At 41.1% G+C, this 60,948-nt stretch overlaps 1 protein-coding gene across 1 annotated transcript; it reads left to right on the top strand.

The window, feature by feature from the left end:
• The first annotated feature begins 2,393 nt into the window (after positions 1-2,393).
• sbk1 (SH3 domain binding kinase 1) lies at positions 2,394-34,663 on the top strand. Its single transcript, XM_007256804.4, has 5 exons — positions 2,394-2,956; positions 26,517-26,701; positions 26,930-27,132; positions 29,563-29,787; positions 30,936-34,663. The coding sequence occupies exons 1-5, from the start codon at positions 2,919-2,921 to the stop codon at positions 31,482-31,484; spliced, it is 1,200 nt and encodes a 399-aa protein (XP_007256866.3). The 5' UTR covers positions 2,394-2,918; the 3' UTR covers positions 31,485-34,663.
• The last annotated feature ends 26,285 nt before the right edge of the window (positions 34,664-60,948 follow it).

Genomic DNA, 60,948 nt, shown 5'->3' with positions numbered 1-60,948 from the left:
AATGCAGAACTGTGGAGCTTCTGTGGTATACCTACCACCTTTCAGCACAGGAGCTGAGGGGGCACAGTGGTCCATTGTTTATAAAGCGTACCAACAATAACAGAGTCAGGGGTGCTGACCTCATTTAAGACAATGACCTACATTACACACAGTCCAATGCCAATGGGGGCAGACTGATTTTCAACACAAAACTCAACACTTCTTTGGCTAAAGTGAAAAAAGGTTTTTGTAACATCATAAAATGCCATTTTTTATATTAACTTACACCATTTGCATGCCAAGCAATAAAGCTTATTATTTCTAGATAGTTGCCCAGTAGTGTAACTTCTGAGGGACCATATCTTACATTTTTATTGGTAAAAATATCTCCACTTACTAATTTTGTGTGGTCCCACAAATGTCATTCTCCTTTTCCTGGTGTTATGAACAGACTGTTTCACTTACTGTTCCTATAAAGATGCATGTAAAACTGAATGAGCTCAGTTCTGATTGGCTGTCCTGCATTGTGCCTCACTTGGAAACCACTTATGCAGCATTTTGGCTGAAGTGACAGCAGTAATTTTATAATTACAGCTAGCATTAGTAAACAGTAAAATTCACATAGTGTGTAACTAAGGTAGGCTGCATTTCTCTGTTCATATTTTCTACATCATAGAAGGCTGTTTCAAACTGAAGGACCTTTCATATACAGCTGAGAAATGGGTGATTTATGAGTGATTTAGAGGAAGCATCTGACGTGTCCTTCAGTTACCCACAACACTGGGCACATATGAACTGTACATGTACATAACATAACATTAGAACATTTTATAATTATGTTTTTAAAATGTTATTTACTTAGGTTAAGGCGTTAAAAAAAGCACATACACTTCTCACGTTTTAAAGTCCAGGGGTGTGGGTGCACAGGGATGTGGTGGTCATAGTAAGAGAGGGTCTACTATGTCTGTCTTTTTCAGTAAAACTCAAGTAAGTACAGGCAAGTTTTAAGGAAAGAGTCCTAATGTCTTCACGTCTAAAACGTCCCGCTTTTACAGTGAAACAGCACCAGCATTTATTTAACAGTGGGAATAAATTTTACTTTCCAAAACTGCATGTAAAATCTTAAAACCCAAGTCCAAGTCAGTGAGGTCATCATCTTCTCTAGAAAATTCTCATGTAAATTTTACCCAGAAATGACTTGTGTGGCAAGCTTCTTCAGATCTATCTCTTTATCTGTCTGTCTGTCTGTACTTATATATCTATCTGTATTTATATATATTACTGCTTGTCTCAATAAATCTATCAAGCGTTTAGGGAAAATTAAAATTTGTGCAGTCAGCTCTGCCCGTTTTTACACAAAACACCACACAGTAGTGACTTTTTAAGGCGTGGGAACAAGATAATTAAGTAGTGGCAATGACTGATTAATGCATGGGAATTAGATAATTAAGCCATAGGGACGACTAATTACAGCATGGGAACAAGATAATTAAGTCATGGGGACGACTTATAAAGGCTTGGGAACAACATAATTAAGTCGGGGGACAACTTACTAAGGCGTGGGAATGAGAATTAAGTACTGGAGATAACTAATTAAGGCGTGGGAATGAGATAATTAAGTAGTGGGTATAACTAATTAAGGCACGGGAATGAGATCATTAAGTAGTGGGGACAACTTATTAAGGCATGGGAATGAGATAATTAAGTAGTGGCGACGACTGATTAATGCATGGGAATGAGATAATAACGTTGTGGGGATGACTTATTAAAGTGTGGGAACACAATAATTAAGTTGTGGGGACAACTTATTAAGGTGTGGAAATGAGATAATCAGGTATTGGGGATGACTGATTAAGGGGTGAGGACACAAAAATTGAGTCGAGAGGATGATTAATTAAGGCGTTGGAACAAAAAAATTAAATTGTGGGGACGACTTGTTAAGGCCTGGGAACGAGATAATTAAGTAGTGGCGATGACTTATTAAAGCGTTGGGACAAGACTTAATTATCTCATTCCCACACCTTAATAAGTAATGCCCATGGCCTAACTATCTCTTTCCTATGCCTTAATAATGTATTATTATTTTTTTTACATGATGTCACATTGGCAGAGCTGTTATATTTTATTAGCCTGTAAAAACTGCACTTCTGTGTATCTCAGACACTCTTTCAGGTACAGAACAGACCTCAGTGTCCTTGCCAGTGAACCAGCCAATCAGCACTCAGCTAGACCATGTCCCTTAAACCTGTGTAAAATCCTGTTTACTGTAGAAATGCTGTGATTTCTATTGTTTTATTTACAGCATTTGTTGTTCTTGCTAAAATGAAGGAAAATTTCCGGGTGGGGAAGAGCCACGTTCACTGTTAAACTGTGAGGGGCGAGCTGATTCTGACTACTAATATTATTATTATTAGCCCAAATACTGGCCAATGGTTACCACACCGTCCCTGAAGGAGCGCTGAAGTAGGTCACACACAACACACACACACACACACACACGCTACACACACACACACACACACACACACGGCACATTTACACGCGCGAGCACAAGGACCGAGGCTCAAAAGCAGCAGCAGCAGCGGAACAAAACACAGAGACTGGAGCGCCGGAGCGACGCAGATAAACAGCAGCGGCAGTAAAGAGCGGGAAGGCGGCGCTGCTGTTTTGGTGTTTTTTATGGGCTGTGTTTTTGGTGCTGCTGGTGTTTTGGTGCTGAGTACTGGTGAGAGGAGGGAGGCGGGTCAGCGGAGAGCCGCGCGCTCCGGGTCTGCTGTAGTTACAGTCCTCGGTGAGGGATATTATTTACGGTATTTTGTCTCCATGGGTCGGCAGCGCGGTTCGGACCGGCGCGGTACCGGGCAGAAGTTTCGCTGAGCCGCGGCAGAACCCCGAGCACTGACCGGCCGCTGAACCGCCGAGGAGACGCGGGGGTCCGGATGCAGGAACATGGTGGTGAGAGGCAGGGCACCGGCAGGTAACTTAACCCCCCACCCCTCTTCTTTTCACCCTGTCTGTCTGTCTCTCGGTCTGTCTGTCCGTTCAACACCATCAGGTCCAGTGTATCAGAGGTTTATCAGAGTTCAGAGTGTTTATGGGCTGCAGCTGTACTTCTGACTTTATAACACAGCTCAGCTCCACTCAGCTCTCACCACAGCCAGCCTTCCACTGAGATTAAACAACTTACACAGCAGAATTCAATCAGTCTTCTTTAATAAAACTATAGTGTAGTAGTATGGAAAAGCATTTTAGACTAAAATCAATTAATCAATCAATCAATCAACCTACCTTTATTTTCCCTTGGAAATACACTGAGATTCCCCCCTTTTTTCACTGCAGCCGAGCATTTACAACTTAAACAGACTGAAAAAAAGAAATAAAAATGAAAATCAAGTTTTTAATCAGGTTGAGCTAAAAATTAAGAAACTTCATAAACAAAACAATACAATTTAAATTGTGAAAGCATTAAAAACATAAAAATATGTATAACTGATTTAATTAAGAAGAAATAAAATAATTTTGACTAAAAGGATATGTGGACTGGCTAAAAATCAGTCAAAGAGCTAAATAATTTAAATAACAAAAAAATATGTAGAAGACAAAAATTAATTGGTAGTAAAATTATGAAGAAAGTAAATGGTAAAGATCAAATAAAAAAGGTACAACAGGACATAAAATAAATAAAATGACTGAAAATAAACAAAATAAATAAAAAGGTAAAAAGGCCAAAAAGTAAAACAGAAAATAAAATAAAGAAAATGATAAAGAAAAAACTCAACTAAAACATTTACAGGCTGTCTAAAGGTGGTCTGAAATTTGATATGGTTTAGTGACACCAGAGAGATGAGTTTTAAATGAACTCTGACTACTACACATGCTCATATAAGATATCTTTAATGTAGCCTTATTTAGACTAGTATATCTATAATTTATGTTTTGGCATGTTTTAATAGTAATGTTATTGATATTTAAAACTGGAGTCTTTACAATTACAGTGGATCTGCAACAAACAGTGAACATCTGTGTGACTCAATGGAAGCAAATTACTTAACATCTGTCAAAATGACCTTATTTTATTTAAGGATCTGTGTTTTGAAAATAAGTCTAGTCACAATGTATTTATTGATCTGGTAATCTGACTTAATTACTAGTATAAATTTCCTGAAAACATCTGAGTTTCTACAGGGTAAATTTGCTAGTGTTAAATCGACACTGTTAGTGTTTAATTAACAGTGAAAGTACGTACTAGTAAAAACTGTGTTGACTTATATCACTGGTGTCAGTTTAGGCAAAAATAGTTTGGGCAGAACCCAGTTTAGAAACAGCACACTTCTTCCAGACAGTCATTTAGTAACAGGTTGCTGTTTTAGTTTCATTTGGAACATTTTGTCCTGGATTGTGTTATTTTGTATCAGTCAAAAGTTTGGACACACTTCTTCTCATTTAATGTTTTTTCTTCCTTTTTATGATTTGTTTTCCATTGTAAATTGAATTTGAATTTAAAAGACATTAAAGCTATACAGGAACACATGTCGCGTTGTTTATCAGCGTGGCTGCTTAGTAAGGACGATAATCCAGCAAGCTAAGTATCGAACCATTCGCTACTTTGATCCACACTTCATTTACCTCCAGATTGTCAACACAGCGTTCCGATGCTGAAGACTCTCTCTCTACCCTGAGTTTTTATAATACAGTACAAAAGAATCTTATCTACCAGGCCTGAACCACACTACACTATTATTATTCCCCCTCCCAAACATATAGGAAAATACCAGCATTACCAGCAAACTATATTAATATATTAATCACAGAATAGTGTGGTGATTGATACAGTACACCCATGGTTGCACATTGACTCGGTTCCGATACATCAGCTCACAGACGCCTTTTGCTCAGCGACATCAACCTTTGGAGTAATAAGGGGAGAGAGAGCACAATCTAACCACCCAGAGAGAGCAAGGCCAGCTGATGGCAAGCTACATGAATGAGACCAGTCTACAAACATTTTGACATTTACTGTATTTAGACTGATACTGATATGAATCACACATTAAAATACATGTTTAGAACACATATGATCATAGCTGTGAAAAGCAAATTCTTTGATCGTCAGATCCTGTTCATGAAAATGTCCCCGTTTTTTCTAGTTCTGCTGTTCTGATTGTTCAATTATTGCAGTTTCTTAGAAACAGACACATATTTTAAAGCATGTTTTAAAGCAGCTGGTGCAGAACTGCCAGTCCAGACTAGAGGCCGACCGATCGATCGGCCAGCCGATTTAATCGGCCGATTTTTGTTATTTTTTTATCAATCGGCATCGGCCGATTTTCTTATTTGGCCGCGCCGATTTTAATCCGGCACATCTGCGGGCAGCTACTTGGAACGCAGCGCAAGGTTTCAAGAGTGAGCAAGACTTTCAACGGGTAAGGCATCCATTTTTACTATATTTTCTCTCATGATTAGTAATCTGTGATGTTGCTTCATTTACTGAAAAAGAATAGAATTTCAACTGCATCGGTGTTGTAGCATTTCTCTCCAAACGAAACTATGCTTAGTGTTGATGGTAGGAGTGCATTTGGAATGCGCCCTGACTATGCAAGGCAAGCCCTATCTATAAGCTCTAGTATAAAATAACTGACGTCTCTTCTTCAGAAACGAAAATCTAAGTAAATAAAATCAAATTAACACTTGATATTTTCAGTATTTAAATTATTTTTAGACGAAATGAAAAAGGGCAGGACTAAAACTGTTTAAGGATATTCACAGCATCAGCTGCGCTGAAATAATAATTACTGGTTAGTCAGGATTATTAGAGGACTGTACTTCTCCTTATATATAAATAAGCTTTATTGTAAACGAATTAATAAAACAAATAATTTCTAAAATAATGGAGTTAAAATAAAACATCTCTTTTTCCTTCACTACAAACAGACATTAAATCATGCCGCCTCCTGCTGTTCTGCTGTAAAACTCACCCGTTTAAAGCGGTTTGCGCTGTTAGATATTAAATGAAACGATGAGCAGAATTTTCTGTTTTGTCGGGTTCTACTTTAGAACCCCCTCCAGACTTTTCTGATAAAAGCTCATTTTATCCTGAACCTATAAAGTCCGCGCTCTTCAGCTTTCTCAACTCATTTTCCGCTCACGCACCGAACCTCCAGTACAGCTGATGAGACGCGTTTCTCTGGCTAAGGAGCTCATTTGAAGAAGAAAAAAAAAACAGATAAAGCTATATTTAAATTACAGCACCTGTCTGTTTTTGCATTATTTATAATTTTATTCTTAATTTAAACGTCACCCATTTTTGTAAAATAATAGCTGCAGCCCTAATGTGAACATTTTATAACATTGTCCTCCCATGTCCATTCGTTTTCAACTGCATGGAGTTGAAGAAGAAATGAGCTTTGCCGTTTTGGAGTAACTATCTAAAGTTGTCACATTATGGAAGTCTTCTTGCACTCTGTTAAATATATTAAAATGAATAATTAATAGACTAACAGACTGCAACAAGTCATACATTTGTTAATTAGTAGGCCCCTACAGTAAATTTTATATAATAGCCAACATAATACTTCTACTATAAACATGAATATATAGTGTATATAGAACATATGTTATATAATGAATAAAATAAAATGTTATGGATAATACAATCTAAATAAAATTAATATTTTTTTTATTAACATATAGTGATATAGTAACATTAAAGTCACTATAAAATGCTAACCTTATTTTCAATAAATTGTGTGAAGTTTACAACTGTTGTGCCTCCTCTTACTAGTATGATTTTAAGCATGCCAAATAAATATAATACGATAGCATATCGGCCCTAAAAATCGGCAGGTCACATCGGCCATCGGCTGACTCTGACCACTAATGATCGGTATCGGCATCGGCCTTAGAAAAACCCATATCGGTCGGTCTCTAAAGCTAACCCCGGCTAGCCGTTCAGAGGTGAGTATTATCGGCCTGTAGCCTGTGTGTTTACTGTGTTAAACTATGTGGGACGAACCGCTAGCTAATATCTCCTTGTCTTATGAGAACAGTCAGGGTTTCTAAGTGTAGAGCTGTTGGGTGGCATTAGCTGCTAACGCTAGCGCTAGCTCTTAGCTGCTCATGCTAAGGCTCCAGCTGTAGTGCTGGAGAAATTTGGGAATCTAAGTTTACTGTAAATAAACGGAAGCGCCTTACTCACCCAAATAAACAGTTTTTAGAAGAGAAATCTGTGTAGATTAACATCCAGCACTCGTTTGCCTTTGAAAGAATTTGTTTTTTGTTAAGAATTACAGATTTGTTTACTTAACGTAGCTTTACTTAACTTAGTTAACCTAAATAAATACTCTGAACCTGTAAAACGGCTAATGCTGAACTTAGCACTTGGCACCTAGTTGCCAAATATGGTTATATAGGAGCAGTGTGCTATTTTCATTAAACCTATTTATAATTTAGAATAAGGAATCAATAAGTGCTTAAATCCCATCAGGACCTCTGGTCCCTTCTTTTGATACTGTAAGTATACCTGATTGGAGAGAAAGAAAGTCTATTTCAGTATAGTAGATATATTTATTTATTAGGCTTGGTGCCAATAGTTTGATGTTTATATGGGAGCATTTGTGCAACTTAATAATGGGTGCAACTTAAGAAAACCCACACAAACATTTTGATATGTAATGTATCTCGACTGATACTGATATGAACCGCACATTAAACTAAAAATCTGAAACACATATGATCATAGCTGTGGAAAGCACGTTCTTTGATATTTAAACTGTCCAAATTGATTGGCAGCCTCCAAGTTCACTGTCTGCAGTTTACAGTACGGCTGTCAGTCAGCTCAATGCCAATTTCAAGCTAGCAGTCTTACCCTCGAGGCATTTCAATCATAGTTTTTTGGGAACAAACCTCTGCGTCTGTGTACTGCATGCACACTGCTGTAATATTTATGAGATTTCCATCTCAGTAAGCTGAGTATTGTGGATCTCGTCAAGCACAAAGAGAACAAAGCAAAGAAGAAAGTGAAACAGCGGGAGTAAAAACACAAAGCTGTTTTGGCAGTTCTTGTGTTTTTGTGTGTGTAGATACCCTAATGGTCCATGTTAGAATCTGATTACTCGCGACCTTAGATGCTCCACTTACCTGACTGTACATCAGCATTTAAAAAGTTTAAGTAACTCTGGTCAAAATGTCTGTAATTGTAGTAGCTAACAGTTAAACAAGCGAAAGATGACCTCCTGTTTAACTGATAAATAAATAAAAATAAATCATTCAGTGTATTTATTACCAATAAACATGCTTGGTATCAATAACTACATCATCACAAACTTAATAAGATAAACTTAGTAAGATACAAGCTTATGCCACAGGTCTAGGGTAGTAATGTTAGCTTAGGTAACTAACTTGGTGGTAGCAATAGCACTCCTAAAAATGATCACTAAATGTTTCCACTGGGGATAATTGGAAATGCCCACGCATGTATACATTATGAGGTGTTATCTTGTGAGTAAGGTTGAACACTGGCCAACATTCTCATGGCAAGGCCACATGAATTATACGTTTAAACGAGGCTTGATAGTTGGTGTCAGATGAGTAGGACATTTCTGAGTGCAGCGTTCTTTAACTTGCAAGAGGAATGTCCATAGACCAAAGTTAAAAGACATGATATTTGTTTCTATCCCATTGTTGTTTGCTGTGACTGTGTATATGTAGCTGTACTTTATGTGTAAAAGGTGTCATGCACATTGTTTTTTATTTTATGTACTGAGTAACTGTTTTTTACATTAACAGTGATGTGTCAAAAGTCAGTTTCATCTAGTAAAGCACTCACCTTCATCTTCTGTCTGAATGTTCTTCACTCAGTAATGACATTAATTTAAGTCTGTGTTGCACCAACAAAGAAAGTCTCTGCTTGAGAAAAAAACAGCGGAAAAGCAAGCAGCTGCAGCAACTCAAAGGGAACTGCCGTAAGGCTGAAAAGGTTTGGAGGAAAACTAAATTAACAGAGCACCATGAAATTCTAAAACACTGCATTATAATTAGACTGTGTGCAAGAAAAGAACAACTGCTTTTCTCAAGGATAAGTGAACAAAGTAATAACTCTAAACTTTTAGTTTTAAATGAGTTTGGTAAGTTTGCTCGACAATCAAAGTAGTACAGTTTGGCATTATTTGAAACTTCGGCAGAATAAACCTGCAAAAATGAGACACAAGGAAGGAAACACTTATTTTTGGTGGACCGTACACTGTGCCAAAACAAACATCTATGCTGAAATATGGTGCAGTAATCATCTATTGCATATTACATCATATCATTATAAATAAATCATTATACATTACTTTTCATTTATTTACAGAATGTGCTGTTGTCATTAATGTGTGAATACTGTTTGTGACTGTATTATCTATAAAACCCCAAAGATCAAATCTGTTTTTTAAATTAAATATCCTGTTCCCTAATTTCCCCTGATCTGTGGAAACAATTTAAGCTATTTAATGTGCAGTAATATACACTGCTCAAAAAAATAAAGGGAACACTCAAATAACACAATATAACTCCAAGTAAATCAAACTTCTGTGAAATTAAACTGTCCACTTAGGAAGCAACACTGATTGACAATCAATTTCACCTGCTGTTGTGCAAATGGAATAGACAACAGGTGAAAATTATTGGCAATTAGCAAGACACACTCAATAAAGGAGTGGTTCTGCAGGTGGGGACCACAGACCACTTCTCAGAACCTATGCTGTCTGGCTGATGTTTTGGTCAGTTTTGAATGTTGGTGGTGCTTTCACACTCGTGGTAGCATGAGACGGACTCTACAACCCACACAAGTGGCTCAGGTAGTGCAGCTCTTTCAGGATGGCACATCAATGCGAGCTGTGGCAAGAAGGTTTGCTGTGTCTGTCAGCGTAGTGTCCAGAGGCTGGAGGCGCTACCAGGAGACAGGCCAGTACACCAGGAGACGTGGAGGAGGCCGTAGGAGGGCAACAACCCAGCAGCAGGACCGCTACCTCCGCCTTTGTGCAAGAAGGAACAGGAGGAGCACTGCCAGAGCCCTGCAAAATGACCTCCAGCAGGCCACAAATGTGCATGTGTCTGCACAAACGGTTAGAAACCGACTCCATGAGGATGGTATGAGGGCCCGACGTCCACAGATGGGGGTTGTGCTCACAGCCCAACACCGTGCAGGGCGCTTGGCATTTGCCAGAGAACACCAGGATTGGCAAATTCGCCACTGGCGCCTTGTGCTCTTCACAGATGAAAGCAGGTTCACACTGAGCACATGACAGACGTGACAGAGTCTGGAGACGCCGTGGAGAGCGGTCTGCTGCCTGCGACATCCTTCAGCATGACCGGTTTGGCAGTGGGTAAGTAATGGTGTGAGGTGGCATTTCTTTGGAGGGCCGCACAGCCCTCCATGTGCTCACCAGAGGTAGCCTGACTGCCATTAGGTACTGAGATGAGATCCTCAGACCCCTTGTGAGACCATATGCTGGTGCGGTTGGCCCTGGGTTCCTCCTAATGCAGGACAATGCTAGACCTCATGTGGCTGGAGTGTGTCAGCAGTTCCTGCAAGAGGAAGGCATTGAAGCTATGGACTAGCCCGCCCGTTCCCCAGACCTGAATCCGATTGAGCACATCTGGGACATCATGTCTCCTCCATCCAGGTCTGGGAGGAGATCCCTCAGGAGACCATCCGCCACCTCATCAGGAGCATGCCCAGGCGTTGTAGGGAGGTCATACAGGCACGTGGAGGCCACACACAATACTGAGCCTCATTTTGACTTGTTTTAAGGACATTACATTAAAGTTGGATCAGCCTGTAGTGTGTTTTTTCACTTTAATTTTGTGTGTGGCTCCAAATCCAGGCCTCCATTGGTTAATAAATTTGATTTCCATTAAATGATTTTTGTGTGATTTTGTTGTCAGCACATTCAACTTTGTACAGAACAAAGTATTCAATGAGAATATTTCATTCATTCAGATCTAGGATGTGTTATTTGAGTGTTCCCTTTATTTTTTTGAGCAGTGTGTATATATATATATATATATATATATATATATATTTCTTTTTTTTTAACTGATCTGTGTATCTTTTTGGGCTGTGGTTAATCAGATGATTTTGGTTGATTGGTAATTAACCCCTTAGACCCGAACTCTTGCATGGCATGCATTTTTAATTTTCTCTCTTTGCTATTTGTGCTAATTGGCACCTGATTAGTGTAAAAACAAATAATCATCTTTTTACATGATGTAGTTTCTGAGAAAAATTATGTCCACATATGAGTACTTTAGTTTTAGATTTTAATTGAAGTTGTAATTATTGATGATGTGCAAACCATTTATTTTGTGCCTGAACTCTATATTTTTTGGGTGAGTGCAAAACAAAAGTAGAAACAACAATTGTGCCCCTTTGAGAAATGTCAACATGAAGACATAAAGTAAAAAACATAAACGTTTACTGTATTTACGGGTTGTTTAAATTTCTGAACAAAATCGAAACTGTAATGTGTTAAACTCTTCTGCCACCACTAAGTGACAGTATAATGCCCCTTGCAGAGGAAAAGTTTGTGTTGTGGTCTAGACAACCCAAAATGTGACGCCACGTCCTAGGAGGTTTAAGTGGATTTTAATCTGATGAAGCTTCATGCAATATCACATATATCACTTAGACTTTATTACATTACCAGTTTCATTAAAAATTCAGTTCTAGTGCTTCGAGTGGTCTTCACATACTTCACATGTATCGGAGGAGGCATGTCTTCACCCTCCTGGTGTTGGGCCATCAAGAGTGATAGGGGAGTCCTAATAAGTTGGATTGTGTAATTGGCCATGTAAACTGAGGAAAAAATAATAATTTAGTTCTTTTTCTGTAGTTTTATTTTATTTGCTGTTTATAAAATATAGCCATCAAACCAAGATGAACTGCTTGAATTTGTGCAGGTGTGGTGTAAAGTTATCCAAAAGCAGTGTGTAAGACTGGTGGAGGAGAACATGCCAAGGTGCATGAAAACTGTGATTTAAAACCAGGGTTATTCCACCAAATATTAATTTCTGAACTCTTAAATCGTTATGAATATGAACTTGTTTTCTTTGACTGAAAGCTCTGCATCTTTTTTTGGAATTTCAGCCATTTTCTGCAAATAAATGCCCTAAATGACAATATTTTTATTTGAAATTTGGGAGAAATGTTCGTAGTTTATAGAATAACATGTACCTATAAATAGCAAAATCAGAGAAACTGATTTAGAACTAGAATTTACATTTAGAATTTAGAAGTGGTTAATTTATATATATATATATATATATATATATATATATATATACACTGCTCAAAAAAATAAAGGGAACACTCAAATAACACATCCTAGATCTGAATGAATGAAATATTCTCATTGAATACTTTGTTCTGTACAAAGTTGAATGTGCTGACAACAAAATCACACAAAAATCATCAATGGAAATCAAATTTATTAACCAATGGAGGCCTGGATTTGGAGCCACACACAAAATTAAAGTGAAAAAACACACTACAGGCTGATCCAACTTTAATGTAATGTCCTTAAAACAAGTCAAAATGAGGCTCAGTATTGTGTGTGGCCTCCACGTGCCTGTATGACCTCCCTACAACGCCTGGGCATGCTCCTGATGAGGTGGCGGATGGTCTCCTGAGGGATCTCCTCCCAGACCTGGACTAAAGCATCCGCCAACTCCTGGACAGTCTGTGGTGCAACGTGACGTTGGTGGATGGAGCGAGACATGATGTCCCAGATGTGCTCAATCGGATTCAGGTCTGGGGAACGGGCGGGCCAGTCCATAGCTTCAATGCCTTCATCTTGCAGGAACTGCTGACACACTCCAGCCACATGAGGTCTAGCATTGTCCTGCATTAGGAGGAACCCAGGGCCAACCGCACCAGCATATGGTCTCACAAGGGGTCTGAGGATCTCATCTCGGTACCTAATGGCAGTCAGGCTACCTCTGGTGAGCACATGGAGGGCTGTGCGGCCCTCCAAAGAAATGCCACCCCACACCATTACTGACCCACTGCCAAACCGGTCATGCTGAAGGATGTTGCAGGCAGCAGACCGCTCTCCACGGCGTCTCCAGACTCTGTCACGTCTGTCATGTGCTCAGTGTGAACCTGCTTTCATCTGTGAAGAGCACAAGGCGCCAGTGGCGAATTTGCCAATCCTGGTGTTCTCTGGCAAATGCCAAGCGTCCTGCACGGTGTTGGGCTGTGAGCACAACCCCCATCTGTGGACGTCGGGCCCTCATACCATCCTCATGGAGTCGGTTTCTAACCGTTTGTGCAGACACATGCACATTTGTGGCCTGCTGGAGGTCATTTTGCAGGGCTCTGGCAGTGCTCCTCCTGTTCCTTCTTGCACAAAGGCGGAGGTAGCGGTCCTGCTGCTGGGTTGTTGCCCTCCTACGGCCTCCTCCACGTCTCCTGGTGTACTGGCCTGTCCCCTGGTAGCGCCTCCAGCCTCTGGACACTACGCTGACAGACACAGCAAACCTTCTTGCCACAGCTCGCATTGATGTGCCATCCTGGATGAGCTGCACTACCTGAGCCACTTGTGTGGGTTGTAGAGTCCGTCTCATGCTACCACGAGTGAAAGCACCACCAACATTCAAAACTGACCAAAACATCAGCCAGACAGCATAGGTTCTGAGAAGTGGTCTGTGGTCCCCACCTGCAGAACCACTCCTTTATTGAGTGTGTCTTGCTAATTGCCAATAATTTCCACCTGTTGTCTATTCCATTTGCACAACAGCAGGTGAAATTGATTGTCAATCAGTGTTGCTTCCTAAGTGGACAGTTTAATTTCACAGAAGTTTGATTTACTTGGAGTTATATTGTGTTATTTGAGTGTTCCCTTTATTTCTTTGAGCAGTGTATATATATATATATATATATATATATATATATATATATATATATATATATATATATATATATATATACATACATACAGGGGTTGGACAATGAAACTGATACACTTGTCATTTTAGTGTGGGAGGTTTCATGGCTAAGTTGGAGCAGCCTGGTGGTCAATCTTCATTAATTGCACATTATTGCACCAGTAAGATCAGAGTGTGAAGGTTCAATTAGCAGGGTAAGAACACAGTTTTGCTCAAAATATTGCAATGCACACAACATTATGGGTAACATACCAGAGTTCAAAAGAGGACAAATTGTTGGTGCACATTTTGCTGGCGCATCTGTGACCAAGACAGCAAGTCTTTGTGATGCATCAAGAGCCACGGTATCCAGGGTAATGTCAGAATACCACCAAGAAGGACCAACCACATCCAACAGGATTAACTGTGGACACAAGAGGAAGCTGTCTGAAAGGGATGTTCGGGTGCTAACCCGGATTGTATCCAAAAAACATAAAACCACGGCTGCCCAAATCACGGCAGAATTCAATGTGCACCTCAACTCTCCTATTTCTACCAGAACTGTCCGTCGGGACAATAAATTATTGTGGTCTAAAACCAGGTGTTTCAGTTTCATTGTCCAACCCCTGTATATATTATTTTGACCAAGTCAATAATCCAATGGTAAATTGGCCATTAAATGTCTTTAGTCTGTTCATTATCATTGCTATGTTACAGATTATCAGTGAAGGGTCATGTCCTAAGATAAAACCGATTCAGTGAATCTACTAGGTAGAGAGTGTCCTGCTACCTGAAAATACCCAGTTAAAAATATCCAGCAGTTCTGTGCTCCAAAATTAGACTGGAGGATGCAGTAGAGGATGTAATTTACTTTATTTAATTGCATTCCTCATAAATCAGGCAGATTCTAGGCTTGCAGCTGCTGCACTCCTATTTCATAAGCTCGTGTACGTTTAAGGTGAGCGTGGGCGCATCTGGCTGTGTGTTATTTCGTTAGGTGTCACTTCACTGACCTGTACATTGAAAGAGTTAGAGCAGGCTGCTGTGTGACAGACACTCCTCCCCCAGCTCTATGGCAAGCCAAATGGGTCAGAATTCGCCTGGGTCTGACGGCGCTTAAAGCGTGCGTAATACTTAAAAAACGCCGTCCAAAACGCCGTTCAGGGCTTACTTTTACGCCTTGGAACAAACGCGAGGCGCCGCCAGGCGTTTAAGAGCGTGTGGCGGCGCCAGGCGCTTACATAACGCCACCACGCGTTTTCATAACGCCTCCAGGCGTTCCATATGCAAAAACGGACAGAATATACATATCCCCTCCTTCTCCAAGCAGTTCAGCCCTCTGACTCTGTCAGGGAACTATATCTCCTGTTAAAATAAAAGCCCCCAAGTGCTTCAAATGTCTGCTGTGTTATTAGATGTGCTAGATTCATGTATTTCTGGCTAAACTGGGCTTTGCAAAATGTAGTCCCTGATTAAAACATAACAAAATGTAATCAAATGTACTTATTTTTTATCAACTCTTTCATTGCTGGTCTATTTAGTAATCATGTTTAATTTGTCTGATGCCGCAAGACCTGAGCCAGCCAACACACACACACACACACACACACACACACACACACTCTCTCTCTCGAAGGCATTGGGGATTTTAATAAAACGCGCAATACAGAGACCACCACAGCATACAGAATGAATGCATAAATGGAGAAATTAGGAAATCAACCGGACACACAAAATCCAGCAACACATTTAGCAGATCTGTGTAGAGATTCTATACGTTTTAGGGTCACTCTTAAAAAAATAAAAACTGTTCACTATGAGATCGTAATATTCCGAATCATTCAGTATTCAAGGTATTCCTTAATTAAATTGTTTTTGATCATGGTACATCCTTATATTATTTTTTGCTTTCTTACTTTTTAAATAAAAGCCCTTTTTGTATCGCTGCCACTCAAACGGGCAGCGTGGGTCTAAAATGAGCCACATTCATTTTCTATGCTACTTCAAGTATGGCTGTGTGGTTCTATGATATATTTTAGCAACGCATTAATTCCGTCGTTCAGAATTTAATTGACGAATTTATGAATGAGTGTTTCTTTTGCACAAATCTTCATTTTCATTCTCCTTACACAGGTTTACACACACGGGTCAGACACAACGCACATGAATTTACCATTTCACAGCTCAGCGCAGCTCCCTCAGTACTGTTTTACGATAACATTACGTTAGAAAATATTTGATGCCACTAGTGAAAGATAACTGTATTTGATTAGGATTAGGTTACCATTAGAGTGAGAATATTACCTGTCAGAAAGTTACAAGTACTTATTATTAGATGTTGACATATTCTATTTGAGTTAGCTTAATATACTGTAGTACTTTGTTAGGCCATTTAGCTACAGGGTGTGTTTATAATAATGTTCTTGGTGACAGTAACTGAAATATTTTATTAATTTAAAGAATAAACATTTTTAATAAAATAAATAGTACAGTCTAATATAGGATAATGATAATAATAATAATAATAATAATAATAATAATAATATTGACATATTATGTTGACATATTCTATTTTAGTTAGCATTCTGAATATTTTGTAGATTTTTTTAAAACTGCACACACACACACACACACACACACACACACACACACACACACACACACACATACACACACACATACATACATACATATATATATATATAAAACATATTTTTATTATGATCATTATTATTCCTCACACTTTCGCCTACTTTTATTATTACTATTATTATTATTAATATAATTTGATATTATTATTATTATTATTATTATTATTATTATTATTATTATTATTATTATTATTATTATATTGATATAATTATTATTATATTGAATTAATAAATTAATTAAACAAGCCCGGAGTGGCTAATCGGGAGATTCGGCAGGATTCCCGATGGGCCGGGGCGAGTTTGGGCCGGTTGGACGGAAAAAAATTATTTACCCTCACTTCTCTAATCTTATTCTTGCATTCATTGCCATTCAATTACGTATGCACTTTCTATTCGTCTGACAACACAGCCCCTACGTCGCAGTAGATTAGATGGGTTTAACCATCTGAGGGAATTCTCCTCTCCCAAATGTTTGAGTTGGTTGCGTCCACGAGTGGTCTTTTCTGAAGCGATCAAATTAAATGCAGCAACAGAATAGCACAAAGCGTCAGACGACTGTGATGGAGGGTAAAAAGAGGCCAGGTGGAGCCGAAAAGGCCAGATTAAAAAAAGAAAGAAGATGGAAGAAGAAGCAGCCAAATGTGCAAAATTAACAAACTTGTTTTCCAGAAGACAGACTTCAGCTGCAGCCGGTAAACAGAGATATGGAAATAATCTTGAATCGTCAGCTATTGGGCAACGTTTGCAATGTCGATTTAGCGTAGTTTATTTTGTAGAGCCCAATACACATCATTAACCTCTTAACACGCCCTGGCCCGCCGACGGGCCAGAAATATGTCATAGTTAATATCTTTTTGTGTTTATGAATAATTATTTTTTTAATTTTAAAGCCTAGAATCTCTGCTTTTCAGTATCTAGCCTATTTAGCTGTATGTCCTTTCAGGAAATAAACATTTAGGGCGAAATATGCCTTGTTTATTAGAATTAAGATTTTGAATCTGGTAAAGCTTTATATTCTGTCTTTAAGCTACTGCTTTGAGGATTCACTATTTCATTTTGATCTTTTAGAATTCGTTAGATTATATTTCTTTTAGCATTTTGAGCTTAGTTTAGTTGGTTATTTTCCTATTTTACATCTATTTTTCTGTTTTTATTAAATGTTGTTATTAGCTTCTAGCTTGTTAGCATACAGAACGTTTCCCTGGTCTTTTAAATGAATGTTTATTTATTAATTATAATATAATATAATAGCTGTATCTAATTTTAAGCCAGACAGACACTGTGTGATTTTTTTTAATCAGGTGCTGAGATCTCATTCGCATGTTTGAATGGTTTGTCCTGTACGAAAACGCACCTGATATATATGCTGACACTGTAGTCTGACTGGCAGGCTGAGAGACTGAATGTCATGCAGACCCAAAGCAATAGAATTAGCGCCAGATCCCCGCGAGCCGCGCACCTATTAATCCACCTGCGGAGCTTCAAACGCGCAGATGAGCGCATCACTTTCCTCAGCTGGTCGGGCTCCAGGAAATAGTCTGTGATGTCATCTGTTTTTTAATACTATTTTAATTTTATATAAAGCTATTGCATGATAATCACCATATAGCTAAGTAACCAAGTCTTATTGTTAACGAAACTTCTCATTAACTGAAACGAATAAAAACGGTGATTAAAAGAAAAAAAACTAAAACGAACTGAAATTACAGATTAAATACCCTCAGTTTCGTGTTTGTTAATTTATTTATAATTGATTTATATAAATGTGGTATATCATGATATATATCGTTATTGTGATATATATATAAAATATTTTTCCCATATCGCCCAGCACTACTTTTAAGTCAAATTAATTACCTTTTAAATCTTTATTTGATTTAAATTGGAATTAAACGTGTTTAGGTGAAGGGTGTTCTGTTAACTTACCAACATATACTTGTACTTATATGTAATAAAAAGGCATTGTAAGATCTAGCTGCTGTTTTATTTATTCAAATTCCTGCTCCATATGGAAAAAATGGGCTGGATTTGGGCACGAAACTCCCGGGCTGAAAAAAGGGCCCACTCCGGCCCTGAATTAAATGTTTTACCGTTTTTTTTTTTTGCTGTAACCACCGCGGTAAATAAAGTGCGGGAAAAATTTAGTTTGCGCACTTAAACAAAGCGAAAATATTCTACTCTGCACGCATTATAAATATGTTTTGCATTTTTATTTAGGATTCAGGAAAAATATTATCGCTGTAGGACGCCTGCTCGTAAAAATGGGCACAATTGCTAAAGCGTGTTATTATTATTATTATTATTATTATTATTATTTACAAAATCCAAAAGATTTACAGATGTTTTGTTTGAATGTTCTACATAAAACGTTTATTATTGTTATTATTATTATTATTATTATTATTATTATTATTATTATTATTATTATTATTATTATTATTATTGTTATTGTTGTTATCATTATCCTATATTAGACTGTACTATTTATTTTATTAAAAATGTTTATTCTTTAAATTAATAAAATATTTCAGTTACTGTCACCAAGAACATTATTATAAACACACCCTGTAGCTAAATGGCCTAACAAAGTACTACAGTATATTAAGCTAACTCAAATAGAATATGTCAACATCTAATAATAAGTACTTGTAACTTTCTGACAGGTAATATTCTCACTCTAATGGTAACCTAATCCTAATCAAATACAGTTATCTTTCACTAGTGGCATCAAATATTTTCTAACGTAATGTTATCGTAAAACAGTACTGAGGGAGCTGCGCTGAGCTGTGAAATGGTAAATTCATGTGCGTTGTGTCTGACCCGTGTGTGTAAACCTGTGTAAGGAGAATGAAAATGAAGATTTGTGCAAAAGAAACACTCATTCATAAATTCGTCAATTAAATTCTGAACGACGGAATTAATGCGTTGCTAAAATATGTCATAGAACCACACAGCCATACTTGAAGTAGCATAGAAAATGAATGTGGCTCATTTTAGACCCACGCTGCCCGTTTGAGTGGCAGCGATACAAAAAGGGCTTTTATTTAAAAAGTAAGAAAGCAAAAAATAATATAAGGATGTACCATGATCAAAAACAATTTAATTAAGGAATACCTTGAATACTGAATGATTCGGAATATTACGATCTCATAGTGAACAGTTTTTATTTTTTTAAGAGTGACCCTAAAACGTATAGAATCTCTACACAGATCTGCTAAATGTGTTGCTGGATTTTGTGTGTCCGGTTGATTTCCTAATTTCTCCATTTATGCATTCATTCTGTATGCTGTGGTGGTCTCTGTATTGCGCGTTTTATTAAAATCCCCAATGCCTTCGAGAGAGAGAGTGTGTGTGTGTGTGTGTGTGTGTGTGTGTGTGTTGGCTGGCTCAGGTCTTGCGGCATCAGACAAATTAAACATGATTACTAAATAGACCAGCAATGAAAGAGTTGATAAAAAATAAGTACATTTGATTACATTTTGTTATGTTTTAATCAGGGACTAAATTTTGCAAAGCCCAGTTTAGCCAGAAATACATGAATCTAGCACATCTAATAACACAACATTTGAAGCACTTGGGGGCTTTTATTTTAACAGGAGATATAGTTCCCTGACAGAGTCAGAGGGCTGAACTGCTTGGAGAAGGAGGGGATATGTATATTCTGTCCGTTTTTGCATATGGAACGCCTGGAGGCGTTATGAAAACGCGTGGTGGCGTTATGTAAGCGCCTGGCGCCGCCACACGCTCTTAAACGCCTGGCGGCGCCTCGCGTTTGTTCCAAGGCGTAAAAGTAAGCCCTGAACGGCGTTTTGGACGGCGTTTTTTAAGTATTACGCACGCTTTAAGCGCCGTCAGACCCAGGCGAATTCTGACCCATTTGGCTTGCCATACAGCTCTGCTCCTTCCTGCTGAGGAGACATCAGGAGGACTGGCACAATAAATAGGTTCTGGTGGGCTAAAGCTCTGATTGAGGGAATTTTATGTTTGTGTTGCATATATTGCTAATAGCACAAATACCTAGGATATGTATAGTGTGCATGTATATTATCACTGTCTGTTTTATTAGAAATCTCTATATTGCAGCTCCACAGGGTGTGAAATTGGGCTGTACAGTACTGCAAAAAAAACTAACACAGCAATATATTTTTCTTTCATGTTATTTGCAATTAGGGGCGAGTGATATAGCCCTAAAATATAATTATGAAAAATAATAATATTTCAAGGTATTTCTACAAACATTTTTGGCAATATGACAAAACACTGAAACACATAACATTCAGTAGAAACAAACAAATATGTAAAACAAATTATATATATATAACAATATAACAATATATGTAACAAACCTGACAAGACCACAGGCAGCAACAAACCAACAAAAGACTAGACAAGGACGACTTGAAACAAAGGGGCTTATATACACGAGGAGGGAACAGGAAACTGGAAACACCTGAGGATCAATCAAGAGGGGGTGGGGTTACAAATAACCAATGACAGGGTGGGGCTAGGGCGGAGGGACCACAAGGGACCAAATGAGGAAGAAACACAAGACAGACATGGGCTAAGCTGTGACAAAAGAACAGTAATTTGCCAAGACTTTTTATAAATAATAATAATAATAAGAAGAAGAAGAAGAAGAATGTATATAATATGTAATATAATAAATCCATAATTCCTGGTATTTGCATATTTAGAAGTAATTAACCCAGTAACACAGATGCTCTGAGGTATCGCAGAGAATGGTTTCGTGACATATATTGAAATCACAAAATTACTGTGAATGTTATTGTGGGCAATGTATCACGCTCATATCGTATCATGGGATACCCTGTGATTTCCACCCCTAATCATGATATGATTTTTTTTATATATGATGATATTATTGTGTAAGATACGACATGGAGCACCCTTTAATACAATATTACAAAAATGTAATTACATTATTTATACACTCTGTATATCCAAGATTGGATATGTTTTGTATTAGATCATGGAAAATGAAAACTGTAAATTGTCCTTTGTATAATGCATAAATATGTTGAAACATTTGATTTAAATGTGCCTAATGTGGGAATACTGGACATACACACATTATGATGGCAATGCTAAATCTATATGTTGTGCAGAATACAAGATTATGGAGTTTTCCACTAGTGAGTAACGTTCTTTTAGCGTACTTCTTTGGTACAACATCAACATACTGCCAACATATATATTTTAAAGGTGCTGTACAATGCATTTCCAGTTGTCCTTTGATGTATAACTATTCGCCATGAGCTTTTAGTTGGTTCACAACATGCTCAGATGCAGTTTTACATGTCTATTTACAACCCTATTATTTTGCTTTAAAATGAAACACTTGGATTTCCTTTAAACTTTTAAGACGGAAAGAAGTCTACAACTTTCTGTAACCACTCCTGAGTCTTGTTGGATGGTGTTGCGGACACTGTGTGGTTAGGTAACTGTAATACTTTAGCAGTGAACCACATAACTTTTAGTCTGGTACCCAGCTTTACTGGGTCAGCCGCTCAAGCTGCATTTCACTCAGTCGGCAAACATTTGTATTCTCTAGAAGTAGCAGTTGTGTTTATCTTGAAACACTTTCACTACTGGGTACAGTGTTTGTATGTTTTGGACATGTAATCATTGTACTTTTTTTACTTGGGTTAAAATGATGATCTACACACTGCTGTGACAGATTTAGAAGTTTGTCTTCCTTGACAGGAGCTATGAGGCCAAACCTATCAATTCTGGATTGTAGCGTTCTGCTGCCATCTGCCAAACACAGATTTGTCCATCAGGCTGCCAAATAGTGAAGCGTGTGATTAATCATTGCAGACGGCCTGTTTCAGCAGCTTTACCCCACACCAGCAAGTGCATGGCACCATGAATTAGACTTAGGCTTATGTGCGTTTTATGAAACTTTAGAATCACAGTTCTTTGGATATTGTTTAGTTTGGACTGTTTAGGGAAAATAGATGATTTTAACAGTTTTTTGTTGAGAATTTGCCCAGTTCACTGGGCAGATCCCTCAGAGCACTGACATATGGGAGAAAGGACATCCTGGGACAGTTTTGTTCTTAAAGAAGCACTATGCTTTTTCCGCCAGTAGATGTTACACTAAAGCCAGCCATGCCTCCTTCCCCTTTTTGTCTGTTGTGCTTTTTAGCATCACAGCTCTAAACCTGCTGAGTCCAGCTGTTAGCATCACAACTAAACATATCCAGTCCTGCGGATCCTGGCTGCTGTCCCTGGTAGCATTGTGGCTATTCTGCTTCAATTGAAACCCTCTGGAATATAATCAAGAGGAAGATGGATGATCACAAGCCACCAAACCAAACTAAACTGCTTCAATTTTTGCACAGGGAGTGGCATAAAGTTATCCAAAAGCAGTGTGTAAGACTGGTGGAGGAGAACATGCCAAAATGCATGAAAACTGTGATTAAAAACCAGGGTTATTCCACCAAATATTAATTTCTGAACTCTTAAAACTTTATGAATATGAACTTCTTTGCATTTTTTCTTTGAATTATTTCTGAATGCTGAAAGTTTTGCATCTTTTTTGTTATTTCAGCCATTTCTCATTTTCTGCAAATAAATGCTCTAAATGACAACATTTCTGTTTGGAATTTGGGAGAAACATTATCTGTAGTTTATAGAATAAAACAACAAAGTTCATTTTAATCAAACATAAACCTTTAAATAGCAAAAGCAGAGAAACTGATTCAGAAACTGAAGTTTGTGCTGTATATGCAAACTGGCTATGGAAAAATGCAATAACCGAGAATAGACTTGTCTATTCATAATATATTAGCATAATAATGCAAATAGACCTATTTAAAGGATTATGATCTTAATCTATTATTATTAATATTTTGGCAGATGTGTACTTTTTTCTAACTTAACCATGCTGCAGTCCACTGTGTGTATGGAGGCATCATTTTGAAGCCCGGGTTATTTCAATATTGGCTAAACTATTATTAAAGTTCACTTTAATACAAACAAACATGCAGGAAAAATGATTGAGTTCAGCTAAACTTAGGTCATTAAGGGACTGTGCATATATTTGCATTTGCAGTTATTGTCACATTACTAACAGAGAACAACACACACACAACAACACACTGCTACATCTTTACATAGAAATGTGTTGTTTGCCGTAATGTAACTTACAGATTTAGCACCTTTTAGCACCCCTATTTGGTTATATTTCATATTTTAGTTCTTATATGCCCATAAGGTGGGTTGAGCTCATACACTCACTAGTGACTGGAGATGATGCACAAATAACATTCCAGTCATTGTGTGTGTTCCAAGCCCTTGGCAGTATCCTCCATGTCGTCATACGCATCAGAGGAGACAAGTGCCCGCATTTGCCCTACCATGCTGGTAGTGCTGAATCCAAAATACGGCTGGTTAGGAACTAGTCTTAGCCTCAGATGCTCTGCCCACACGTCAACAGAGCATCCTATTTTTGTTTTTAACAAGGCCACAGCTATCAGGCTTTGCCAGTTGCATTCTGTTTGTCTGTCTGCACTTTTTTGTATTCTGATTCCCATGCAGTGTTTATCATTTCAAAAGGAAACTCGATACATTTTTTTATACATTCTAGGCAGCAGAACTGAACAGATGCCTGCACTGAACAACATTTAGAAAAACAAGCCTTTCAGAGCAAAATGCTGGCTTCTGAAAAGGTCTAGACGCCCTTTGTCTTTTTTTCTGTTTTTTTTTTCTATTGATAAGCAGTAAGCACAGCCTTTGCAGCTAATCAAACAAACAAAAAATTCAGCAAATCAGAATGCATAAGAAGTTTTTCTTTTATATATATTTTTACATTGTGTACAATTGGTTCAGCAAATTTTAAATTCATACTGCAGTTAATTGAGCAGAATGTCCTGTCATTGTCACCTACAGGGGTTGGACAATGAAACTGAAACACCTGGTTTTAGACCACAATAATTTATTGTGGTGGCGGACAGTTCTGGTGGAAACAGGAGAGTTGAGGTGCACATTGAATTCTGCCGTGATTTGATCAGCCGTGGTTTAATGTTTTTTAGATACAATCCGGGTTAGCACCCGAACATCCCTTTCAGACAGCTTCCTCTTACAGCGTCCACAGTTAATCCTGTTAGATGTGGTTCGTCCTTCTTGGTGGTATGCTGACATTACCCTGGATACTGTGTCTCTTGATACATCACAAAGACGTGCACCAACAATTTGTCCTCTTTTGAACTCTGGTATGTCACCCATAATGCTGTGTGCATTGCAATATTTTGAGCAAAACTCTGCTCTTACCCTGCTAACTGAACCTTCACACTCTGCTCTTACTGGTGCAATGGGCAATTAATGAAGATTGGCCACTAGGCTGAAACCTCCCACACTAAAATGGCAGGTTCAGTTTCATTGTCCAACCCCATGTATGTGGGATGCATCTCTTTTTACATGGCATTGATTGGTTTGTAGAATGTTGTCAATTAGGGGAGATGACTTTCCAGCTGTTGTGCCAGATTTTACTCCCCTGCTGTAATCTGATTCCCTTCAAGGTCACACATGTCACAGAGTGTAACAGATTACTATGAAATTGCTTCTGTTTCTGTTTATAAATAAAGGTTAATAGACAGTCACATTAGATACAGAAATCACTGTTGTATATCTGATCTGTATACCATACTGCTCTTTAAGGCCAGCATATTTAAGGGCGAGTTGTATTTTAGCAGAAAACTGGTTCTTTCACTTCTTCTATTGTTTAATGGCTGAAAAAAGCCTGCTTCAACCTCCTGTAATTGGTAATTTAGGTCAACTACAAACATATTTTCACTCTACAAATTTACACACTACCTCTTTTGGTTGGAACAAATGTTGGTTATTTGGTGCTGATCATAGTTTGCAGCACCCTTAAGGTTTGCCTTTTTCTTTACAGAAGACCTCAAGATCTGAAATGTTTTTTGTACATAAGAGGACTATTTTGTTGCTGTCCAATGAAAAACAAGTATCTCCAAAACAGCAACTTTACAGGAGAAAAAAAAACAATGTAAAAGGAGTTTATTTCATGTAATTTTGAAGTATTTCTATTGGTCCATTCATCAGGGACAGTTTGTCTGTTCAAACTGTGTAGTAAACAAAAATAGATAAAAATGGAGATACTGGGTTTTCTTTGGACAGTGATGATTTCCAATTTGTACATGATGTTTAGCTCATGTCTGTAAAAGCCATTGCAAAATGTTCAATTTGTCTCTTTTCAAATTGCATCTTGTTTGCCTATGTATTCTGTTGCATACATTAAACGTTGAGTATTGTGAAGAGGTTGCAGTTAGGGCTCCTTCTTGAGACAGGTTGGAGCAGCATTAGCATTAGCAGCGCTTGCTCTTTCTCCGTTCAGAGGTGAGTATATCGGACTGTAGCCTGTCCGTTTACCATGTTAAAACAAACTAAGTGGGAGAAACCGTTAGCTGATAGCACCCTGGCTTATCGGGACACTCAGGGTGTATCTCTGTCGGGCAGCTCTGTGCTGCTGCTACTGACCATGCTGTTGAAAAGATTGGAAATCTAAGCTTACTGTAAAAAATGGGAGAGGTTTTCAGGAGAGATTTTGTTTACTTCCCCCAGCTTCCCTATTAGAAGAAAAACATGGAAACATCCTTGTTCCTTTCTAATGTCACTTAAATTGCGCTTTATAAAACCTTATGTAATAACCCTTATGTATGAAAATCGACCAGAAAATAGACGTTCATTGATAGTGCACCTTATTAAAATATGGTACTTGAAGTTCCTTCTCCCAACCTAACTTCCCAAAAATCTCTAACTTATATATTTTTGTGTCTATAACACATACAGTACACATTGCAACCTTTTATCATCTAGTGGCTTCCTTTCACAAAACAGGAAGCACTAGAACTTCAGCACAAATACCCCCCTATTCTTTTAAATAATCATATGGTAATTGCATAGTCTGGACTAACCAAAAATATATGTGTGTTTCAGTGCCCAGGTGGGTTTGTCTGCAGCAGGACGGAGCAACAGTGTGGGTGCGGCCCCGGTGGAGGACATGCAGGCTCTGTCCATCACTGCTATCTCTGCCACTGAGGTGGAACAGCAGTATGAGCTGATCGGTCCATTAGGGAAAGGCACATATGGCAGAGTGGACCTGGTGGCTCACCGCACGCAGGGTAAGTGATTTCACACTGTTTTACTAATGCATTAATGCATTTAGTGTCAAAGAGTTAAATACATTCCTGAAAATACATTCCTACATTCTATAATCAGTGCTGGTGACAAAACAAACAGAGATATTTCATTGGTCTGGGGTTATTATCACAAGACAAGAATTGAGATTTAGATACAGATATCGAGTGTAATTAATGTTTTTTTTGTGTGTGTGTTTTTGTGTTTTACAGGCACAAAACTGGCTCTGAAGTACGTGAGTAAGAGCAAGACCAAGTTACGAAGTTTTTTGAGGGAGTACAGTCTGACAGCGGCGCTGGGCTGCAGTCCCTTTATCATTAAAGTTTTGGACATTCTGTTTGAGACAGAAGAAAGCTATGTGTTTGGCCAGGAGTATGCACCTGCCGGAGACCTGTTTGACATTATTCCTCCTCAGGTAATAATACATACACTGTACAAAGGGTATAATCAATCAATCAATCAATCAATCAATCAATTAATCAATCATAATTTATTTTAACTCGGAAGTACATTAAGGGTGCTACATTTACAATATAGCCGAGCATTTACAATACAAAAGGGATTATTAATGAAAACATTAAATAAGAAAAATATTTTTAATATTTATAATTAATTATAATAAATTATAATATTATAATTATAATACATAAAATAAATACACATTTTAAATAAATACATTTAATATAGATAAATAAAAAATATATATATATATATATAAATAGGTAAACCTAAATACAATCACCATAAAAAATAAAAAATACAACACAAAAAGTAAAGCATTAATCACATTTAAAAATAATAATAATAATAAAATAGTAAAAGTAAATGATAAAATAAAAAAAAATAAAAATGATAAGAAATGGTAAAATGAATAATAATTAACTAATATCATAATCAGTGTAAAAAAATATATAAATGCGTAAAATAATGAAAAAAAAAGTACGAACAATAAACATGTAAATAATAATAGAAAGGATAACTCAGTTAAAAGAGTGACAGGCTTTCTGATGGTGATTAGAAACTGATTGAATGATCCCAGCTGGTGCACTGTAGCTAAAAGCATGTTTTCACAGTTCACTTAAAACTTTTGGGACATGACAGGTGATCCAGCCACTAGAGCGAGTCTAATATGTATTATTATTTATTGATTAAATATTGATATATTAAAGTATCAAGATATTTTGTTTTGCAATACCAAAAAAACGTCGCCACCTGGATTTAAGTAAGTAAATGATGTGGGGTTGATGCTGCAGTTGGTCAGGTGTAGGTTCAGCAATAGTATGAAAGAATGAGGTCAGCTGACTACCTGAATATACTGAATATAGAGCAGGTTATTCCATCAATGGATTGTTTTCTTACATGATGCACGGCCATATTCCAAGATGAGAATGTCAGGATTCATGGGGCTGGAATTGTGAAAGAGTGATTCAGGGAGCATGAGATCATCATTTTTACACATGAATTGAGTGAGTTCACCACAGAGTCCAGACCTTAACCTCATTGAGAATCTTTGGGATATGCTGAAAAAGATAGCTGTGCAAACAGCAAAAAACTGTTTGTGAAGTCTTACGTTTTCAATTCTGATTTGATTCACTTTAATTTAGTGTCACAGTAATGAATTGGCCAAACACGGCTACAGATTGAGGCTGCAACGTCAAAAGAAAATAAACTCTTGACCATGTCTGAATAACATGCCGTTTTTTTCAGCGAGCTGAAGCGTATTCTCTGTGATAAGCTCATCTGCAGTCTGAGCTCATTCATAGCTCCTGAGATTCTGGCTGGTATTAAAATTCACTAAAAGTCACTTTTACCTGCTGTGTGAAGCTAGCCTAATTTCTACAGTTTTGATTGACTGTCACTTTTTTCAAATATTTATTTCTTAAAAAAATCTTGCAGTCTTCTTCACTTTAACAGTATGTGGTAATTCAGTTTGGAGTAATTAGAATGTGTCAACACAGACACATCTTGGAACACTATTTGTGCTAATATGTAATGCGCACACTGTAACCATAACAACCCTGCTTTTAGTGAGCACATTTCTTTGTGCTTTTCAGAATATTTGGTGGCAGTTAGAACCAACTTGCAGCTTTTTCCCATAGGATTAAAAGTTATTTGCTGACAGCTGAGAAGAAAAACTCCTAGCATGGACACCACAGGCAGAAACATGGAGACAAACAATCTTGAACATTCCAATTCTGTTTAATCCCTGCTGCTCCAGGCAGAGGTTTCAAACATTGGATTCGATTCAGAGTGAACACTAACCAGTTTTGGACAGGCCTAGCTATGCAATCGGTGGGTCACGGCCTTCTGATACGCACCCGCGGCGACAAGCCAGCTACATTAGCCTTGTATCTCCAGTTCTAAACTAAAGATTTGGGGTAAGGGGAAAATTGTGTAACTCTTTTCTGAACTGTCACTTCCAGTAACTCAGAGTGCAGTTAGCTGTCACCATAAACAGTCTGCACTCAGATCAAGCACTGAGATCAAACAGGGTCTCTACTGCCTCATGATACTATCTTTATACAGAGTCTGATTCACCAAATAATCGCTTCTTTCTTTCCTTTATATCATGGTCATCTTTCGCTCTCTCAGACTCTGTTTCTCGCTCATTCTTCACTTCCCTCTCTGGTCTCTAAACCTCATTTATTTTGCTGCGAGTCAAAGCTTCTTATAATTACATAACCTCCTTACGCTAATTCTTCTCATCCCAATTTTTCCCTCAAAAACACTCTTCTAATCCTCTCCCCCTTTCTCCTCCCTCTCTCTGTATCTCTTTCTTTTTTCCTCTACCCCCAACCCCCCAAATCTTTCTCTTTCTCTATCTCTCTGTCTCTCTGTGGTTCAGGCTGGTTTGCCGGAGGACATGGTGAAGCGCTGTGTGCAGCAGCTGGGCTTGGCTCTGGACTTCATGCACAGTAAAAGTCTGGTGCACCGGGACGTGAAGCCAGAGAATGTGCTTCTTTTTGACCGCGAGTGCCGACGTGTCAAGCTGGCGGACTTCGGCATGACACGGCGTGCGGGCAGTCGGGTCAAGCGGGTCAGCGGCACCATCCCATACACGGCTGCTGAGGTTATATTTTAATCATTTTCACTAAGAATACCAATAAAATATGCTTTGCTGTATATGATGAATTGGTAGTTCTTTTTTAGTTCTAGTTCTTTGTTTCACATTAAAAGTGAAAAAAAAAACATGTAGACTGAGGCAGTTGAGTAATATTACAGGATTGTAAACAAAAATGGCTCTGGTTACACAGTATTATGTAGTTCTTGCGAGCATTCCCGTCCCCTGCATCACTAGAGTAACATAGTGCAGTTAGGAGCGTGTCAAGGCTGGAGTAGCAATACTGGACTTTTAGACTAATTTACTCTATTAATACTTTATCAATATTGCAATTAATACTGAAGAAATAAATTATAGAAATAAATATATTCAATAGGATTTGAGCAGAGGCTAAGCCTTCATATAAGTCACTAATGTATGAAAAGTACTTTAAACAAGATTGGACACAAAAAAAAAATCTGTTGAGGTGATCTAATATAAGTAATGCCTTGCCCTAATAAATAAAAATACATAAATGGTGAAGTGTTGAAAGCATCAGTTAGAATGCCAAGTCTGAATTTTATGAAGGTGCACACCCTTTAAGAGCTTTACAAAAGAGGTTGTGCCTTACATAGCCGGGAGCTGCCAATGTTAGACCCTGAAGACAAGCTTTTAACCATCTCTTCTTATGTCATGGTAGCATGGCTGAACCTGCATTCTGTCCCACCACTTTGAAATATGAAGAGATACGCATTGTGTTATAAAGCTCTGAAAAAAATTAAGAGACCACTTTCAGACCTCAAATAATGCAAAGGAAACAAGTTCGTATTTGTAAAGTTTTAAGAGTTCAGAAATCAATATTTGGTGGAATAACCCTGTTGTTTTTTAATCACAGATTTCATGCATCTTTGCATGTTCTTCTCCACCAGTATTACACACTGCTTTTGGAAACTTTTTGCCACTCCTGGTGAAAAAATTTAAGCAGTTCAGCTTGGTTTGATGACTTGTGATCATCCATCTTTTTTTTTTGGTTATATTCCAGAAGTTTTCAATTTTGGTAAAATCAAACTCATCATTTTTTAATTGGTCTCTTATTTTTTCAGAGCTGTATGTACAGGTTTTAACCTCTCATTATAATAATGATACTTGATTACATAATGTGTTCTGTGTTAATACAGGTGTGCCAGGTCACCGGATCGGAGGGCATTGTTGTTGCGACCACCCAGGACGTGTGGGCGTTTGGCGTGCTCCTGTTCTGCATGCTCACTGGCAACTTCCCCTGGGAGGCAGCGTTACCCAGCGATGCCTTCTACGCCGAGTTCCAGCGCTGGCAGAGAGGGGCTTGCCCACCGGGTGCTGTGCCCTCACAATGGCGCCGCTTCTCCGACGACGCCCTGCGCATGTTCGGCCGCCTGCTGGCGCTGGAGCCCGAGCGCCGCTGCGGCGTCAAGGAGGTCTTCTACTTTCTCAAGTACGACCTGCTGACCCACCATCGCCGCAGAGCTTCCTGTAGAGCCTCCAGGGGTTTGGCTACACGTGGCACCGCCCACAGACACGCAGAGCCCTCCCCCCCACCGGGCACAACCTGCCTGCGACCCACTCCTCTCAAACGTAGCATCCTGTCAGAGCCGCACTCCTCAAGGGAGGAAACTTCTAAAAGCCCCTCCCCCAATCGGCAGGACAAGAGTAAGATGGTTATGGCCACGCCCATTGAAATCTGCGTATGAAACTACCCGTTCCTTCCAGCTTTAGAAGAGGATTGCTCAGTGCCAAAAACTGCAAAGAGTCGGCCCTCTGCTCCTTTCACGTCATGCAATTCGTAAAGGGATTTCCAGCACTGACCCGCAGAACTGTAGCTTGCGCTTGAAAGACGCTTAAGGGCAGATTTACTAAAAGAAGTGGACGTTTTTGGAGAGCAAATCTAATGTAGCTTGAAAGAACTTCCAAATTTAGGCTATATTTACATGTTTTTGTTTGGCTCACAGTCCATTTCTGCTTAATAAGAGATCTTTTTTTTTTCAAATTAGGATTCAAACTTAGTAAAATTAGTAAAAATGTTCTTTATTGCTCTTTGTGAAAATATGTGATAAGTTTGCTTTTATTTGAGAAAAAAAGAAATATTCCAACATCAATCAAATATTTCAGTTCATATTTTTTATTCTTTTTGTTTCAAAACATTTCCAGCTAGTGGTTTGTGTTAAACTTTCAGGTTTTTCTTATTTACTTACGGTCACCCCTGGTAAATCCAGTAGGTGATTTAATTATTGTTATCTACGCTATGGATCTAGCCATATTTTAATAGTTCGAGTGTCAGCCTAATTTTGCACCAACACTTTGTTTTTTCCTCTCTAGCAGAGCTCCCTCTATTATCTCCTAGACTTCATTAACAAACTTTATTCACAGACAGTAAGTAATAGAACAGTTTCTGATCTACATTTTGGAATTATTTTACAGTGGAATATTAAAATGTAGCAGCAAATATATGGTTTTAGAGCTTTGTTTTCTACTGTTTTTGCTCTTGCAACCAGAATCATTCCAGTTTTTTTGAACTTGTGAAATATTGTGTTCTATTCTATCCATGTGTGGAATTATGGCTGGTTAGAAATGCTACAAAAAATGGAAATGTTATAAGCCAATATTTAGCATTAAGGTACTTTGATCAGGATAAACAAACTGGATCAGGGTACTGAGCTTTGAGGGTAAACTGCTATAAATTCAAGCAGCATTGATCGTATGGGTGGTAAAGGGCTGTTTGGCTTGTTTAGTAAATTGAAAATGTCAGGTTTTAACACCAGAACAGGTTGCCAAATGTTAGTAAATCCTCTCCACAAGCTGACGTTAGCTTGAGGTTGGATCTTATTGGAATATGTGCGATTATATTGGGCGTTATTAACACAGAACAATTCTGTGCTTAAAATGTGTTATAAATCTGATGTAGAACAAATTTAAGAAAATATTAAAGATATTGTTGGCTTAAGACCTAATGCAAGTCTAATGCTTCCTCTTCTGAACAGGAGCAAGTTATAATAGGAGATAGCACTTTTAGGACAGTTTTAAAGAAGTTTTAAAATGTTCAGTCTCTCCACCGATTTAATGTGTCTTCTGACTTTTTACGTTTCTTTGGACTTCCAGCAAATCATCATCATTTTAAAGTTACAGTGAAGAGCGTTTTCTGAGGAGGCCCTCTCCCTGTCATGTGACTCATTCAGCCAGCCTATCCAGGGGCCAGTGATCTCAGAAGCGTTTTCACAAATGGAACCATGTGATGAACAGGAAACGTATACTCTTTGGTTCAATGAGAACTCAGTACCAGAGAAACACCATGAGGACCCCACATATACTGGACACTGCATCACTCTCCTTCACCAGGACTTGTATATGATAAAGCATCTGTAGATGACAGGGATTCTTCTTATGTATGTGTGTGTGTGTGTGTATGTGTGGGACTGTAAGTATGTATGTGTGTATTTAATAGTTCTATACAAGCACAAGCTTTCTATAAATCATGTAAGGATCTGTTTGGACTGTGGTTAAGAGAGATGATCAGATTATGTCTGGTTGTAATGAGCCAACACCAGTAGTCTTGTACGTGTAAAATGCTGTGAAGATGCTACAAAGGGTTCCTTCTTTGATCAAAACTGAGAAATGTCTTTTTTAATCAAAACTGAAACCAGAACAAATGAAACCTATTGGCTAAAGGCTGAATACTCAACAGGTTTTTTTCCTCAAAATTTTGATTCTTTTTTGCCATTTTGCCATTTTCGTCTATACATAACCTCCCAGCAGACCTACCAGCAAAGCACAATATGATTTCAAATAAATTATTCACGATTAGTACACATTTTTGGTGCATCCTGTATATGCCATTTCTGTAAAATAAATACATGTTTGGACCTATTTAATAGTAAAAAGCCATTTTGAGATCTAAGCGCTGCCACTATGATCGGTCAGATCGCTGGTTCGAATCCTGTTATGTAGCTTGCCATCAGCTGCCGGAGCTCTGAGAGAGCACAATTGGCCTTGCTCTCTCTGGGTTGGTAGATGGCGCTCTCTCTCCCCTCATCATTCCAAAGGGTGATGTCACTCAGCACAGGGCGTCTGTGAGCTGTGATGCTACTCGGCAATGCTGCATCAGCAGCAGTTTGAAAAGAGGTGGTGGTTGACTTCACATGTGTCGGAGGAGGCATGTGCTAGTCTTTACCCTCCTGGTGTGTTGAGGTGGAGTCCTAGGGAAGTCCTAATAAGGGGAGTCCTAATAAGTGGGATGGGTAATTGAAGAGAAAAAAAATAGGGGAGAAATGGGAGTCCGAGAGAGCCCAATTGGTCTTCGTGAGTGGGTGGGTTGAATTGGTTCTGCTAAATCTAGGAGAAAACTGAGTAAAATGTTTAAAGAAGTCAATGTTTTTGTACCATTTACCAATTTAAAGGTTCTTCACACTACAATTTGTAATTTGTGAATTCTTTGTAGCACCTTTAACATTTTTTGCATTCTCTAAGCATGATTTGGAGGTCAGTGTTTGCTGGAGCACTCACTGTCAGTGTGTTTGATCAGGTAGTACCACTATGTAGCTTATTTTTTATTTTTAAACCAGAAGAAAGACTTTATTAATTATATTCTGCACAGAAGTGAACTGTAGTAGCCTGGACATTAGTTTCTAAAGCTTTGAATGGTGGAGTACTGTTAAACTTTTAGTAGTTAGAATATTTGGGTGAAAACACAAAGCTGTAAGGGTTTTAAAGCACTGACACTAATAAGAATAGTTTGAATAAATGTAGCACAGGGGTAAATGGGAACAAAAAGTGGGTGCAGGGGTTGGGGTGAATGGGCTATGATGCTGCTGTATTGTATTATACAGCTTTATAATACACATTATTAAACTGAACCCATGAAGGGCCCATGTCTTTATATTTGTCTTGATTTCTTTGTTTTCTTGAGGTCTGACACTTGTGTGTTTATATACCAAAAAAAAAACATTTATTTTAATATTTATTTATGTATTTCAGCCTTTCTCTACCCCTTACAATTAAACAGGCTGTTTAATGTTACTGTGGCTTTAAGACTGGTTATATGGATATGTATGTAAATCTTCTGATTGGCTACTCTGCCCTGTGCCACATTTAGAAAGCACTTCAGACTGAAAAACTCTTCCATGTGAATGACCGCAGCTGGGCTGATTTAGTCTGAATACTCTCATCGACAAGAAATGGTTGCAAAAATAGATACAGACTCGAAAAAGTGTCTGATTGCAGTGCTGTTCAGAAACAACCATAAATGATTAAATATATAGATGGTATATTGGCAATTCTTGGTCATATTTATCGTGCTACTTATACAGAAGTAGCGTTTCAAACATTTGTAGTCTAGCATGCCAGATGGCTGAGCATGGAGTTGTAGAGGTTCCTAATGGAGTGCTGCCATAATTCATTCCATGCAGCTTGAATATTTTGAATATTTTTATGATAGTAATTAGATTGAGAGCGTTTCCAATAGATCCTTCTGCTAAAATCCATTTTTCTTGTTCTTTGTGAAATACTATAGGTTTCTCTGAGTTGTATATGCATGCTGTAAACGAAACTGTTTCTCACTAGTTAATATTAGATATCTTGTGTAAGTAACTATAGGTTTAAATTGGATCTCCGGTTGATTTTGCATTTTACCGAGACCACAGTTATACACTTGGGAAGCACGGTTTGACAAGGCAGCACAACTCAACAGAACACCAGTCAAAGCAGGCGCCGTTCACGTTGGATTTTATGATATAGATAGAACTCTGGAGCTTCGACGTGGTGAAACTGCCCAAGCACAGAATCACCAAGTCTGAGGTGAGAGTTTAGTAAATGTTATCAATGCCACGGGGAGGGGGGTAATTCTGTGCGCCCACAGGAGAGCGACGCCGCAGTGGGCAGCCTACGCTCACACCGCGTTTAGCGAAGTTTATGGGTTACCTTTAACTAGCACTCAGTGATATATTTTTAACTAAGGCTGTATCTCTGAAAACATTTTGTTCTTTGAGTTTTAGAGCTGTACATTTGACTGGGGGAAGGCAGGTAAGTGTTCTGATATTTAAAACGAGGAATTTAAAACTGTACAAGAGGTTTATTTAAAGCCAAATATCTCTGGGCACCGCCATCTTAAATTTAACTCACAATATGTCAACCATTGAGCACTAAGAGTAAAACTTTTTGAGCAATGTTTATGTAATTTATTGATGGTTCTTTGCATTCTAGTATCAACAGTATCCAGATATTTTCAGCAACATTTGGAATTCATGCATTTCCAAGGAATTTTAAGCTTGCAATCTGCTCAACTATCCTACCTAGTCATTTTTGCTCAATGGTTGACTTATTGTGACTTAAATTTAAGATGGTGGCACCTGGAGATTTACCTACACTATGGGATGTAAAACAGTGGCTTTTAATAAGCTTCTTGTGCCGTTTTAAAGTTATTAATGCCTCGTTTTAAATGTCAGGGCTCTCCGGATTCTACCAGTGAGGTGTGGAGCTACTTTGAGCCTGAATAACAGTAGAAAAAGCAATTTATCTGCGGGGCATGCCCTGTATCATCCATTCTAAAAGCCTGTTTGGGCAAAGTGCACAAAATACTGAATCTCAGAAAGCTGTGAGAGAGTAAAGGTGGGGTAAATAACAAAGGTAGGTACTTTTTTATCATGTTTTTTTTTCACATTAGAGTTAACCTATAAGCTATTGCTTAAACTAAGTATGTTTCCCTAATAACACGCACTGATCATTTTAGTAAACTGATCAGTTAGTAAAAGTAGTACCAGAACAGGGTGCAAAAATTAGTAAGTAATCAGTTAGTAAAATATGAAAGATATTGGTCCTTTAAATACTAACAGTAGCTGAGCTGAAAATAAATCAGCACTTTTATTATTATAACACATTGAGCCTTGACTTTTACCCTGAAATAAAAACGGTGATGGATTGGTGGACTCCTCATTTACTCTGCAGCTTCCTAGACGAGGGCAAGGGCAGACCAAAGCCGATGTTAGCCCTTGTTCCACAGGATGTACTGCATTATTATAAGCTTACATAAATCTTCAGTCTGACTCAACACCCGTCCACAAGATCCACAAACGTACTAAAATATAACCAGGCAGCGGCTTTATATTAATGACTTTCCTTTACTAAAAAAAAAACAAAAGAAGAATAAGTCCAGTATTTATATATGAGGTGGATCAATGATCAATTAAATTGCAAATAAATTAATACACTTTGGGAAGAGTACTGCTAGCCTATTGGGCCAAAAACCTAAGGGTTTAGTTGTGACATATATTTTTAGCTTATACATTCTCTTTATTTCTCTTCATTAATGTATGAAACCATCAGTGATGGGAATAACGGCGTTAAAATAAACGGCGTTGAAATAAACTGCGTTACTAACAGTTTTCAGTAACGAGTAATCTAACTAATTACTCTGACTGTCACTATAACGCTGTAATCATTTCCGACACCCCGTTACTGCACGTTACTTTAGCCGCTCAATGAACTTTTTTTTAACTTCACACACACAGACAAAGGCGCAAGTGTGCGTGTGTGTGTGTGCGTTGTGTGTGTGAGTCACAGGGAGGGGAGGATGAGATAACCGCCTAAGCAATGATTGTTGTCTTTGCTGTCGTGCACTCTATTCATCTGGCTTATAAAACAAGCTCTGAGAAGGTAGGGGGCGGGGGGGTGGGAGGGGTAGGGGTTACGGGGCGGGTAACACAAAATTAACGCAATAGTTACTTTTATAGTGGAGTAACTCAGTTATAACTCAGTTACTTTTTTTAGATAAGTAACTAGTAATTATAACTAATTACTTTTTTCAAAGTAACGTGCCCAAAAAAAAAAAAAAAAAAAAATAATAATAATAATAATAATAATAAATAAAATAAATAAAATAAAAATAAAGTATTAATTGTCCTCCGAAGAGGGGGGGGGGGGGGGGGGTGGTTGGGCCAAAAAAAAAAAAAAAAAAAAGTAACGTGCCCAACACTGGTAACCATTTCTCTAGGTAGACTCCTCCTATGGCTGTGTATGTCTAGATGTCTAGATAGAACATATGTCTATGTTTGAGTGTTTCCAGATGTATACCATAATACCCTATTTAAGCAGGTCCCAAAGTCTGGGGAGGAGAGAGAGCAGGAACATCAAATTGTTCAACATCTCTCTCCAGGGCTGGCCTAGGACCGCCTTGAAGATGTTGTCTAAGTATTTTAGTAAATAATTGTATTACACCTAAAGCAGTGTCTGCAGTGTCTTCTTCCTAATCTTCAAGCGTCTTCACAGCAAAGAGACAGCGATAAACGACAGTTGCAAAAATCATTCAGTTTTGACCGAAAAGCTTTTTCTCACTTGTTTCAGTTCAGGTGTGTTATAAATCTAAAACATTATGCATATTGTCAGTGTCCAATAAGAAACAAGTATCTCATTAATTTTACAGGAGAGAGATAAAACCTTCTAAACTTTCAAATGGAAGTCAATGTAAAAAGAGTTGTAAGGGCTGGTGCCCGATCGAGGCGTCCTCCAGGGCATCGGAGGGCGCGCCAGGCCAGCGCCGAGGGTTAATTGGCTAATTATCAACACCTGCTTTCAACAGCTTATAAGCAACGCCAACTAGCCACTAGGCGCTGGATCTTTGAAGCTCGTGAGAGCGAATCTATGCCGGTTTTCCGAGCGAGCCCCGGCTCTCTATCTCTATCCCTTTTACCCTTCGAGTTTGGTGGAGCTGTGTAGAGCAGTGAGCTCCACGGCCTCCATCTATCTGTCTCTAGTTTGGTGGAGCAGAGCGGTGTGCAAGTTAAGGAAAACCACGTGACCCATACACTTCCTGTATCGTTTGGTAGCGATGGGTCTGACGACACTGGAACCTCAGCGCATGCACCGAGCAAACAAGGCGATCCCCTGTGTCAGACCTCGTATCATTTTAAGGAAAACCACGTGACCGATGCATTTCCTCGCGCAGTTGCTTGCAATGACTTTCTTAGTCCAGCAGATGTCGCCATTAAGTGATACAGCAACACAGTTTCAACACAGTGTCGATACAGTTTGGGAAATGTGCCATACACCCAATGAGGTTTCATCTGCCCATCACTACCTTCACCTCGTCTCATAAGAGGTAGCCGCTTCCAGGCAAGCCTTAGTTTACGTTTTCTCCCCCTCTCTTTCACTCACGCTCGGCGCGAGGTTTGTTTTCACTCTCGTTTTCACTCTCCGCCCGTTTTCGTTGCTCCACCCCTTTCGGCGGAGGCCCTTTATAGAGTGATTAAAGCGGCCGCGTCCCAATCCGCTCGCTGGTTCAGCAGTTAGAGCATTGGGTCGCGACAGCCTGAGTTCGATCCCCGCGTGGAGCGGTGTTTAATAATAATAATAATTATATACATATAATATTATTATATATCCTATTAATAAATATATATATATATATATATATATATTAACGATTATATATTTATTATTATTATTATTATTATTATTATTATTTTCCTTTTTCTTGGGTTTACCTGCTTTGAGATCTACTGTTCTGCCATTGGGTTCTACAACTCTCTGGGCTGGAGTGCCACCTACCTGTAGCACTCCACCCCATTACAGAAAGATCCAGCCTAAACATGGATCCAGCAGAACAGTTCGGTCTCAAGCAGGTAAAGGCTGCCCTCGGGACTCAAGAGGTGGCTATCGAAAGGCATAAACAGACCCTGCAGCAGATTTTAGCCCAGCTGCAGGGGCTGGTTAATATGGTAGCACTCAATCCACCGCATGTCACCGAGCCAGCCCCCCTGAGTTCTGAACCACCCCAGGTGCCGCCACCAGTAGCACCTCGGGTCGAGCTCTCACTACCAGCCCCAATGCGCTATGGTGGTGAACCAGGAGGCTGTAGGGGATTTCTCCTACAGTGCTCACTTGTTTTTGAGCTGCAACCTTCCCGCTTTCAGTCAGAGCGTACCAAGGTGGCATACATTGTCTCCCTCCTCTCCGGAAGGGCGTTAGCATGGGCTACCCCAGTCTGGGAACACCAGTCTGACGTCTGCGCCACCGCAGCACGGTTTGCAGCCGCTCTGTCGCAGACGTTTGACCTTCTGGTCCGAGGAGAGGAGGCTGGGACCCGCCTCCTTAGCCTGCGTCAGGGTAGGAGGTCGGTGTCTGAGTATGCCATCCAGTTTCGTACGCTCTCGGCTGAAAGTGGGTGGAACTCCAGTGCTCTGGCTAGTGCGTACCACCATGGGCTCAATGAGGATCTCAAGGATGAGCTTGCCCATTGTGACTCTCCAGCATCACTGGAGAACCTCATTGAGCTCACCCAGAGACTGGACAACCGCCTCAGGGAGAGGCGCAAGGCGCGGGCTACAGGGGATGCCCCTCTGGGTCCTTGTGGTGGATCACCTTGGAGGACCAAGGAACCACATGACCGCAGGGACCAACCGATGAAAGTAGGGCACACCCGCCTTCCAAGGCAGGAGCGAGACGCCCGCATGCGGGAGGGTAGGTGCCTCTATTGCGGGTTATTAGGGCACCAGCGCGCTGCCTGCCCCGAGTTAGTGGTGAGAGGCCGACATCAGTTAGGGGAGGTGAGACCCCTAACAGACCAACCAGGGCCCCTTCGGACGCAGGGGGTGTTCCTCAATGCCACACTAGAGTGGGGGGCTTCTGAGGTTCGCCTTCCTGCCTTCCTTGACTCGGGGGCGGCAGGGAACTTTTTGGATGCTGCCACGGCCAGGAAGCTCCTCCTGCCACTGGTTCCCCTACAGGAGCCCCTGCCTGTTGCAGCAGTAGATGGGCGGTCACTGGAGCCAGGGGTAGTGTCTTACCAAACACGCCCCCTCACGCTGCGAGTCGGGTCCCACTGCGAACAGATTTCGCTATACATCATAAGCGCCCCCGACTTGCAGCTAATTTTGGGTTTCCCCTGGCTTCAGCGACACAACCCCCATGTGGACTGGCTGACCCGTTCAGTGTTGGCATGGGGGCTAGCATGTCAGTCCTCTTGCCTTCAGCCTCCCAGAGCTCCCAGAGGCAAGGACTCCGATCCTGGAGGGCTTGATCTTTCCCAGGTGCCCACTGAATACCTGGACCTCCGGGAGGTGTTCAGTAAAAGAAAGGCCCAGATCCTGCCCCCCCACCGCCCTTGCGATATTGCCATCAATCTCCTCCCCGGAACAAGCCCCCCCCGGGGAAGGTTGTTCTCCATCTCTGGTCCTGAACGCAGGGCGATGGAGGAGTATATTCAGGAGGCCCTAGCTCTGGGGTTTATCCGCCCGTCTACCTCCCCGGCCGGCGCAGGCTTCTTTTTTGTGGGGAAGAAAGACGGTGGGTTGAGGCCCTGTATTGATTACAGAGGCCTCAATAAGATAACAATAAAGAACCGCTACCCCTTACCCCTCATGTCATCCGCCTTTGAGGCACTGCAGCAGGCCACCATCTTTACCAAGCTGGACCTGTGCAGTGCCTACAACCTGGTCAGGGTCAGGGCGGGTGACGAGTGGAAGACGGCGTTCATTACCCCGTCCGGGCATTATGAGTACCTGGTTATGCCGTTCGGTTTGATGAACGCACCCGCCGTCTTCCAGGGGTACATCAATGAGGTTCTCCGGGAGGCCTTGGACCGGTACGTGTTCGTCTACCTGGACGACATTCTTATCTACAGCCGGTCCGTAGACGAACACGTCACCCATGTCCGACGGGTTCTCCAGCTCCTCCTGGAGAACCACCTCTTCGTCAAGCTCGAGAAGTCCCAGTTCCATGCGCAGACCATATCCTTTCTGGGTTTTGTTGTATCTCACAACACACTGCGCATGGACCCCACCAAGATCAAGGCAGTGGAGAACTGGCCCCAGCCCACCTCGGTGCGCCTGGTCCAGCGCTTCCTGGGCTTTGCTAATTTCTTCCGCCGATTTGTGAAGAATTTTAGCTCTGTGGCCGCCCCGCTGACCACCCTGACGAGGAAGACGGCGGGACGGTTCAGCTGGTCCACAGAGGCCCAGGAGGCGTTTGATGCCATCAGGCGCCTGTTGACCAGGGCCCCAGTTCTCCAACTGCCTGATCCGGGACTTCCGTTTGTCGTCGAGGTGGATGCCTCCGAAGTAGGCGTAGGGGCAGTCTTGTCCCAGCGGTCTGGGCCAGGGGGCAGACTGCACCCATGCGCCTACTACTCCCACCGTCTTTCCCCTGCGGAGCAGAGGTACGATGTGGGAGACCGGGAGCTTCTGGCTGTGAAACTCGCCCTGGAAGAGTGGAGGCATTGGCTTGAGGGGGCTGAACACCCCTTTCTGGTCTGGACAGACCACAAGAACCTGGCCTACATTCAGCAGGCCAGGCGCCTAAACCCACGCCAGGCCAGATGGGGGTTGTTCTTCACCCGGTTTGACTTTATCTTGTCGTACCGTCCCGGGTCCAAGAATGTCAAACCGGATGCCCTCTCTCGCCAGTGGGAACCCCTCCCTCTTCCTGTGGAACCGTCCACCATAGTTCCACCGTCCAGAATTTTGGCACCCCTCAGGTGGGGACTGGTGGAGGCTGTTAGACGTGCACAGAGGGCCGATCCTGGTCCGGGGAACGGCCCCCCGGGTCGGGATTACGTGCCCTCCTCCCTCAGAAAGCGGGTGCTCGCCTGGGGCCATGCTTCCCCTCATACAGCGCACCTGGGGACTACACGCACGTTGGAGTTCCTGCAGCGTCGTTTCTGGTGGCCCCGCATGGAGCATGACGTGCGCTCCTACGTGGCCGCCTGTGCAGTGTGTGCACGATGTAAGGACCCCAGAACCAAGCCCACGGGTCTGTTGCACCCTCTAGCTGTTCCCTTGCGTCCCTGGTCACACCTGTCCCTTGACTTTATCACAGGGTTGCCCCCATCTCGGGGCAACACTGTGATACTGGTCATTGTGGACAGGTTTTCCAAAGCCGGACGCTTCGTGGCATTACCCAAGTTGCCGTTCGCGCAGGGAACAGCAGAGGTGCTGCTTGACCAGGTGGTCCGGATTCACGGGCCTCCATCAGACATAGTCTCAGACCGTGGGGCTCACTTCACCAGCCGGTTCTGGGGTGCCTTCTGTCGCCTGTGGGGGGCTGAGGTCAGCCTCTCTTCGGGGTTTCATCCCCAGTCTAACGGCCAGACAGAGAGGGTCAACCAGGATCTGGAAAGGACCCTCCACTGTCTGGCATTCTCCGCTCCGTCTACCTGGTCCGACCAGCTGAAGTGGGCGGAGTATGCCCACAGCACACTCTGGCACTCATCTTTGGGCATGTCTCCCTTTGAGTGCCAGTTTGGGTATGCTCCGCCTGCTTTCCCCGGACAGGAGACAGACACGGGGGTGTCCTCGGCCGACCAGACTGTAAGACGTTGCCGCAGAGCCTGGAGGAAGGCGCGGGCTGCCCTCTTGTCTGCCAGGGCAACCCAGAAACGCCATGCAGACAGGAGGCGGCGGCCCGCCCCCTCGTATCGGGTTGGCCAACGGGTCTGGCTGTCGGCCAAGGACCTCCCGTTGAGGGGTCCCCTCGTAAACTGGCCCCAGTTAAAATCCTTTGCCGCATCAATCCCGTCTCCTACCGGCTCGCCCTGCCACCTGCCCTTAAAAGAATTCATCCCACCTTCCACGTGTCCCGCCTTAAGCCCTACCTCTGTTCCTTGGGTCCGGCTGCTCCCCCGGGTCCCCGTACCATTGGTGGTGCCCCCGCCTACACCGTCCGCCGGCTCCTGGACTCCCGAAGGGTGCGCGGGGGTCTCCAGTATCTGGTGGACTGGGAGGGGTACGGGCCAGAGGAGCGGTCCTGGGTACCAGCGCGCCACATCTTGGACCCGGAACTGGTCAGGGTTTTCCGCCGAGACCGTGCGGCGGGTTTAGGACCGTCGGGTGCCGCCCCTCGGAGGGGGGGTCCTGTAAGGGCTGGTGCCCGATCGAGGCGTCCTCCAGGGCATCGGAGGGCGCGCCAGGCCAGCGCCGAGGGTTAATTGGCTAATTATCAACACCTGCTTTCAACAGCTTATAAGCAACGCCAACTAGCCACTCGGCGCTGGATCTTTGAAGCTCGTGAGAGCGAATCTATGCCGGTTTTCCCTTCGAGATTGGTGGACCTGTGTAGAGCAGTGAGCTCCACGGCCGCCATCTATCTGTCTCTAGTTTGGTGGAGCAGAGCGGTGTGCTCTTTCTGCCGGCCCTCTCGAGTCTCTGTGTCTGTGTGTGTCTGTGTGTGTTTCTCACCGCGAGGCACGCGGTTTGTTTACCTTCCCTCTCCCGCGCTGTTCCTCCCCTCTCTAGTGGAGCAGCGCTTAAATCCATAAGCACCTCAGTTTAGTTTTGTTTTCGTTGGAAGCCCCTTTTGTTTAGTTAATCCTTCACCTCGTCTCATAAGAGGTAGCCGCTTCCAGGCAAGCCTTAGTTTTCTCCCCCTCTCTTTCACTCACGCTCGGCGCGAGGTTTGTTTTCACTCTCCGCCCGTTTTCGTTGCTCCGCCCCTTTCGGCGGAGGCCCTTTAAAGAGTGATTAAAGCGGCCGCGTCCCAATCCGCTCGCTGGTTCAGCGGTTAGAGCATTGGGCCGCGACCGCGACAGCCTGAGTTCGATCTCCGCGTGGAGCGGGGTTTAATAATAATAATAATTATATATATATATAATATTATTATATAATATTATTATATATCCTATTAATAAATATATATATATATATATATTAACGATTATATATTTATTATTATTATTATTATTATTATTATTATTATTATTATTATTATTATTATTATTATTTTCCTTTTTCTTGGGTTTACCTGCTTTGAGATCTACTGTTCTGCCATTGGGTTCTACAACTCTCTGGGCTGGAGTGCCACCTACCTGTAGCACCACCCCATTACAAGAGTTTAATTCAGGTCATTTTGAAGTATTTCTACTGGTTCATTTATCAAGACATTTTGGCACAGTGTAAGGGACAGTTTGCTCTAAAATAGAGACAAAAGAGGAGATACTTGTTTTTCATTGGATAGTGACGATATACACTATTTGTCAAAGATCAGATGCACCCAGAAGGAATTAACCAGCTGATTTTTTTCTGTGAGAAATCAAGGCACTGTGGACTTGGCGGAGAAGACTTACGAATTTGTGAGTAAAGGAACTGTGGTCACGCACTGTTGATGAGCTCAAAGATTACTGTACCAAGTTATTAGACAGGCTATTTATTAGTAATTCCCAAAATTGTGCAGTTTTGTGGGTCTAAGCAATAGCAAATAAACTGTAACTGTGACTTCTAAAGCCCTATCTGGATCTGATTAGTTTCTCAGGGGGCCCCCCCGAGTAATTTTTTCTTTTACAGGGAGTCCTCTGTGATTTTATTACCATCCAGAATGACCATGTATGTGTTTTTCTCAGACGTCCTCGGAGAAAATTACAGACAGAATTACCAACCAACCAACCAAAGTGGGAGATGACTTGACCACTCTTTTTTATCATGTGCACTAAACTTGCAGATCCAGTGCACCTGTCTGTACGCAGAGCTGGCCCAGTTTTGGTGGTGCACTGAGATTAGATGATGAATTGAGTTTAAATGTGTCCTGTTTATATCCTGTAGTTTGAGGACACGTTGCCTTTTATAAAAAAAAATAAAGTATTATGTAATTTGTTCATTGTTGCTTTTGCAAAAATTACACTTTTGTTAACATCCAAGCCAACATGCTCATGTGAGGCTCTTGTGAGTGGAATAATAACTCACCAACATAACAAACAAAAGTAGTTAACTAGTGCCCAGTATAAGAACTAAACTTCCAAAAGAAAATTAACATGAATACAGTTCCTAGCCTACCTTCTTCTCTAACAAAGAAACAGGGCCTTATCCCCTACACTGCCAATCAGGCTTTAACTAATATAAATTAATTAAGAGTAATATAAATATACAAAAAAAGGATTAAGTATAACAAGGAAAGATCTATTAAGGAAACACTCTTGCTGTTTTGTCTGTCTGGCGGTGCAGGAATAAAAGAGATGACATCTGTGCAGCTGAAACAGTCAGGTTTTGTAGCTGTGGGAAATTTTTCTTTTACCAATCAACAGCAGCGGCCCTCACTCCAGTGACCTGTCATGAAAAAAGAAACAAAGAAAAAGAAGCATACTCAATGCTCAAACCTCACCAAATATCTCTGTCTGTAACACTTATCCTGGACTACCTTCTTCCTCTCCCTTGTCCTGGACTAACTACTCCTACTCCTAACTACTCTCTCTCTCTCTCTCTCTCTCTCTCTCTCTCTGCCTCTATAACTCTACTGGTCACACTCAGTCCAAACAATTACCTTTTTTTTGTGTCCACAAATGTAAAATATCAGTTTTATTAACTTTTCACCTGCTGTTGTTGCAGAAGTAGTTGGTTTATACTGTATTTACAGTTGCATTTATGGAATATTTAATGTTGGCATGCTGTATTCAAGCAATTGTAAAATAGATAAGTGTGTTAGTGAGTAATCTTCTTTGTTAATAACATGTAAGCATGTTTAAAACATGTTAATTGAAAGTATATTGTGTAATAGCAACATGGATTGTATCAATAGTACAGTCTACAGCTTTTTCAATAGTACAGTCCACAGTTTTGAAAACGTGAATACAGATCAGACCAAAGTACATTTGAAAGCAAATGCTGATGTACTTTTGTTCAAATGGAGGTCTGAAGAGAGGACTTCTATTTCTACTTGCAGTAAAATTAATGTTAGCGGTATAGCAGTATGAAAAAAAAGTTTAGGCACTAATTTTCATGATTTTCCTTTTTAAATCATTGGTTGTTGGGATCAGCAATTTCAGTTAAATATATCATATAACAGATGAACACAGTGATTTTTGAGACGTGGCATGAAGTTTATAGAATTTTTAGAAAGTGTGCAATAATTCTTTAAACCAAATTAGGCAGGTGCATAAATTTGGGCATCCTTGTCGTTTTATTGATTTAAATACCTTTAGCTCTATTTACTGGAACACAAAATTAGTTTGGTAAGCTCACTGACCCTTGACCTACATACACAGGTGAATCCAATTATGAGAAAGGGTTAAGGTGATCAAATGCAAGTTTTTCTCCTCTTTGCATCTTCTCAAAAGAGTGGCAACATGGGAGCCTCAAAACACAACTCTCAAATGACCTGAAAACAAAGATTGTTTAACATCATGGTTTAGGGGAAGAATACAAAAAGCACATCTCAGAGATTTCAGCTGTCAGTTTCCACTGTGAGGAAATGAAAGAGAAGAGTTTTATTTAAGATCTGAAGTGGCAGAACAAGAAAAATCTCAGATAAGCAGAGGAAAAGGATGATGAGAACAGTCATAGTAAACCCACAGAGCAGCTCCACAGATCTACATCATCATCTTGCTGCAGATGGAGTCACTGTTCATCGTTCAGCTATTCAGCGCACTTTACACAAGGAGAGGCTGTATGGGAGAGAAATGCAGAAGAAGCCTTTTCTGAGCACACGCCACAAACAGAGTCGCTTGAGGTATGCTAAAGCTAAAGCACATTTAAACAAGCTTCAGCTTCATTTTGGAACAAGGTACTGTTGACTGATGAAGCTAAAATTGAGTAATTTGGAGGGCGGTATGCATGGAGGAAAAAGAACACAGCATTTCAAGACAAACACTTTACTGCTCCCCACAGTGGTGGTGGTTCATCATGCTGTGGGGCTGTGTGATCAGTGCAGGTACTGGGAATCTTGTTAAAGTTTAGAGTAACATTGATTTCAGTCAATATCAGCAGATTCTTGAGAACAATGTTTAAGAATCAGTGAGAAAGTTGAAGTTGCGCCGGGGCTGGATACTTCAACAAGACAACGACCCTAAACACTAAACACTGCTCAAAATTTATTTAAGTATTAATGCAGAGGAACAAGTACAACGTTCTGGAATGATTATCTCAGTCCCCAGACCTGAACATTATTGAAAATCTGTGGTGTGATTTAAAGCGGACTGTTTATGATCAGAAATCATCAAACCTGACTGAACTGGAGATGTTTTGTAAAGAAGAATGATCCAAAATACCTTCAACCAGAAGTCAGACTCTCATTGAAAGCTATTGGAAGCATTTAGAGGCTTTTATTTCTGCAAAAGGAGGATCTACTAAATACTGATGTAATTTTTTTTGTGGGGTTCAAATAAAAAAAAAAGCCTAATTTAGTTTAAAGAATTATTGCACACTTTCTGTAAAACATATAAACTTAATTTCACTTCTCAAGTATCACTGTGTTCATCTGCTGTATGATGTATTTATCTGAAATTGCTGACCCGAACAACCAATGATTTATAAAGGAAAATCATGAAAATGATCATACCACTGTATTTAAAATAGATAAGCATACAACATTCTCCAAGGATGCAAAATTTACAACCCATTGTGTGTGTACAAAATGATCTTTATGTTTCTTACTGACATTTACTACAATTGTGATTTTGGTTTTCTGACAATAAACAATAAACAGACTTGTTTATCAGTCTGAGACTTGTTTATTTATTAACAATAAATTAATTTGTGTAACATTCTAAGTCTTAGCCAATTGTATATTTATGTAACCATTCTATTGTTCCTCAGTAGTACACAAAAGTTGGTTGGGTTAAACAACGGTTTTTATGGCTAAATTTTAATAGGTGTTCACAGAAATATTAAAATAATATTAATAATGTTAATTTCAAATGCAGTATAACATATCTTTGTGTGGATTGTAGATTTAAGCGTGCACACACATTTTGTTTCATTTTACCCTTCAGGGTTTTGGTAAGAAATTCCATCTTCAATGGACTTGCTCAAGTCTTTTCCAGCTGTGTGCAAGTGTCTGTTAAACACACCCCTTTCAGCATCAGCAGCCTGTGAGAGGCTGTTTAGTGTTGCAGGATTAGCCTGAGACTGAATACATTAAATTTAGGAATAAACAAGTACGTTTTTTGGATAAACAATAGATTCCTAACTTCCTAGAATGACTGCTTTATGTATACCAGTTTAAGAAGGGAATAAGCTGTGTATCAAAAAAAAAAGCCCAAGCAGGGAAGAGAAGGGAGGGATGCTTTAAAGGGGGAAGGGAAACAGTTTACTTGAATTTATATCATTAATAGGCCAACTAGGGACCTTTTTATGCCAAATAGGTTAACATATTGTAATGACTTGCTGTAAGCTCTGATTAGCCTCTATTTTGGGTGAGTTTGTTTGAAGAGTTGATTGAAGACTGTATCTACATCTTGTACTGAACAGTATCCTTTAGCCTAAATATCTGAGATAGAATAATCAATATCATATTCAAACTTTGGACTGCTACTCAAATCATAGGGGGCTCCAAGTGGTCCAGCAGTCTAAGTGCTGCCATTATGATTGCTGGATCGAATCCCGGTTATGCAGCTTGCCATCAGCTGCCGGAGCCCAGAGAGAGCAGAATTGGTCTTGCTCTCTCTGGTTGGATAGATGGCACTCTCTCCCCACACATCAGTCCAAAAGGGTGATGTTGATCAGCACAAAGCGTCTGTGAGCTGACGTATCGTAAACCGAGTCGCTGCGCTTTCCTCCGGTGGCTGACTGCACGTGTGTTCATCCTCCTGGTATGTTGGGGCACCACTAGTGATAGGGGGAGTCCTAATGAGTGGGTTGCGTAATTGGCCTTGTAAATGAGGGAGAAAATAGGAAAAAAACTTGCCCGTTGGAGTGACGGCACTGTAATGAGCTCAGCTGTGTGGAGTGAGTGCAGGTACTGACAGCATAGTAAAAAAATAGTAAAATTCTTCTCATATGACAACAGCTGCATGTTTGGAGGAGCAGGGAAATGCCATGCATCCCATACATGGTGTTTCTCAACATAAATAAAAACAAAAAACAAAATTGAAATGGTTAAATCTTTAGCAGTCCTGCATGCAAAAAAAGTGCCACATTAAATTACGCAATGATCCATGGTTCAGATTGAACCCCTCCCCCAAACAAGCCCATATACTGTATACAGTCTGGGGTATGGAGTAATTTATTTGGGTTTTATTCTGAGATTTTTATAAATCAGCCAGTTACCTGTTGAGTTGAATTCAGTGTGTTTGAGGGATATCATCGGTGATGGACAGGCGCTGTTGATCCCTGCTCTGATCCTATTCTGTGCAGAGGAAGAGCAAAACAATATATTATAATTTTTGGAATTGTAGTGCAGATGTTTTTGCTCTGCAGAAACAGCACAGTAAGCTGTGATAGATCTCCACTGGATCAATGGTGCCGGATCAATACCTGCAGCTAGAACTTCATACGACCTGACGTTTCACCTCAGATCACATCAGTGTACGAGAACTGAACTGAACCGAACTGAGCGCGTACATACAGAGATGCTCTGTTTTCTACAGGCGTGTGTATTTTTAATTTCATCAGATAAGAAAAAACAAATAATTAATGCTGTGATATGGATGACTGCTTCATTATGTGAGTCTCTCTTGCTCTCCCTCTCCCTTTTTGCTCTGTTGCTTCTTCTTCTTTCTCTCCTCCACTTGCTTTTGCTCCACTTGTCCTTGTGCCTGTTATCTGAAGGTCATTACAGAAACAAGCCACTCAAATCTGCCCCCTCCTGCTCTGGGCTAATGAGTTGTAGCAGAGAAGGAGTTTAAAAGAGGTGATTGTATCTCAGTTCCAGCTGGAATCAGGGGAAGGGGATTGAGATGTTGATTGACAGCTATATGGGTGTGGTTACTACAATACAAGCAGAGTTACAGTTGTGGTCAAAAGTTTACATACACTTGTAAAAAAACATAATGTTATGGCTGTCTTGAGTTTTCAATAAGTTCTACAACTCTTATTTTTCTGTGATAGAGTGATCGGAACACATACATGTTTGTCACAAAAAACAGTCATAAAATTTGGTTCTTTCATAAATTTATTATGGGTCTGCTGAAAATGTCACCAAATCTGCTGGGTCAAAAATATACATACAGCAACATTAGTATTTGGTTACATGTCCCTTGGCCATTTTCACGGCAACTAGGCGCTTTTGGTAGCCATCCACAAGCTCCTGGCAAGCTTCAGGTCGAATGTTTGACCACTCTTCTTGACAGAATTGGTGCAGTTCAGCTAAATGTGATGGTTTTCTTGCATGAACCCGTTTCTTTAGCACTGTCCACATGTTCTCAATGGGGTTTAAGTCAGGACTTTGGGAAGGCCATTCTAAAACCTTAATTCTAGCCTGGTTTAGCCATTCCTTTACCACTTTTGATGTGTGTTTTGGGTCATTGTCTTGTTGGAACACCCAACTGCGCCCAAGACCCAACCTTCGGGCTGATGGTTTTAAGTTTTCCTGCAGAATTTGGAGGTAATCCTCCTTCTTCATTATCCCATTTACTTTCTGCAAAGAACCAGTTCCACTGGCAGCAAAACATCCCCAGAGCATAATACTACCACCACCATGCTTGACAGTAGGCATGGTGTTCCTGGGATTAAAGACCTCACCTTTTCTCCTCCAAACATATTGCTGGGTGTTGTGGCCAAACAGCTCAATTTTTGTTTCGTCTGACCAGAGAACTTTCCTCCAGAAGGTTTTATCTTTGTCCATGTGATCAGCAGCAAACTTCAGCCGAGTCTTAAGGTGCCTTTTCTGGAGCAAGGGCTTCTTTCTTGCACGGCAGCCTCTCAGTCCATGGCGATGTAAAACACGCTTGACTGTGGAGACTGACACCTGTGTTCCATCAGCTTCCAAATCCTTGCAGACCTGCTTCTTGGTGATTCTTGGTTGACTCTTGACCATCCTGACCAATCTCCTCTCGGCAGCATGTGATAGCTTGCGTTTTCTTCCTGATCGTGGCAGTGACACAACTGTTCCATGCACTTTATACTTGCGTATAATTGTCTGCACAGTTGCTCTTGGGACCTGTAGCTGCTTTGAAATGGCTCCAAGTGACTTCCCTGACTTGTTCAAGTCAATAATTCGCTTTTTCAGATCCACACTGAGTTCCTTTGACTTTCCCATTGTAGCTTTTGTAGCTGAGTCTAATCACTGGGTCAAATGAGCCCTATTTAAATGGGCTCATGAGAAGTCAACAGCTGTAGTCAATCAGAATCACTTACAAGAAGTGAAGAGGCCATGACATGAAGCTAATTTGATTGACACAACTCGCTACATCACCAAAATTGACAAATTTTGTTGCTGTATGTATATTTTTGACCCAGCAGATTTGGTGACATTTTCAGCAGACCCATAATAAATTTATGAAAGAACCAAATTTTATGACTGTTTTTTGTGACAAACATGTATGTGTTCCGATCACTCTATCACAGAAAAATAAGAGTTGTAGAACTTATTGAAAACTCAAGACAGCCATAACATTATGTTTTTTTACAAGTGTATGTAAACTTTTGACCACAACTGTATGTTGTGTACTGCTCAGAATAGAGAAGGGTGCTGTACAGTGTCTTGTGTTACTTGTGATCTTTTCTTTGCAGTGTGTATGTGTGTGTGGGTGTGTGGTAGTTTTTGTGCACTATGAATGGGTGTGTAAGTATTACAGTGTGTGTGGTAGTGCTATAGTATGTGTGTGGTAGTTTTTGCAGTAGGAATATGTTTGTTGGTGTTGGTTAGTGTTACAGTGTGTTGTTTTTCTGCAGAATGAACTGGTGATTCAGTGCCGTGTATGTGTGGCAGTGTTACACTCTGAGTTTCTTCTGAAGTATGAAGAAGTGTGTTGCTGTTATAGTATGCGTGTTGTTGGACAGTGTGTGTGTGTGTGTGAGTGAGTTAGTATTTGTCTGGGTGTTCATGTTACAGTGTGTGTGGTAGTGTTACAGTATGTATGTTTTTCTGCAGTGTAAACGAGTGTGTAGGTGTTGGAGTGCGTGTTAGTGTACCAGTGTCCATTTGGTAGTGCTGCACCCTGTATTTGATCATTTTCAGCAGTGTAAATGTGTGTGATAGTGTTACAGTGTGAGTTATTGTGTTAGTGTTACAGTGTGTGTTTTTGGTGTTACATTGTTAGTTGCGCTGTCACTGTGTGTTACAGTGTGATTGTTACAGTTTGTGTGATAGTGATAAAGGGTGTGTGATGTTATGGTGTGTTTAATGGTGTTACAGTTTGTGTGACGGTGTTACAGTGTGTGTGATAGTGATACAGGGTGTGTGATGTTATGGTGTGTTTGATGGTGTTAAAGTTGCACTTTGTATATAGCAGTGTTACACTCTGTATTTATTCTTTTTCTGACTTATAAATGTGTGCTACAGTGTGTGTGATAGTGATAAAGGGTGTGTGATGTTATGGTGTGTTTAATGGTGTTACAGTGTGTGTGATGGTGGTACAGTGTGTGTGTGATAGTGATACAGAGTGTTGTGTTACAGTGTGTGTGATAGTGTTACAGTGTGTGTTATAGTGTTACAGTGTGTGTGATAGTGGTACAGTGTGTGTGATGGTGGTACAGTGTGTGTGATGGTGGTACAGTGTGTGTGATAGTGATACAGAGTGTTGTGTTACAGTGTGTGTGATAGTGTTACAGTGTGTGTGATAGTGTTACAGTGTGTGTGATAGTGGTACAGTGTGTGTGATAGTGTTACAGTGTGTGTGATGGTGGTACAGTGTGTGTGATAGTGATACAGAGTGTTGTGGTACAGTGTGTGTGATGGTGTTACAGTGTGTGTGATAGTGTTACAGTGTAATGGTGGTACAGTGTGTGTGATAGTGATACAGAGTGTTGTGTTACAGTGTGTGTGATAGTGTTACAGTGTGTGTGATAGTGTTACAGTGTAATGGTGGTACAGTGTGTGTGATAGTGTTACAGTGTGTGTGATAGTGTTACAGTGTAATGGTGGTACAGTGTGTGTGATGGTGTTACAGTGTGTGTGATAGTGTTACAGTGTAATGGTGGTACAGTGTGTGTGATAGTGATACAGAGTGTTGTGTTACAGTGTGTGTGATAGTGTTACAGTGTGTGTGATAGTGTTACAGTGTGTGTGTGATATTGATACAGTGTTGTGTTACAGTGTGTGTGTGATGGTGGTACAGTGTGTGATAGTGTTACAGTGTGTGGGATGGTGGTACAGTGTGTGTGTGATAGTGATACAGAGTGTTGTGTTACAGTGTGTGTGATGGTGTTACAGTGTGTTGTGTTACAGTGTGTGTGATGGTGGTACAGTGTGTGTGTGTGTGATAGTGATACAGTGTTGTGTTACAGTGTGTGTGTGATGGTGTTACATTGTGTTTGTGATGTTGTTACAGTGTGTGTGATGGTACAGTGTGTGTGTGTGATAGTGATACAGTGTTGTGTTACAGTGTGTGTGATGGTGTTACATTGTGTGTGTGATGATGATATAGTGTGTAATAGTGTTACAGAGTGTGTGATGTTGTTACAGTGTGTGTGTTGGTGTTACAATGTGTGTTAGTCTGTGCAGTACGACCAATTATGTTGGTGTTATATTGTTAGTTGTTCTGCAGTGTGCTGGAGTGTGTATTGTAACCACATGTGTTTTTCTGCAGTATGCTGTGTGTTGCTGGGGAATGTGTGTGTGTGTGTGCTCAGTAAAAGCAGGGAGCTCATTAAAGCGTGGTGAAATAGAGCATTGAGATCCAGTCTTGAGGGAGAGCAGTAAAAACGCAAGAGGGGGAGCGAGAGGAGAAAAAGAGGGCAAATGCAGATGAGGCTTTATTCAGAAATCCTCCAATATCCCATAATAGTCACGTGCACGTGTGTGAGGAGGGACGTGAAAGGAATTTCTTCTGCAGAAACCCACCAGAGCTGCTGTGTGTGTGTGCTCTCCATTCATTACTTTAATCTCACACTGACCAAAGAACTGTCATTAAAGGCTATGGATGAACTGTTTAAGCTGAACTGTAGTGTCTGGACTGAAGATCCTTTCCTCTTTTTCTCACTCTATATCTCTCATGTCTGTTACCTTTCTGCTTTGATCCAGTGTGATGCTGTGTGGATCCAGTGTGATGCTGTGTGGATCCAGTTTGATGCTGTGTGGATCCAGTGTGATACTGTGTGGATTCAGGTGTGATACTGTGTGGATTCAGTGTGATACTGTGTGGATTCAGTGTGATACTGTGTGGATCCAGTGTGATACTGTGTGGATTCAGTGTGATACTGTGTGGATCCAGTGTGATACTGTGTGGATTTAGTGTGATACTGTGTGGATCCAGTGTGATATGTGTGGATCCAGTGTGATGCTGTGTGTATTCAGTGTGATGCTGTGTGGATCCAGTGTGATGCTGTGTGGATCCAGTGTGATGCTGTGTGGATTCAGTGTGACGCTGTGTGGATCCAGTGCGATACTGTGTGGATCCAGTGCGATGCTGTGTGGATCCAGTGTGATGCTGTGTGGAACCAGTGTGATACTGTGTGGATTCAGTGTGATGCTGTGTGGATCCAGTGTGATACTGTGTGGATTCAGTGTGATACTGTGTGGATTCAGTGTGATGCTGTGTGGATTCAGTGTGATGCTGTGTGGATTCAGTGTGATGCTGTGTGGATTCAGTGTGATGCTGTGTGGATTCAGTGTGATGCTGTGTGGATCCAGTGTGATACTGTGTGGATCCAGTGTGATGCTGTGTGTATTCAGTGTGATGCTGTGTGGATCCAGTGTGATGCTGTGTGGATCCAGTGTGATGCTGTGTGGATTCAGTGTGATGCTGTGTGGAACCAGTGTGATGCTGTGTGGATTCAGTGTGATGCTGTGTGGATCCAGTGTGATACTGTGTGGATCCAGTGTGATGCTGTGTGTATTCAGTGTGATGCTGTGTGGATCCAGTGCGATGCTGTGTGGATCCAGTGCGATGCTGTGTGGATCCAGTGTGATGCTGTGTGGAACCAGTGTGATGCTGTGTGGATTCAGTGTGATGCTGTGTGGATTCAGTGCGATGCTGTGTGGATTCAGTGCGATGCTGTGTGGATCCAGTGCGATACTGTGTGGATCCAGTGCGATGCTGTGTGGATCCAGTGTGATGCTGTGTGGATCCAGTGTGATGCTGTGTGGATTCAGTGTGATGCTGTGTGGATTCAGTGTGATACTGTGTGGATTCAGTGTGATGCTGTGTGGATTCAGTGTGATGCTGTGTGGATCCAGTGTGATACTGTGTGAATTCAGTGTGATGCTGTGTGGATCCAGTGTGATGCTGTGTGGATCCAGAGTGATGCTGTGTGGATCCAGTGTGATGCTGTGTGAATCCAGTGTGATGCTGTGTGGATCCAGTGTGATGCTGTGTGGATCCATTGTGATGCTGTGTGGATTCAGGTGTGATACTGTGTGGATTCAGTGTGATGCTGTGTAGATTCAGTGTGATACTGTGTGGATTCAGTGTGACGCTGTGTGGATTCAGTGTGATACTGTGTGGATTCAGTGTGATGCTGTGTGGATCCAGTGTGATGCTGTGTGGATTCAGTGTGATGCTGTGTGGATTCAGTGTGATGCTGTGTGGATTCAGTGTGAGGCTGTGTGGATTCAGTGTGATGCTGTGTGGATCCAGTGTGATACTGTGTGGATTCAGTGTGATGCTGTGTGGATTCAGTGTGATGCTGTGTGGATCCAGTGTGATACTGTGTGGATTCAGTGTGATGCTGTGTGGATCCAGTGTGATACTGTGTGGATTCAGTATGATGCTGTGTGGATCCAGTGTGATGCTGTGTGGATCCAGTGTGATACTGTGTGGATTCAGTGTGATGCTGTGTGGATCCAGTGTGATACTGTGTGGATTCAGTATGATGCTGTGTGGATCCAGTGTGATACTGTGTGGATTCAGTATGATGCTGTGTGGATCCAGTGTGATGCTGTGTGGATCCAGAGTGATGCTGTGTGGATCCAGTGTGATGCTGTGTGAATCCAGTGTGATGCTGTGTGAATCCAGTGTGATGCTGTGTGAATCCAGTGTGATGCTGTGTGGATCCAGTGTGATGCTGTGTGGATCCAGTGTGATGTTGTGTGGATTCAGTGTGATACTGTGTGGATTCAGGTGTGATACTGTGTGGATTCAGTGTGATGCTGTGTGGATTCAGTGTGATGCTGTGTGGATTCAGTGTGATGCTGTGTGGATCCATTGTGATGCTGTGTGGATTCAGGTGTGATACTGTGTGGATTCAGTGTGATGCTGTGTAGATTCAGTGTGATACTGTGTGGATTCAGTGTGACGCTGTGTGGATTCAGTGTGATACTGTGTGGATTCAGTGTGATGCTGTGTGGATCCAGTGTGATACTGTGTGGATTCAGTGTGATGCTGTGTGGATTCAGTGTGATGCTGTGTGGATTCAGTGTGAGGCTGTGTGGATTCAGTGTGATGCTGTGTGGATCCAGTGTGATACTGTGTGGATTCAGTGTGATGCTGTGTGGATTCAGTGTGATGCTGTGTGGATCCAGTGTGATACTGTGTGGATTCAGTGTGATGCTGTGTGGATCCAGTGTGATACTGTGTGGATTCAGTATGATGCTGTGTGGATCCAGTGTGATGCTGTGTGGATCCAGTGTGATGCTGTGTGGATCCAGTGTGATGCTGTGTGAATCCAGTGTGATGCTGTGTGGATCCAGTGTGATGCTGTGTGGATCCAGTGTGATGCTGTGTGGATTCAGTGTGATACTGTGTGGATCCAGTGTGATACTGTGTGGATTCAGGTGTGATACTGTGTGGATTCAGTGTGATGCTGTGTGGATTCAGTGTGATGCTGTGTGGATCCATTGTGATACTGTGTGGATTCAGGTGTGATACTGTGTGGATTCAGTGTGATGCTGTGTAGATTCAGTGTGATACTGTGTGGATTCAGTGTGATACTGTGTGGATTCAGTGTGATACTGTGTGGATTCAGTGTGATGCTGTGTAGATTCAGTGTGATACTGTGTGGATTCAGTGTGACGCTGTGTGGATTCAGTGTGATACTGTGTGGATTCAGTGTGATGCTGTGTGGATTCAGTGTGATACTGTGTGGATCCAGTGTGATACTGTGTGGATTCAGTGTGATACTGTGTGGATCCAGTGTGATACTGTGTGGATTCAGTGTGACGCTGTGTGGATTCAGTGTGACGCTGTGTGGATTCAGTGTGATACTGTGTGGATTCAGTGTGACGCTGTGTGGATTCAGTGTGACGCTGTGTGGATTCAGTGTGATACTGTGTGGATTCAGTGTGATGCTGTGTGGATTCAGTGTGATGCTGTGTGGATCCAGTGTGATGCTGTGTGGATTCAGTGTGATGCTGTGTGGATCCAGTGTGATGCTGTGTGGATCCAGTGTAGGGCTGGGGCGACGCGTCGACATAATCGACGTCATCGATTACAAAAATACATCGATTTGCATAACGTGCGTCGGCGCGTCGTAAACATGGCGGCGCCTGTGGAGAGCATTAGAGGTTAGATCGGGCCCAAAAATTCCAACTGGCTGTTTTCGGGCTGTTTTAATGAGCGAAATATGATCAGAATTATGTTAATTAACACGGTAACATAGAAGCATAGAACTATTATTTAATTAAAATGATTTTTAAGAACAGCTAAACACAGTTCTGCAGGTCAAACGCGGAGGAGTTCACGTGCGAGAGACAGAGAGAGAGAGAGAGAGAGAGAGAGAGAGACACAGAGAGAGAGAGAGAGAGAGAGAGAGAGAGAGATTTGCGTGTTCTGGTGAGAACTACTCACAGGTGAAGGTTCTCTTTGATCTCCTCGTGCTCCTATTCTAGTCCCATTCATAATTCTGCAGCTCCCTCAGTGTTTTCTGCCGTATTTTGCGGCTAGCGCGAGCGCTTACAACTGACACCGCGGACCGCGAGGTGCCGCCGCGTTTGTGCCGAATCCGACTCTCTGCTGAATCTGACTCCCGCTTCGCGGACAGAATCGGCACAACACCCCCGCTGTAGAACTGCGGTAGTGAAAACAGCGCTTATAAATAAATTAGTTTAGTTTCACTTTCAGTTTTCGTTATTTTTTTTAAAATAAAAATATAATTAAAAAACAGACGCCTACATCTCGGACTATTTTCTGGAGCCCGGGTCGGATTTACGGGCGGGCCTCGGGTCATGTCGGGTTCGGGCAGAGAATCTAAGCTCTAGAGAGCTTGGACTCCGGAGAGCAATCTCCAGCTACAAAAAAACGCCAGCGGGCATCTAAAGTTTGGGAGCATTTCACGCAAAAGGGCAACAATGTGGTCCTCTGCCATATGTGCAAAAGGAGCACTTGAAGCGCAAACATCCAGGAGCACTATGTCAACAGGGTCACACAGTAAGTTACCGTTTACATCAGGGTCTCCGCGGGTGTCCTTAAAAAGACTTAAGACTGTCTACCAAAGGTTTTAAACCTGCCACAGGCAGAAATTATACATTTTTGGTTTATATTTATATATATAGTTTCCAGAAACAGTAGCATTATTCATAAGTTCAGGTGTTTAGCTAAGCTAGCTGCCTTAAGTTATTTTAGCTAGCGCCGTCGGCGCTGCGGTGTCACACCGTATTCTGTCACCGTCGGAATTTTGTGACCAGTGCTCACGGTTATGAGCGTTCATTGGCAAAACGGAAGCTTTCTATACCTACACCTTACCCTCAGCCCTAAACTGAACCGTTTTGGCCAGTCGGGGTAAACATTAGAAACGAACACGTTTCGAATCGGCCAGTGCACCGGTCTGCTGAGAACTACTTGCCAGTGGTCACAAAATCTAGCGGTCACAGAAAACAGTGCAACACACGGTTGTGATGTATGGGAGCTTATCCATTTTTAGCGTTATAGATCTAAACAACGTGCTGTACATGTAAGTGATTATAAGTGTGGGGTTTGGTTTAGTAGGCTTGTGTTGTTGTTGTTGTTATTATATATAAATATAGTAATTTATCGTTTGCTTTAAAACGTAAAATAATAATTATTTAAATATGTTTCTCAATGAATAGATTAGTCGACTAATCGAAAAAAATAATCGTTAGAATAATCGTTTAAAAAATAATCGTTAGGGACAGCCCTAATCCAGTGTGATGCTGTGTGGATTCAGTGTGATGCTGTGTGGATCCAGTGTGATGCTGTGTGGATCCAGTGTGATGCTGTGTGGATCCAGTGTGGTGCTGTGTGGATCCAGTGTGGTGCTGTGTGGATCCAGTGTGGTGCTGTGTGGATCCAGTGTTATGCTGTGCGGATCCAGTGTGGTGCTGTGTGGATCCAGTGTTATGCTGTGTGGATCCAGTGTGATGCTGTGTGGATCCAGTGTTATGCTGTGTGGATCCAGTGTGATGCTGTGTGGATTCAGTGTGGTGCTGTGTGGATCCAGTGTGGTGCTGTGTGGATCCAGTGTTGTGCTGTGCGGATCCAGTGTGGTGCTGTGTGGATCCAGTGTTATGCTGTGTGGATCCAGTGTGATGCTGGGTGGATCCAGTGTAATGCTGTGTGGATTCAGTGTGATGCTGTGTGGATCCAGTGTGATGCTGTGTGGATTCAGTGTGATGCTGTGTGGATCCAGTGTGATACTGTGTGGATCCAGTGTGATGCTGTGTGGATTCAGTGTGATGCTGTGTGGATCCAGGTGTGATACTGTGTGGATTCAGTGTGATGCTGTGTGGATTCAGTGTGATACTGTGTGGATCCAGTGTGGTGCTGTGTGGATCCAGTGTTATGCTGTGCGGATCCAGTGTGGTGCTGTGTGGATCCAGTGTGGTGCTGTGTGGATCCAGTGTTATGCTGTGTGGATCCAGTGTGATGCTGTGTGGATCCAGTGTGATGCTGTGTGGATCCAGTGTGATGCTGTGTGGATCCTTTGTGATGCTGTGTGGATCCAGTGTGATGCTGTGTGGATCCAGTGTGATGCTGTGTGGATCCAGTGTGATACTGTGTGGATTCAGTGTGATACTGTGTGGATTCAGTGTGATGCTGTGTGGATTCAGTGTGATGCTGTGTGGATTCAGTGTGGTGCTGTGTGGATCCAGTGTGGTGCTGTGCGGATACTGTGTGGATCCAGTGTTATGCTGTCTGGATCCAGTGTGGTGCTGTGTGGATCCAGTGTGATGCTGTGTGGATCCAGTGTGATGCTGTGTGGATCCAGTGTGATGCTGTGTGGATCCAGTGTGATGCTGTGTGTATTAAAAGTATCTGGTTCCAGGTACTACTATTGTGTAGCAGTATTCAAATAGGCCACACACCCTGTATGTTATTGTAGCGCTGTGTATTGGCAAGAACATATGATAGGCAATACGATACCTATCAGGACGTTACATTACATTACAGTCTTAGTGGAAATCTGGAAATCTAAGCTTACTGTAAATAAATGCAACTTTACTTAAATTAATTATCCCCACCACCCAGCAGCGAGACCT

Source organism: Astyanax mexicanus, chromosome 6 (genome assembly GCF_023375975.1).
Source record: "Astyanax mexicanus isolate ESR-SI-001 chromosome 6, AstMex3_surface, whole genome shotgun sequence".
NCBI classification, from domain to species: Eukaryota; Metazoa; Chordata; class Actinopteri; order Characiformes; family Acestrorhamphidae; genus Astyanax; species Astyanax mexicanus.
Note: the sequence above shows the minus strand (reverse complement) of the source record. Positions and strands in the feature narration are given on the sequence as shown.

Excerpts from the sequence above, each read along its gene's own strand:
- sbk1 (XM_007256804.4), top strand. The coding sequence starts at position 2,919 with ATGCAGGAACATGGTGGTGAGAGGCAGGGCACCGGCAG. Across the intron at positions 2,957-26,516 it reads GAGAGGCAGGGCACCGGCAG|TGCCCAGGTGGGTTTGTCTG; the intron begins GTAACTTAACCC and ends TGTGTGTTTCAG. Across the intron at positions 26,702-26,929 it reads GGTGGCTCACCGCACGCAGG|GCACAAAACTGGCTCTGAAG; the intron begins GTAAGTGATTTC and ends TGTGTTTTACAG.